Here is a 67865-nt window from a genome sequence, read left to right as displayed (position 1 = left end):
TAATAACTGAAGTTAGATTACAGGAGGGTAAATTGAGTTTAAGAGTTTTTAGTGTCATTAAGATGGCTCTTCTTTTACCTGACTTATATCCCCATGAAAGCTTTCCATGTAGGGGATGTTGACTGAGGTAATGCAGTCGGACAAGGGAGGATCCACACAGATACATGACCTCAACCTCTTTAAAGCTTGGCGAGAGGTTCTAGTGAGCCTGGTTAAGGGAACAGATGAGTTGGGGCCGGAGGTGCCAAGTTCTACCATTCCCGCCTCCCTCCTTTTTGATAACCATCTCACACAGGACCAGAGGACGAATTGCAACAGTGTTTTGCAGATGTGTTCTCCCCCCTGCCTAACTGTATGACTCATCATCGAGCACCATGCAGTCTGGCGTGATGGTGCATTCACAGCCCTATGTGATGCCTGAACATAAAAGGCAATTGTTCAGAGAGAATTTTCCAAAATGCTGAAAATGGGAGTAATAGAAGAATCGCAACCCCATAGTTGTAGTTGTAGCCTCAGTTGGGCGGCGGGGGGTGTGTGGCAGAGGTGTGGTCTGGCCTGCTGCATTGGTTAGTTAGTTAGTTTTGACCTGGACCTCACGGTTCTTTCTGGAGCATAAAGAAATAGGAGTTCAGACAGGTAAGAATGGGCTTGGCATTTAAGGGATTAAAAAAAAAGTCAAATTTTAAATTGGATCCTGTAAGTAAAAGGAAGCAAGAGGGGCCAAAACTGGCCTAATATGCTTTTTCCATTTTGTGCCAGTTAGCAGATGAGCAGCTGCATTTTGGACCAACTGAAGATGATAAAGAGAGCAATGGTTCGAACCAAACTACAGTGAGCTGCAGTAGTCGAGTCTGCAAATAATTGCTGTATGAATAACACGTTCAAAGACATTACAGTTTTTCTGAATTGCTAAAACACTAACTCCCATTGCAAAAACTAAACTGTCAACTAAGAAAACTCTTTCATCAAATCAATCCCACAGTTGCCAAAATCTTAAACACTATTCATCTGGCTAAGACACCATTTGCAAATCTGAATCTCCAATTTACCAAAACTCTAAACACATTCTCAAACACAAAACACATTTAGAAATGTGGTGCACTTGTACCCAGAATGGTGCACACAGGCTACTAACACACTTTCTTCATCATTAACACACTACCACTCAAAATTGAGAAGACATGTTGAAACCTCTTCTTCTGCTTTTGCTAGACTGAATCCACAGGGATGTATTCATGAGGTCTAACCATTGAGTCAAGCTCAAAGATTCTCTGTACACAACAAACTAATTTTAGTTCTGTAAATGAAATAGAATCATGTATAAATGTGCTATGTATACAAGTATACTTATAACTAAATCTAATATAAATAAATGGGGGCAATCGCTGCTCAAGAGTTGGGAGTTTACCTTGTAATCGGAAGGTTGCTGGTTCGAGCCCCGGCTCAGACAGTCTCGGTCGTTGCGATGGAGTTCTCCACAGTCATCTTACTGTTGGGCCACACAACAACGAACCTCTAGCAACATTCCGTTGTGTTTTGTGTGCTTTTGCAGCATTTTTCTTTTTGCAGCATTTTTCTTTTTGCAGGCGTTTTTCTTTTTGCAGGTGTTTTTCTTTTTGCAGGCGTTTTTCTTTTTGCAAGTGTTTTCTGAAGTTGCAGTCCATTTGGCCTCTCAGCGCCACCGTATATGTCTGGAGGCTCACATCCGCCAAGGACTGGGTACAAGACTTGGCTATTTTAAAGCCTCCACGTTGTCAATTCTCCATCATTATAACAAAGGTAAGTCAGCTTGAGTACTGCAAGTAAAATGCCTTTGATTTTGCCCGGAACATTCAGATTAGTGCAAACATAAATTCATTCATGAGGGGGAAATTACAGTGAGAACATTTGGAGGCTCTGTTAGATGGATAAAATAGTGAGTTCAGTGCATTGATGTGACATTGGCCTAAAGGATTTAGTCATTCTTTGTGGTTAAAGAAATTGCACTAATTAATTTATATATATTATGAATAATCCTAATTATACATCTTGCTTCTGTGTTTATGTCCTGTGTAACTTAAAATACATTCTATTTTGGTTTTATACATTGATTAATGACCTGCAGAATCTCTTTATCATGTTAAGTGATTTATAATTCTCACTTAAAGTCGATATTCTCCCTCTCCCTCTTGAAAGTGATTACATCCTTGCATTACATAGTTTAGTTTCATTTTTTGCAGTTGGGTTTCTGAAAAAAACAAACAGGCAGACTTAGAATATAACATGCAGCATTCTATAGATAGATACATTAAAAGTTTTTTTTTTTATTACATGCATGTGCTAACTTTCTAAACACTTTGTTACATTTGTTATAAATGGATTTGAAAGTAGATAACAATTGTGTCAGCCTTGGCTCATTAAATTTCTTGTCTTTAAATTAACTTTGTCTGTGTGTTTCAGGTACTGCACTCTCAAAGACTGAATGAACTACCATAAATAATAATAATAATAATAATGTGTATGTGTTAGTCCATATTGGGAAATTACTCCTCTGCATTTAACCCATTCACCCAGTGAAGCAGTTGGCAGCCACCAATGCAGCGCCCGGGGAGCAGTGTGTAGGGACGGTACCTTGCTCAGGGGTACCTCAGGGAAAATGCAGATAAGAATGGACCATCTCTAGTGGAAAGTTACTGAGTCACTGATGTTTAGACTAGAATGAGAGAGCTTCTGTAATATAACTGTTAGGGACACTCAACCATTTTGAGATCCGTGTCAACGTGTCTTGCAGGACGCATCTCCCTTCTAGAAGTATTGTGAAATTAAGTGTTAAATGGTTTACTGAGTAGTGTTTTGTCTTTTATTGGATGCCTCTGAGGAATCAGAAGAACTTGGTGAAGTGTTGATATTTAATAATAGATAAAAAGATAAATAAAAAAATTACATGTATGTGCTAACGTTCTAAACACTTTATTTGTTACATTTGTGATAAATGAATTTGAAAGTAGATAAAAAACATTTGTGTCAGCCTTGGCTCTATGATTGCCATAATGAATGAATTAAATACACCATTAAATAATTAATTAAATGTGTCAATAATTAATTACATAAATATTTACGACACTTGTAATTAATTATTGACATATTTAATTAATTAATGACACGTTTAATTAATTATTGACACATTTAAATAATTATTGACACATTTAAATAATTATTGACATATTTAATTAATTATTGACATATTTAATTAATTATTGACACATTTAATTAATTATTGACACATTTAAATAATTATTTAATGGTGTATTTAATTCATTCATTTTGGCACAGTTGACTCCTTCAGGTCTCACCATGAAATAAATGTATCTGTCAGCCTCACCCATTAAACTCAGGGGGCGGGGTTAACGCTGATCAAGTCAAAACCATTGCTTTGGCCTGGTGGCCATTGTTTTTAGCACACAACAACCGGCACGTGGAAGCTAACAGAACTGCACTTTGAAAAACCCAGTTTGTGTGTCTCCAAATATCATTGTAATATTTTTTTAGCTGACAATGTAGTGGTTTAATCTTCATGTGTCTGGTTGGTTTGTCAAGATACAGCCTCTTTACAAAAGTGCTTCGATGATTTCGGAGATGTCTGCCCAGTCTCACGGCAAAGCGTGGGATAGACCCGCTCGCCTCGCAAGCATTCGAGCTTTTATTACCACCGACAAAGCGCAGGCACAGCCGACACAGCTGTAGTAGCCCCCGCTGACTTCTTTTACTGAGGTTATATTTATCGGGGTTTTATTTCCTGATGTTCTTATGTGTCCTACGTGTTTCAGTCGCCAATTCTGAATTAGAATCAGAATCAGAATCAGAATGGGGTTTATTGCCAAATGTTGAGCAGGTTTACAACATTAGGAAATTGCTGCGGTGCTTCAGTGCAAACATGGTGTCATAAATAACACTTAAATAGACATGGAAAAAATAAAAGTAGGGATAAGAATTAAAAGTGCTACGTGGAAAGATATGTGCATGAGATATACATGAGATATATACATGAGAGTAAGAATTAAGAGTGCTACGTTGAAAGATATATACATGAGTGCAGGTGGTGATCAGTGCCAAACATGGAATCATGCAGTGAACACAGCGTAGGGTCATGTGTTAGTGGCGGGGACAGTCATATGGTTATTGTTCATGTGTCCAACAGCAGAGGGGAAGAAACTGTTCTTATGGCGAGAGGTTCTGGTGCGGATGGACCGGAGCCTCCTGCCTGAGGGGAGCAGGTCAAACAGACTGTGTCCAGGGTGAGAAGGGTCAGCTGAGATCCGGGCTGCACGCCGCAGTGTCCTGGAGGTGTACAGGTCCTGCAGAGATGGGAGTCTGCAGCCAATCACCTTCTCAGCAGAGCGCACAACACGCTGCAGTCTCTGTTTGTCCCTGATAGTGGCTCCAGCGTACCACACGGTGATGGAGGAGGTGAGGATGGACTCGATGATTGCAGTGTAGAATTGCATCATCGTCCGTGTTGGCAGGTTGAATTTCTTCAGCTGCCTCAGGAAGTACATCCTCTGCTGGGCTTTCTTGATGACGGAGGTGATGGTGGGCTCCCACTTCAGGTCCTGGGTGATGGTGGTACCCAGGAAGCGGAATGAGTCCACAGAGGTGATGGGGGTGTCAGTCAGGATGATGGGGGGGAGTGGAGCTGTGTGCTTCCTGAAGTCCACAATAATCTCCACTGTCTTCTGGGCATTCAGCACCAGGTTGTTGTGGCTGCACCAGGACACCAGACGTTCAACCTCCCTCCTGTAGGCAGACTCGTCCCCGTCCGAGATGAGTCCAATAACGGTGGTGTCATCTGCAAACTTGATTAGCTTGACAGACTGGTGGGTGGAGGTGCAGCAGTTGGTGTACAGGGAGAAGAGCAGAGGAGAAAGAACACAGCCCTGAGGGGAGCCGGTGCTGATGGTCCGGGAGTCCGAGACATTCTTTCCCAGCCTCACATGCTGCTTCCTGTCCGTCAGGAAGTCAGTGATCCACCGGCAGATGGGATCAGGCACATTCATCTGGGAAAGCTTGCCTCGGAGATGGTCTGGAAGGATGGTGTTGAAGGCAGAGCTGAAGTCCACAAACAGGATCCTGGCGTAGGTTCCTGGGGAGTCCAGATGCTGCAGGATGAAGTGTAGGGCCATGTTGATGGCGTCGTCTACAGACCTGTTGGCTCTATATGCAAACTGCAGGGGGTCCAGGAGGGGGGCCGTGAGGGTCCTGAGATGGGAGAGAACTAGGCGCTCAAAGGACTTCATGACCACAGATGTCAGAGCCACGGGTCTGTAGTCATTTAGTCCAGTGATCCTAGGTTTCTTGGGGACAGGGATTATGGTGGAGGACTTGAAGCAGGCAGGCACATGACATGCCTGCAGTGAGGAGTTGAAAATGCCAGAAAACACTGGGGCCAGCTCGTTTGCACAGTGTCTGAGGGTGGCAGGAGACACACCGTCTGGGCCGGGAGCTTTCCGAGCATTCAGGTTCTTAAACTGCTTCCTCACATCTGCTTCATGAATATGAAGAGTTGTGGTGGGAGGAGGTGGTGTGAAATCCTCTTTTGTGTGGGGTGAGGAGGGGGGTGTTGTAGGTGAACGGTTTGAAGGTGGTGATGGCTCTATGGAGGGGGGAGAGGTGGGGGAATGAGTGTCCAAAGTGCCTCTATTGTTGGGGTCGTTGGAGGTGTGAAGGCTGCCTGATGGCTCGTCAAAACGGCAGTAGAAGTCGTTAAGGGTGTTGGCTAAGAGCAAGTCATCAGTGGAGTGGGGGGTTTTAGGCTTGTAGTTTGTAATATTCCTAAAACCTTTCCACACAGAGGCCGAGTCATTCTCTGAGATCTGCTGCTGCATCTTCTCAGAGTGCTGATGTTTAGCAATGTCCACTTCTTTAGTGAACCTGTACTTGGCCTCTCTGTAGCAGTCCCTGTCTCCGCTTCTGAACGCCTTTCTCTTTTCCAGCCACAGCTTTTTGAGTTTAGGAGTAAACCAGGGTTTGTCATTGTTATAACTCACCCTGGTGCGTGATGGCACAATGCTGTCCTCACAGAAGTGGATATAGGAGGTGACAGTGTCCGTAAACTCGTCCAAGCTGTTAGAAGCAGCCTTCAATGTGTCCCAGTCTGTGGTCTCCAAACACGTGCGAAGCTCCTCCACAGCCTCGTTGCTCCAGTTTTTTAGTCCTCACGACAGGTTTGGAGAGCTTCAGCCTCTGTCTGTACGCGGGGATCAGGTGGATCATGACGTGGTCAGAAAGTCCGAGTGAAGCGCGGGGCACCGCGCGATAGGCCCCGCTGATCGTGCTGTAACAGTGGTCCAATGTCCTCTCCTCTCTGGTCGGGCATTTAATATACTGCTTGTATTTTGGAAGCTCATGGCTCAGATTGGCTTTGTTAAAGTCCCCAAGAGCAATGATGAGAGAGTACGGGAATGTCCGCTCCATGTGCAGTATCTGCTCCGCGAGTGCGCACTGAGCTGCCTGCGCATCTGCGTCTGGCGGGATGTAAACAGCGGCCAGGATGAATGAAGCAAACTCCCGCGGAGAATAAAACGGTTTGCAGTGAATAAAAAGGTATTCCAGAGAGGAAGAGCAGTGCTGAGCAATCACTGTCACATCTGTGCACCAGCCACTATTGATGTAGAAGCAGAGACCTCCACCTTTGGACTTACCGGAGAGAGCGGCCTGCAGGTCCGCGCGCAGCAGATGGAAGCCCTCCAGTTTGAGCGCGCAGTCTGGGATGTCCTCACTGAGCCACGACTCCGTAAAACATAAGACACAGGAGGAGGCAAAGTCTCTGTTCATGCTTCTCATCAGGGCCAGTTCGTCAATCTTATTCCCGAGTGAGCGAACATTAGAAAGGAAGATCCCAGGAAGAGCGGTTCGCAGTCCGCGTCTCCTCAAACGCACGAGTCCGCCGGCTCGCTTCCCTCTCTTTCGGCGTCTCGCTTTCCTGGTCAGAGTCAGCAGTAAATCTGCCGCAGATGCGACAAATATTGGAAATAAATCCACAGGCGTTGTAGTCCTGTAGTTAAGGAGCTCTTCTCTGGTGTACGAATATCCAGAGGAGTGCCCAGACACAGAAGAAATGCACAAAAACAAAACAAAAGTAACGCACTGAAGCACCAGGGCGACCATCCGCGGCGCCATCTTGGTTATATATATCTAACTATCTAACGAATTATAACTAACATTAAAAACATGTTTAAGGAGGAGAGAGAGAAAATAAATTCGATTAACATCTGATGTTTGGGTTTTTGTTCAGTAATCAGCGTGACCTGTGTATAAACGCATAAAAGAGATAACGTTGGTGTTTCCGTCATGTAGTAACTGCTGGCTTTAACTGTTCAAAGGTTGTTCGACACTATGAAACACATACAGACTTCATGATGTTCGGCTAATATTTTTATTGTGAATATTAATCATGAGGGTAAACGGACCTGTACACCACAGAGTGAAGTCAGCATATCCACGATATCTTCAGCTCTATGAGTTAACACAGTTTCCCAGCTGACTAATCTAACGGCCATCTACGAATATGTCACGGGTCATATCAATATGATTTTACAGAAAATCATCCTTATTACTGCCAACTATTCCAGAGACGTGAAAATCTACACCATAAAGAACAAAAAAATATAGCAGTCTAACGCAACACTGTAACAAAGATGAACCGTCAGTTTGTCACAGATCAAAGTGTGAATGAAAGTGATTGGTTGAACAGGTGTCCGTGATGTGTGTTTTCTGCATTTTCATCAGCATCAGAGACTCAGCAGCAGATTAGAATAACATTTATACATTTAATAAATCACCAAATGAATACACGATCTAACCTGTTCCGACAATTTGAGTTTGTGTTCTCTCAGCTGCAGACTCGCTGCTGTTTAAATGTTTGAGAGGAAGATTAGATATAATGCAAACATCAAGCTGTGTGCCGGTGATTGAACATGAGCACTTTTGCAAACATGTTCTATGTTGACAACCTGACCAGACATGTGAAGATTACGTTGCGACATTCGCAGCTAAAACACTATTAAAAGTGTAGTTGGTGACAGAAAAACGGGGTATTTTAAAACTACACCACCACCATTGCTGCCTGTGATTTGAAATGCATTCTGGGATACCTGGCTGCCCCAAGTCTACACAAGCAATCGATTATCTAGGATCGACCTGTCTTGACTTACTTTGCACGGCAACCAATCAAATGTTAGAGAAGCTGCATGGCAGCGTTAACCCCGCCCACTTGGTTTGATGGGTGAGGCTGACAGATAAAATTATTTCAAGGAGCGAGATAAAGGGGACTAAAGTGCCAAAATGAATTAAATAAATAAATCATTAAATAATTAATTAATTAAAACTGTCAATAATTATTAATTAATTAACTACATGTGTCGTAAATATTTATGTAATTAATTATTGCCACATTTAAATATTATTTAATGGTGTATTAAATTAATTCATTTTGGCAGTCCTGGCGTTCCATATTGGCTCATTAAAGTTCTTGTCTTTAGATTAACTTTGTCTGCGTGTAATCGTGATACAGCCAGCGACGCTGTGCAACTAAGTCACGTGACCAGAAACCAACAAGTCACGACAGAGCAGGAAGAAGGGGGCGGAGCAAAGTGTGCGTGCAGGAGAGGAGTCGAGCAGAGAGAGCTGCTTTTTCATGAAACGGGAGTAAAGTAGTGAACTTAGAGGAGAGAAGCAAACTAAAGCATCGATCATAAACCACTACCAACGTCCTGATCGATATCTGCATCGATCTGCCCACCCTTGTCTCCTGGATCGTAGCTGAGATCAGCGTGAACCACGTGGGTCTCTGCTCCCTGATCTGTTTCCTGTGTTTGGAAAGAGTTGCAGCTTCATCGCGGAGTTTCTCTCGGTTTGTGGGCTCATCTAAAGGTAAGCACCGAGCTAACTTTACTGTGAGTTCAGTTCATGTTGAGTTTAGCTCCTGAATGAGGTCTTCTGCTGCTCTCCTCGGTGTCTGTTCACAGTTTATTGTGAACACGTTGAGAGAAGAGTGAGAGAGTGTTTGGAGAAGAACACCAACTAATCATTAGCTCAGCATGCTGGGAGAAGTTGGAGCAGAAAAGTCTTTTCATTGTCCCTGCAGCTGTTTTTCTGCCTGCACCAAACCTCTACAGCCTCATTTCTATTTGAAGTGATAACAGGAAGTCAGAGCGATCTGCTGCAGTATCAGGGTCACTATAACTTTATTGTCCAGCTGCTGTGGATGAACACATGAGAGGAAGTGAACTCCTACAAAGTCTCATTTCAATGAGTGTGGCTGCTGTAAAGTGATGCACAGGAAGATGTTAACAAAAACTAATGAAACAGATGAAAGTAAACAGTGTTCATATTTGAAAGCACAGAGAATAAAAATATATTGTGGTGGTTAATGTGCAGCTCTTGGTGATTTGGGAGAAGAAGAATGTTTTTATCGTGTTGTGGATTGAATGTTGGATTTTATTTTTATTTGTTGTTTACAGAAAACAGAAGTTTTGTCCACTTGTGGTTTACGATGGAGACTTTGAGTCTGGTCCAGCTGCCTTTTGGGGGTTCTGTCTCTTAAAGAGTATTTACATCTCTCATGTAGGGAGGGAGGACCCATGGAGGGTGCAGACACTGTGAAGTAGTGATGAGGTCCAGGACATGTTTTATAATCACGGGGGTTGCTGAAGGTGTTGAAAGTCTTGGGTGGGGGGGGGGTAACAGGTCATTGTTGGTAGAATCCACAGCAGGAGCTGTTCAGGCTGTTGGTGTGCATTGTTGGTGCAGTGGGGTCTTTAGGTTTGTGGTTGGTTCACGTTCTGAGTGTTTTTCAGACAGAAGCAGAGTCGTTAGATGAAAACAGGTTTGGGAAAGTCTGAGGAACTTGGAAAGAAAAGCGTCTGGACTTCTTTAAGTTGCTTGAAGACATTTCACCTCTCACCCAAGAAGCTTCTTCAGTTCTAAGGTCAGATGGCGGAGATTCTCAGATTTAAACCCTAAAAGGACCCCCTGATGATCCTCTACCTAATCACATGAGCCAAGGTGTGAAAATGGGTGTGGGTCACAATCAGCCAGGTCATTGTGAAACCTGGCCCCACCCTATCATGTGATTTCCTGAGGTCAGATGGCCCAGGATGTGAGTGGGCGTTAAGGCGTCTTATAAAGAAAGTGACTGGACTTCTTGTGTGGCTCGGTGCTGTCCCTGTTAAAGAGCCAAGAGCCTTTCTTTCCACTTCCTCCATGTAAAGTTTGGCTACAATGGGACACACTGGGGAGCTCACAGCACATCCATGTTTGTGTCCTTAGAAACCTTCGTTGTATTTAAAATATGTGGTGGTAAGGCAGAGGTCTAACAGTGTGCAGACCTGATCAGGGTGAAGCTGGTTCTGGTTTTAAGGAGCTGTCTTGTTGTAGTTGTTTCCTGACAGTCTCCACTGCCTCGGTTGGAGGTGTACAAGTGAAAAGTGAGACCACATCAAAGGACACTCTGGTTTCATCTGGATCAAGTGTAAGTTTGTGGACCCACAAGTGGAGCTAGGATGGTGATGTGTTTTTGCTGCTACCAATGAGCCTGAGTGGGACTCCATCTTTGTGTATCTATGGAAGTCCATATATACAGGGTGCAGCATCCACCGGGTAAAGGTGGTGGTATGCAGGGAGCTCAGTGGCTTTTTTCAAGTTCTTGTAGGCAGCTGATGACTTTCTTTTTGCTTCTGGGGTTTCACCTTGAAGCTTCATAGGTATTGTTGTCACTGAGTGTAGTAATGTTTATTTGCTCTGCTTCTTCTTGTCAGGGATAAAATACATATCTATACTTTTGTGTCCCAGCTGAGTAACAGGAGGAGAAGAGTCTGGTGGAGCAGCAGAGGAACAGTTTCAGCCATTTGGACTCAGCTCAGCCACTACAGAGGAAACAATGACTTCAACACAGGAGGTGAGAAAAATATCTCAGCTACACTGTTATTGAAACTGTGCACAGCTGGTTGTTAACAGCAGCTTTATCTTTTCCATCCTGGGCTCCTCCACACATACAGAATGTACGTCACAAACAGAAACCACAGAATCCCCAAAAGTTGACTCTGTTCATTTTGATGTAGCGTTTCCAGTTGCAGATGATCCGTCACCACCAAGTCATTGGTTCAGGTATGTGGATGACACCTGGGTGAAAATCAAACTCAGCACGTACCACATTTCAGGCATCACATTAACTCGGTGCACCGACACATCAAATTCACCAGGGAGGATATGAAAAGTGGCAGGTTAGCCTTCTTAGCCTGTGAGATTTCTATCAGTAATGGGGGACATCTAAAAGCTGATGTTTACCCTAAACCTACGCATACAGATCAGTATTTAAGGTTTGACTCTCATCATCCACTGGAGCATGAACACAGAGCAAACACCATCCCTACTGACACAACAGCCAGGAAGTAGAAGAATATGCCATCAAGAAGCCCCTGAGTAAATGTGGTTATTCTAGCTGGACATTTGTCAAAACTGGGAAGGCACCTAAAGAAAGTTCCAGCTGATCCAGGTGAGAAGGACAACCGCTGCCTATGTAAAAACTCGATGTGATCCCATTTGTGTCAGGAGTATCGGAACCGCAGAGACTCATTTTTTCAAAACATCTTGGTGGCTTTTAAACCCCAAAACACGCTGCTCCAAAAATTGGTCCACCCCAAGGACACAAACAGAGTAAAACAACCTCTGGCTAAGAGGATGGCACAACACAGAAGAGCTGCTTCGTCAGGTCAGGACTCTGAAGTCTATTTAAACCTACAGGCAGGACAGGGAGGAACTCTGGTTTGAGTCAAGGAGGCCATTTACGTGAAAAGGGAAAGACCATCTCTGAATCGAGGAGGGGACCTAAGTATTACGCTGAAAAAAACCACAGAAGTTACAAGAAAATATAAAGATCATATTTAATCAGCACACATTGAAACAATAGCATCAGTTGAACTCACAATTTTTCATCAAGTAAAAGATTTTTTTCCCGTGATCAATATTTCTTCAATAATGTCATTTTAATTCCAACTCTCATTGTAGCACATCTTTGTAATGTGATAGTATTACCAGAAGGTGGTGGCAACACACCTACGACGTGTTTGTTGACATCTTTGATTCCACTAATGGAGTTTCAGTTTGTTCCACGACTGCATTTCACTCACTGCCTCTGTTTGTATCTCTGTCACTGCAGGACCAACATGGAGCGAGAAGTCAGCGCTCTCAGGAGGCCGACAAACCTCACAGAAGAACTGGACGGAAAAACTACAGCTGTGATGACTGTGGGAAGGGTTTTATCCGGGCCGACAGCTTAAAAAGACACAAACTCATCCACAGTGGAGTAAAAGCACACAGCTGTGACTTGTGTGGAACATCTTTTGCCCTGCCTGAAAATTTAAAAACACACCAACTCATCCACAGTGGAGTTAAAGCACACAGCTGTGACTTGTGTGGAAAATCTTTTAACCTAGCTGGAAACTTAAAAACACATCAACTTACCCACAGTGGAGTTAAAGCACACAGCTGTGAGTTGTGTGGAAAATCTTTTAACCTAGCTGCAAACTTAAAAAGACACCAACTCATCCACAGTGGAGTTAAAGCACACAGCTGTGACTTGTGTGGAAAGTCTTTTAGCCTGGCTGAAAGCTTAAAAACACATCAACTCATCCACAGTGAATTTAAAGCATACTGCTGTGACTTGTGTGGAAAGTCTTTTACCCTGGCTATAAGCTTAAAAAGACACCAACTCACCCACTCTGGAATTAAGGCGTACAGCTGTGACATTTGTGGAAAAAATTTCAGCCAGCCAGGCAGCCGAAATATTCACCTACGGATTCACACTGGAAATGATGTTTACTGCTGTGATCAGTGTGGGAAACACTTTACAACAGCCACACAGTTACAGCGCCACATGTTTACCCACACTGAAGAAAGACCTTATAAATGTGACCTGTGTGATAAGACTTTTAAGTCTCCACGTCACCTGGAAAAACACCAACACGTCCACACCAGAAAATAACTCTACAAGTGCAGTTACTGTGAGGTATGTATTTATATTTTATTCCTGAATTTTAGCCTGAGTGTAACAAGTCTGATTAGGCGACGTTCAGGATCAAAATGTTGAAGGACTGACTTACACTGTCTTTGTGTCTTTGTTTTGAAGCAGAGCGACACAGATGGATCCAGTTCTCAACCCTGTCGTCACTGTGGTGGTGGGAAAGAGTTTCACTGTGACCTTTGTGGAAAAACCCTCAGTGATCAAGAGAGACTAATAAGACATCAACGTAGACACACTGGAGACAAAATGAGCTACTGCAAAGAATGTGGGAGAGGTTTCACCACATCAAGTGCATTAAAAAACATGAACTCTGTCACAGTGGAGTCAAAAAGCACGTGTGTGACCAGTGTGGGTCAACCTTCATTACTGCAGTGCAGATAACATTAAAGTGCATAAACGCGTCCACACAGGAGACACCATACAAGTGCAGACACTGTGACATAAGCTTCTCGTGTTCAGGTAATCGTAACGTTCATGAACGTACACACATTGAACTTCAGCTGTGACCAGTGTGACAAGAACTTCAGACTCCACACACAAATGATCCCAAGCTGTAAATAAATGTGCAAAAACATTCACTTCATTATCTGCTCTGTGCAAACATCATCTGAACTTTACTGTTTTGGAGGGGGCAAACACAGTGTACAGATGACTGTTAACATGTGCTTGTCAGGCACTCTTTTTGGCTGTCGTGGTTTACACTTTACACTCTTTCATCTTCCTTCGTTTCTCACCTGTACCAACCATTGACTCTCATGGTCATTTTCCCCTCTCTCACGCTCACACACAACAGGAGGGGCAGCCCCACACATTCTCCCTGCAACACGGACTGTACGACCCACGAGGCTACATTGTTAAAGGTCTGTGCCTGTAACACTCTGCTCATATTGTCTTCATATTACTTTTTTTTTTAAAATAATAATTTTAAAAAAAAATTCTTCACGTCGATATGCGGGCCCTGAGTTTGAGACCCGTTTTAATCTTTGTTCCCTTAGAACATTAGTAGTTGTACTTTTTACTGTATTATAAAAGTTATAGGAATGTTTTTACCAAACTAATATTGTATCAAAACTGTCGAGATGTGTGTGTGTGTGTGTGTGTGTGTGTATGTATGTATATATATATATATATATATATATATATATATATATATATATATATATATATATATATATATATATATATATATATATATAAATAAATTAATATTAGGGGTGCAACGATATTCGTATCGATATTGAACCGTTCGATACAGTGCTTTCGGTTCGGTACGCATATGTATCGAACAATACAACATTTGTAATTTATTTTATCAACTTTACTTCTGACGATGCTGTCTGTGTTGAGCGCTCAGTGAATCTGTGTTCGACTACTCCGCCTAGGCTGCACTGTCCAGCGCAGATCCACTGAGCGCTCAACACAGACAGCATAGTCAGAAGGAAGAGCGCAGGGCAAGCTAGCGAGACAGAAGTGGACCTCCCCACCCTCATTCAGATCTGGCGTTTGGAATTATTTTGGTTTTCATGTGACGTATGACCCTGAAGGTAAGCGAGTCATGGACTAAAGTAAAACAGTATGTTGGATGTGCCATGCAATGCTCAATTACATGGGTGGGAGCTAGTGTGTTAGCGCAGTTAGCTCGTTAACGTGTTGGCCGTCTAGCCCCTCTGTATAGGGTAGCTCGTTAACGGAGATTTGCCGTGTTGTGGCGTTAAGGTTATTTCAACGAGATTAACCTGAAAGCACTAGTGGGAACACAACGAATATGACTGCACATTTACGCCGACATCATCCTAGTGCAAAGACAAAAACAACAAGCATGCTACTAACTTTAGCCGAGTCATTTAGACAGCTGTTAGCACATGATTCTCCTTATGCTGCTGAGAATATGGCCCAGAAGAAGCGGATAGTATAGCTTTTATTTTGGAAAGAGCCATTTCTCTGTAATAAACTCTCTTTTCCAAAGATGAGTGATTCCTCAATCAGATACAGGGCTCGCAATATCGCTAGCCCAACGTCCCGGGGCTAGCGATTTTTTCAGTCGGGCTACCAAAATCTATCTCTTCCCTGCCCGTCGGGCTATTGTAGGAAGGAAAAATATATGTCAATGCTTTTGCATTCTTTCAGAAATGTAGCTGGGTAATTATGTCATTGGCATCGGTGAGCCACTGTCAATATGTGACATATTGAAATCGCGTTTGAATTTGCGCTTGTTTTTTGCTTTCACTTTGCAATCGTGCGAACTGTGTATAGAGAGCGACAGCACTGATCTGTGAGTGATGATAATTTGCGCACCAATTCCTCTGACATCGTCTTATTAATCGTTAGCTTACTATGCAAACATGACAAGTGAAATCTCCCGCAGCTTAAACATGTGAGAGGTTGATCGCGCAGAGAATCGCTGAGCTTATGTGAGTCCGTGTGTAAAAGCAGCAGGATTTATATTTGACTACGATGACCTGGATGACTGAGAACCTTCACAGACAGATATATATTTTAGTTCTGCTGAGCCAAATAAGACAGGTCAGGGTGAAGAAGTGACAGCCAAAGAAAAGCTTACCACAAAACGGAGAAGTTATGACAAATCAGACTATAAGGCAAAAAGAAAGTGCAGCTTTATGGTTTCATGGACAAAATAATTTCTGTGGCTGCAATATGACGAGCTAAATAACCAGGGCTGCACATAAGTGGTCCGCAGGTGCGCATTCGCTGTCAAAATAAAAAACACGCACAAGGGTTAGGGTTAAATTTAAAAACTGTACTTTTGAGTTAAAATATATATTTATAATTTTAATAAATGACAAATTAAAAATGCATGAACATTTTTTTGTATCGAAAAAATATCGAACCATGACACCAAAGTATCGAACCGAACCGAACCGTGAATTTTGTGTATCGTTGCACCCCTAATATATATATATACACATACACACACATCAGTGTCTTTCATTTGACGTTTCTCAGTTTTTAAACTGTACTTGTTTTTCATGTATTCATTTTATGTGTTACCTCAGTTACACTTTAATCCTTTTTCATATTTAATATTCTACTGTGGTAATCCTTGTTCTTAGATTCCTTCCTCCCAGAACTCCAAATAATTTCACACCAGTTGCCCTTAAAGCTTCCAATATGAATTAAATCCGTCAGCTGTCTTTGAAACAACAACTGCTGTGACTTTATGTCCAGAAAAAAGAATCTCAAGCTAAACTGGTGTTGGGCTGTACTTCCATGTAATACCAGGTTGTACCAGAAGGTGGAGCAGTGCTCCAAGAGCACGTTCTTATTCACAATGGCAGCAAAGAAATGTTAAAAGCAGCACACATCAGGGTCGTTTTAAAGATAGCAGATGACTCCTTTTAGTTCATTCAAATTCTATCAAACCTCTACTTTTGGCTGCTCCTTTCACTTTAGTGTATTTACAATATCCTTGAAGTCTACGTGTTGTTTTTTAATGAATTCATTTTGATCCACATGTTCTGTAGCTGTTTTCTTGTTGATTTGAAGTTTGGATTATGAAATCCTGATACTGTTAAATCATTAGTTATATCTGATGAACTGTGCAAAGTTTGTAGGGTGTGAAAAATAAAGAAATGGTCTCACAACAAGTAGTTTGAGCCATGATTTCAGATTCAAACTAATTTAACTGTTCTCAGTATCACAGATGGAGGTTTATCAGAGGAGGAGACTTAGCTGTTTTCCACTCACACTGACCAGGCAGCTCATTAAAAACTCTGGATCGATCTTCCAGGACAAAAAGGTCATAAAATGTTACATTTTTCTCAAACACTTGCTGTGAGTATGAAGTTCGCTGGGGGTGTGTTTAAGATGCTTAAAGGATGAGTTTTCCTTCCAAAGTGCAAACAAACTGTGTGCTTGTTAAAACCTGAAGTGAGATTACAGGAGAGTAAGTTGAGAAACAAAAGTATCTGGGGTGCGGTGTGGCAAGAAGATACTCTGAAACAGAAAATCAAAGTATTGGAGCAGGTTTTACCGTGACCAATCAAAGAAAGCCCGGCAATTCCAAAAGCATCTTTGCCCCTTTTACCATTAATAGATGTAAAGTTTGAGTGCATGTGCATGAACCTCATCCAGCTATTACACAGAGGGCACATGGATATCGCTTTGTATTAGTTCTGGTCAATTATGCACCACAATATCCCAAAGCAGTGCCACTGTGCAGGATTTCTGCAAAAAGTGTGGCATAGGCTTTCATTTCATGCCCAGAGTTGGTATCCCCAAAGAGATACTTACTGAGAGTGATGGGTTGGTGGAGCAGCTGAATAAGACTTTAAATTCCATGATTCACAAGAGGAATAGACTCTAATACAGACAGCACTCAGAGACACAGGGACTGAGAGCAAAAAATACTTTTATTACAGAGCCGACGGGTAAAGTGATCGGTTTTTTATCGTTTACATCGTGGAAGAGAAATTGTTTAAGCCACGTTTCCGAAGTAACAAAGAGCCGACGGATGGGCTGGATTGCAGACCAAATATAACTTCCCAGAACACTCCAGCTCACAGGTTACTCTGCTCCAAGCATTTCCACAAAGGTCAGTCTGCTGTTGTAGTTATCATAACATAATTGTTGATGTGGTTACAAATAAGTCTTTATTTGAATTGAATTTGTTGGGCTATGCTGCTTTGTTCACGGTGGCTTTGCGGCCTAATGTTTGTTGTGTTTTGTAAGAAAACCAGCCTACAAAATGCAGGAATGTGATCCAGACTGGCGCCCTCTATCAACCTGGTCATGCACAGTTTAAAGCTGCTACTACAGCCAGATTTGATCGGTTAAGAGAGAGAGCAAGATCAAAACAGCCACGAAAAGTCCCGCATATATGTGCCCAAGTGTTGCTCTGACATCACCAGGGTGGCGTCCTTCATAGGCTTGAGTGCCCTGACAACTTCTTTTGCACATGTGATGTCAGACTCACTTAATGTGAAGATTTCTTTTTCACTCTTCCTAACTTCTGCAGAAAGCAGAGCTGCACAGATGGCTGGTTGCTGTTCTAAAAATCGTTCTATCATATCATAGGAGCTGTTCCATCTTGTTATTACATCCGAGATCAATCTGTGAGCAGGTAGCTGAAGGAGGCGCTGTTTCTGCTTCAACTGATTGCTGGCTGTGGTGCTGCGCCAAAAAAAGGCTGTTACACGTCGGATCCTCCCGAGAAGTCGCACCACGGATTGTATTTTCAGTGCTTTCTGTGAGGCGAGATTCAGACTGTGTGCAAAACATTGTATGTGCGTTATGCCTGCAAGTCTAGCCGCAAGAGCCATGTTTGGTGCATTATCGGTAACAACAACAAGGTCCTTTGCGTTCAATCCCCATTCAGCCACAGCATCAGTTAGTAACGCTGCAATGTGCTCACCTGTGTGACTGTCATGCATGGCTCGGGTTTGTAGTACATGAGACTGAAGGTTCCACTGGTCCGTTATGTGATGTGCTGTAACAGTTACGTACGATTCAGTGGCTCTCGAAGTCCAAGCGTCGCATGTCAAAGCAACTGTCTCTGCCGAGCTGAGAGAGTCCAGCACTGTCGCTTTGACTTCTTGGTACAACTTTAATAGAGCGATGTCCGTGATGTGTTGTCGGGAAGGAACGGTGTAATGGGGCTCCAGCGTTTTAATCATATTACGAAATCCTTTATTCTCCACAACACTCAGAGGGCGCATGTCTTTGCAAATAAAAACAAGTACTGACTGCGTTATTTTTGTTGCACGAGTTGAAGTTGCTGGTAGTTTCGAAAAGTTAACTTCTTCAATTGTCCGTTGAGCGGGATCACCTCGTTTCATTTTAAAATTAGCATTTGGCGCTACATCGCTATGGTGTCTACACACGTGTGTTCGTAAATTCGTGGTATTACCCGAATATTTGACTCTGGCGGTGCAGATTTTACAGACTGCATAGCTCTTGTCATAGTCTTTACTGCCTTCTTTTGTCCTAAATCCAAAATAAGTCCACACATCAGCTTTGAAAGTTGCTGGGGCCGGCTGTATCCTCTCCTCTTCGGTCATCAGTTAGCTAGCACAATTGGCCACACATCCACTGTTCTACTTCGTTGGTTTTTGGCAAACTAGACGCTTCTACAGTTATCGCGAGAACTCGTTTTTCCGTAACGTAAAGGCGGTAAAAACTGCCATCTCCAAACTCCCAGACCCACTCGGCGAAGTTGTCATGCTCCCAAACACTCCCCTGTCCACCAGTCTCTCCACCAAACATTGTTTAATTTCCACCTTCTTAGAATGCAACGGAACATCCACATTGAATAAATTAGCCACTACTAACAAATCTGCTTTATTGCACCGCTCCAACTTTTCAATGGAGGGCTGTTGCGCAAAATCATCCATGTCAAACGACATCATGAGCAAAGCAAAAAAGAAAAACACAACTCTGCAGACAACTAACCACATCCAATCACTCTAGGTCCGCAAAACTCGCGCCCAACGCATAGATGGATGACACTCTCCCTTTTTCCTCAACTCCCACATTGACGGTCCCCCCACCGTAAACATCAAAAGGAAACAAATTACACGAACGAAAAAGGGACGAGCCCCTAGGTTAGTATCTTGTAGCATCCAGAGGTTTAAACATCAATCTTCCCATTAAGTAGATTACCTAAAAATGAAGAGTTGTTTTCGCCCAGTAAGCTGAGCGTTATAATGTAAACAGTAAAATGTAATTGGACGTTGGCAGAGATGCTCTTTATTTAAGGAAATGTTCAGGATTAAAATGTTGAAGCAATTCCCCGACTTACACTGTGTTTGTGTCTTTGTTTAGAAACAGAGCGACACAGATGGATCCAGTTCTCAACCCTGTCATCACTGTGGTGGTGGGAAAGACTTTCGCTGTGACCTTTGTGGAAAAACCTTTAATCGGCAGCGGAACCTAAAATGGCACCAACGTAGACACACTGGAGACAAAATGAACTACTGCAAAGAATGTGGGAGAGGCTTCCCCACATGGAGTCAATTAAAAATACATGAACTCATTCACAGTGGAGTCAAAAAGCACGTGTGTGACCAGTGTGGGTCATCCTTCACCACTGCAAGTGAGATTAAAGTGCATAAACGAGTCCACACAGGAGAGAAACCATACAAGTGCAGACACTGTGACGGAAGCTTTTCACGGTCAGGTAGTCGTAACCTTCATGAACGTACACACATTGAAGGGAACTTCAGCTGTGACCAGTGTGACAAGAGCTTCATGAATCTCAGTTCATACTCCGAACATAAACGATCCCACGCTGTAAATAAACAGTTTCACTGTTACCAATGTGCAAAAACATTCACTTCATTATCTGCTCTGTGCAAACATCAGCGTGATCATGCAGGACTGAAATCACTGGATCACAATGAATCTGATGGGACAGAAAGATCCTCTTCTGGTTTCAGGGTCGGACTTAAAAACCTTGAGGCTCCACAGAGTTCAGATGGAGTCTCCTGTAGAGAGTGTCAGCTGATGTCACCCTTGGATCTGATGAGGTAGCTCTGCTTTCTGGACCTGCAATTAATAATCCTGCCTCTTAAATTTATGAAGTTGCAAAGTATTGTCCTCCTTCCTTTTTCTTTTAGTTTTCTGTCATTTCTTAAAGATTGTTTTGCCTGAATGTTGAATCTCTCTCTCGTGGTTTGATCAGTAAATCTCATGTGGCTGGCTGCACTTAGAGGGAACCTGCTATACTGCACATGAATTCAATTTTGCATTAGATATTGTTGAATTCTTCTTTATTTTGTTGTATCCCTTTATGGATGTGTAAAGGAAATAAATGCAGACATAATGGTTTACTACTGATCTAGCTAACCTATTCCACGAGCACAACATGGCATGGGCCAAAGTCAGGAGAACTAAGCTGTGTGATGCATACACAGTTGTCATTAGAAAGGTCAAAGCTGATCATTTTGTTGTGGAGACTTATAGGGGCTATTTCAAACAAATAGCCCCTATAAGATTTGGGTGACGATAAAATTACCTTGTAATGAAACTGTTGTTTGGCTTAATGAACATTTTATGATGTCCCTGAAACTCTAAATCAGGGGAGTCAAACTCATTTTACATCACAGCTTCTGTGACCTTTAGTGGGCCAGCCCAGTGAAACTCCCCTTTCTGTCAGTAATGAAATTACATATTTAACAAATGAGAAAGAAAGAAATCTGTCAGCATAATTGTTTGGACTTGAATTGTGAGAAATAAATTTAGAATTGCAGAAAAAGTTCTGACTGTACAGTTGTTGTTTTTTTTTTAACCCTATAAGATAAGATAAGATGACCTTTATTAGTCTCACAGGTGGGAAATTTGTGTTGTTACAGCAAAAGTGCAAAGTTATGTAGCAGAAATTAGAAAACACTGGAATGCAATAAAATAAAACAGAAATACAAATACTATATACAACTGAGTAGGAAAATACAACTTCGTCAGAAGAAGAATTGCACATATAGCAGTCTTATTGCACATGTGTGTGTTTGATCAGCTGCAAAAGTCTTTGTTGTGGAGTCTGACAGCAGTGGGGAGGAAAGACCTGCGAAATCTCTCCGTCCCACACCGTGGGTGCCGCAGTCTGCCACTGAAGGAGCTGCTCAGTGCTGTCAGTCTCCTGCATGGGGTGGGAGATGTTGTCCAGGGATGACAGCTTAGCCACCGTTCTCCTGTCACTCACCACCTCCACTGGGTCCAGAGGGCAGAACAGAGCTGGCCCTTCGGATCAGCCTGTTCAGTCTCTTCCTGTCCCCAGCAGAGATGTTGCCGCCCCAGCAGACCACACCATAGAAGATGGCTAATGCCACCACAGAGTCATAGGTCTTCAGGAGTGGGCCCTCCACTCCAAACGACCTGAGTCTCCGCAGCAGGGAGATCCTCTATTACTCCCATTGTAGGCAATCCATCTTTTAAACCATCTATTCTACACAGTACATTTAGACTTTGGAAACCGGTAGGACTTTGCACAATCGGTAATCTATACTAGGAGGATGTTTTTGCCTCTTTCAAGCAGTTACAAGAGCTATACAAGCTACAAGGGAGCAACCTTTTTCTCAGATACCTCCAGATAGGAGACTATGTCAGGAAATGCATTTCGAGTCATTGTGAGTTTAGTTTAGTGTAGTTTTCTCTGGTCCCCTCCCCAATCAGACCAGGAGGGACATGTTTACCTGCATATTCTCCTTAACTTGCTGGTTGTCTGTGTGGTTTCCAAAAAATGATGTGGGCTTCATAGATAACTGGGAAGCTTTCTGGAGGACACCTGGTCTTGTTATGAGAGACAGCATCCATCCCACTTTGGATGGAGCAGCTCTCATTTCTGGAAATTGATCAAATTGATCAAACCCCCCAAAATGTGACTATCCAGAGTTGGGACCAGGAAGCAGAGTTGCAGTCTTACACGCCTCTCTGTAGTTTCTCTCCTGTCACCCCCACAAAACCCCATCTCCATAGAGACTGTCAGCTCCCAAACTGTCACGTCTGGCGTGGCAGGCGTGTGGAGTAGGAGAATAGGACTCAAGATGCAACTTTTGATGTAAGTGAGCTTTATTTTATAAGGTGGGTGAAAACAAACAGAAACAGCAAAAGCGAGGATGAAAACTAAGCAAAACCTAAACTGGGAAAAACTAATGAAACAAACCTGAAACCAAAAACAGAGATGCTGCTTCAGAAGCACTGTGTCGAGCATTGATTTGTTTGGCCGGAGTCACGTGATCAGTGACATCTGAAGCTTCATTTAGAACATAAGTGATTCAGTGGTTTATAAGGAAGTGAATCATTCATAAGATTTGTGGAGTGTTTTGATAGTGAGAGATAGCAAACCACTGGTCATTCCACTGAGAGAAACTGAGTCAGGGGAGGTTTTGTCATGTGTGGGAGTGTTTTATCTGAAAACGTGAAAAACTTGAAAATGTCAGAAAACAGCTTTTCATAAGGTAAATATTATTACAGTATATAACTTTAGAAACACTTCCATTTGACTTGAATTTAATATTATAAAAAATGTAAACTTAAAATGTTATTCTAAAATGTGCAGCAATTTAATTGGTTTATTCTTTTTAGGCGATAGTCTGTGGGACCAAGGAAGGCCTTATACCTGCATCTCTACCAACTTGCAATTTCTGGGCACTCCAGCCTCTTCTGTTTCAAGCAAGAGGATTTTCTCTAAGGCAGGAAAAGAAACAGACTCGGTCATCGTACAGTGAAGCAAATTCTCTTATGAAATCAAAATGAAAAAGGGTTACCTTAAATGGATCATGTTTTTACTTTGCAAGTTCATAAGTAGGGCTGGGTTTCGATTATCGATTTTACGATTAAAATCGATTCTAGCTTGGATAAAGTGATTTTTAAATATACATTTATTTTGCCTGAAACGCTAGAATCTCCACACATAGGACTCAGTTCTGCTTCTACGTGTGAGGACGGCAAGATGGCGAACTAAGCAGCTGTCCTTATCTTAGCTCTGGTGCAAGGTACCTTTTAGCCCTCCTTTTTTGATGATTTGTTCCCTCAAAAATCTTACGCCGACTTCACAAAGATGCCAAAAAACCAGAAGAAGGACAAAGGGGAAAGCAAGTCTTCCCAGAACGATAAAATACAAGATTTGGCTTCAGCTGCGGATGATCACAACTACTGCCTCTCAGACATGGAGTTTGAAAGTGGCGACGGGAAAAAAAGAAATCTGGAGGAAATTAATGACTTGCTTCTCTCGACTCTGTCTAAAGGTGACCATCCGAGAAAGATTGCTAATCCCAGTCCCACAGCGAGCGACATACTGGCAGCTATTCAAGCTCTCCACATGCGATTTGATAAACAAGATGACAAAATGGCGGACATTAACAACAAATTATCGGAGAATGCCTCGTTGATTGCCAGTCGTGCTGAGTCCATTGAATTCAATGCAACTGAAGTCCGTGAAGTCCGTCCCTAAACAGGAAAGTAAACTAAGTTTTTATTTTTTTATATATATTCAAGTTTGATATTTTTAATATTTTGAACTCTATTTTTATTTATCTTTAATGCTACGCACGTGTTTATCCTTTGTGTCGTTGAATGTTAGAGGTTTCAGGGAAAAGGTTAAAAGAAAAGCAATGTTGTAAACAATGAAACAAAAGTTAACTAAAATAAATTACAGGTTGCAATAAAATAAACCACTAAACAAACCATCTTTATGGTGTAATTATTTCATGTATAGTTGTTTGTTTGTTTGTTTGTTTGTTTTACTGTGTAATAATATTCAACACTGCTATCAATACATTTTTCAAAAAACATCTGTGCAAAATGGGTTTAAAAACAAAAACAACTGTGGGATACTGTTCTTCCGTGATTTGAACCAGGGAAACAAATTGTGGCAGGATCAGCCTGATATTATTTGTATCCCACTGTAACTTAACTGTATAAAGAGCTAATATCACCAAAATGTCATTATAAGAAGTGTTTGTGAAATAAAAATAAAGAATGTGGGATACTGTTTGTCCCACAATTGGACAGCCAGTGCGTGCTCCCTACACAGGGGAAATAAATTCTGTTAGTGATACATACTATGGCACCACCATGGTATGTATAACTTATAGTCAGACTAAAGCCAGACTTTCAGATCCTCCCTGTCTGGAGGTAACGCTCCCTGATTCCTAAATGTACTCTTTTTCCAGTGGATTAAGGTTTGTTGCAGGTTACACAGGGATAAGGGTATCCAGGTTTTTCTTTCAGCAACTTCAACTGGGTGACCATGGCTCAGGGGGTTTGGGAAGCGTATCTGTAACCGGAAGGTCGCCAGTTTGAACCCGGGCTCTCTGTCCTGGTCGTTGTGTCCTTGGGCAAGATACTTTACCCTACCGCCTACTGGTGTTGGCCAGAGGGGCTGATGGCGCGATATGGCAGCCTCGCTTCTGTCAGTCTGCCCCAGGCTACAACCGATGTTTTTCTGGGTTTGGCGCATGTTGCTGTATGCCTTACAAAATCTCTAAGTCTAAGTCTTGTGTGTGATTGTTCTAACATAAACAGCTCCATCAGTTTCCCTGACTCTGTGGTTGCCTTCGGTGTGCAGCACTGCTACAAATTGCTAACTGTTTTGGCAACTACAGGTTGTCCACTGTTGCCGAGTATTATATGGCCATGGAGGTAGCTACAACTGCTTGGAGGTTGAGGTTGCTCTAGAAATTGTATCGATACAGTGGCATTTATAAATGCACACTAGCTCCTACTATGCTTCCATCAGTCTGAAAGAATATTTGTCATTTAGAACAACTCAAGAGTCAACCTGCTCCCCAGTTGGTTGTATTCTGGTTATAAATCTATAGAACAGGAAGGTTACTGAGTGCAAATGTAATAGTTAATTAGTTAAGGAATTTCTTTTAAGTATGACTTTCTCTCTATGTAGACAGCAACAGATATGTGATTTGAATAATTAGAAACATATTGCATGTAATTACCAACCTGAAGGAATGAGGATGAGGATATAGATGTATTGGCAAGACAGTCATTCAAATCATAATCTCTTGATTTGCAGATACATTGAACAAAGCTGAAGTTAAGTATTATAATTATACAGAGTCCCAAGAATGTGGCAGGATAACTGGAATATCAGCATTCATAAAACATTCAGAAATATGGTCACTGGAAGAGAGTGGGTAGGTACCAGAGAGAAGAAACAGACAAGTACCAAACAGCAATGTGTGCTAACTAGAGGTCAGCGATCTGTCGGCTTCAGCCCCGACGGCGGGTCCGTGTCCATGTGAGAAAGGGGACATTTTACTGATTCTGATGCATCGGCGGGTCCGCGCTTTATGTTTACGTCTTTGTGCAGAATCCGTGTTCCTGCTCTCATTTACTGTTTTAGCTGTTTGGTGGTTGTTGAAATTTTGTGAGGTTTAAACTGAGATTCTGGCTTTTCGGGCAAAATAAATTTATATTTAAAAAATCAATTCAGGATTTTAATGAATCGATATGACATTATCCAAGCAAGAATCGATTTCAATCGATAAATCGATAATCAAAACCTACCCTTAGTGCTTACTGCAAAGAAATTGAATCTGTTAAGCATGCACTGTTAGAATGCCAGGCACATGTCCAGGAGAGGAAGACGTTAATGGCAAATTTTGAGAAGCTAAAGATATTTTACATTAGAAAAACAGCCAGAAAAACTGTCTCAGGTCTGTGGTCAGCTGTTGAAATTTGTGATTAGAATGGATGCGTTTTTTTCCAGTTCCTGATCCACATTCCAGTCCAGTAGGTGGCGGTAATGCACTTTTGCAAAATGCCATTACACTTAAAAGAAGACTAAGAAGAAGAGTAAGGCTATCCCACTAGCATTGTTTTTATCGATAGTTGTGTCAGTCTGCTGACTTCGGCTCCATCACGGAGGTTCTCTCTGTTTGTGGGCTCATCTAAAGGTAAGTGTTTAGTAGGGATGGAAACTGAGATCATTTAGTCTAATTCCTTGGAATTGTTAGTCTGCCCGTCTACCCCCTGTCTTTTCTTACACTCGCGCTGTATTCAGCTGTTTTCAGTTCGTGTGTTGAAAAATGGTGGCGCAGTCTACAGCGTGGACATTGGCATTACTAGTTGTTATTGAACTAAAGAACGAGAGCGCGATGGTAGACGGGAAACGTCCTCCAGGATAGAAACAACACATAACGCTGCTAACACAACTTTAGCTCTTTGCAAGCATTTGCACAGACGGCATGCTAACGCTCAGCTAGCATAGAACTCACAGCGAAAGCTGAGTGAATAGAGATTGACAGACCACGTGACTTTCGTGCATTGCATTGTAGTTACGAGTGGTATTGCATTTCCAGCACCAGTAATCATTAATTCTGCGGTTTTAATGTCTACTTGGATTTTATTTGCCCCAAAATCAGTCATCTACAACACGACGGAGAACACGGCAGGTCCGTACAAAGGCAGACTTGACGAAAAGGCAAAACAAAGAACGAGGAAAAATCAAAGGAGTGAAAGGGTCAGACCCATACAAGCATACAGAGTGGAGTAAGGACGTTAGCCTGCTGCCCAGCTTTCATCACGCACATATTTATTATTATATGGTCCTAAGTGTGAGTGCATACACTCACAAAATGTTTAGTGACTTCAGATCCCTGCAACAAGCCCAGGTCCAGTTTACTTTGGTGATTTGGACTATTCCATTTCACAGCTGTTGTTACATTTTTGTCCTTTATCTCCTGTACAGGCCAACGCAATCTAATTGTTGTTTCAGGTTGTAGTGTTACACAACATTTTCAGATCTAATAGAAATAAAATTTAATCGTAATTCATTCAGTTATTATCTTTGTTTATAACTGGCATTATTGTTTCATTCTATTATAGAATCTTATAAGAAAGAGGCAAAATTGTATTCAATGGTGCTTTATTAGCTGCTTCGGTGAAAAACAAATCAACAATGCAACAAAAAAAACAACTTACTGGAAAACAGTTATTCATCACTTGCTTGCTTCAGTACAACACTTGGGCACATATATGCAGGACTTTTCATGGCTGTTTTGATATCGCTCTCTCTCTTAACCGATCAAATCTGGCTATGGTAGCAGCTTTAAACTCGGTCTGACCCAGGTTGATAGAGGGCGCCAGTCTGGATCGCATTCCTGCATTTTGTAGGCTGGTTTTCCTACAAAACACAACAAACATTAGCCCGCAAAGCCACAGTGAAAGTAGCATAGCCCAACAAATTCAATTCAAATGAAGACTTATTTGTAACCTACATCAACAATTATGTTATGATAAATTACGTAATAACTACAACAGAAGACTTACCTTTGTGGAAATGCTTGGAGTGTTCTGGGACGTTATATTTGGTCTTCGAATGGCTGCAATCCAGGCCATCCGTCGGCTCTTTGTTACTTCGGAAACATGGCTTGAACAATCTCTTCCACGACCGAATCCGATAAAAAACGATCACTTTACCCGTTTCTACCTGTTCATATTTCTACAGTATAATCTACGTAACTTTGAAGTCTCCTTGAGCGGATTTTCATCTTTGCTATCTGCCTATCGCCTTTGTGTTCATACCTAAATACTAGGAGAAATATCAAATGTGTCTTCAGCAGTGTTGGGGAGTAACGGAATACATGTACTGCCGTTATGTATTTAAAATACAAAATATGAGTAACTGTATTCTGTTACAGTTACCGTTTAAAAAGGTGGTATTTAGAATACAGTTACTTTGTTGAAATAAATGGATTACACGGCGGTACTTTCCTGTTTCATATTGTCGCGGGTCAGGCCTGTTTGGGTTTTGTTTGACAGCTACGTTCTGTTGTTCCAGGCGGCAGCGTTACGGTTGCCATGGTTACAGGGCGACGCTCTCTCTCTCTCTCTGCGACTGTGTGTTTCCTGGGTGAGAGAGTGCCTTTTTGTTGTTGTTGTTGTTATGCTAAGCTAATAGGCAGAATGCTACAGGCAGAGGCAAAGAATGTAGCATCATGGGCAGTGTAGTCCGTGCTGCAGGGAGAATGGACTGCCATACACGTTATGGGTCTGTGAGCAAGAGGAGGGAGAAAAAGGAAAGTCATAAAGTACAAGCTGTCATCGAGCAGAAACGGGAGCTGGAAGCATGTAAATATAATAATAACCACTGCAGCCAAAAAGAGAGTCTGATGAGCCCAGTTGTAAGTAAGCTATTAAGACTCGACTGTACGCTGTGTTCGTGTTTTCCTCCGAAAACAATAAGTTCCATTGGAGCAGCCTTTCAACGCCTCTCTCTGTCTCTCGCAAGAAAAGTTGACCCACACAACAAAGTAAAGCTATTTTTCGGCTACGAGCCGACAGGGACCCCGCCGTATTAGTCAGAGGTCCCTTTACTACAGTTCGGAGTCGCGGACCTTCAGTAACAGTAATAAATCACACAGCAATAGTACATTCACATAGTTGTAAAAAGCATGATAATATATTAAGCAATCCAAAGTATTCAGAATATGTTTCTGTCATTGAGTAACGTAATGGAATACATTTTAAGAGTAACCTTCCCAACACTGGTCTTCACACACAGTTAACACACACAGTTTTTTGACAAGTAATGTGTTGCGTGGCATATTCACATATATGTATGACTGCTGAAAATGCTCACCATTGAAAATAGATATAACTTAAATAAATGTAATTATTAATCCCTGAGGAAACACATAATATCCTTAGAATAGGGCACTGGAGGTCGTGACCTAATTTCTCAATGGTGCAACCAAAAAAAATCTTGCGTCACGCTGGTGCGATTAGCCGTTCAAGAAAGGAAAAAAACCCAGTCTGAAAGTCTCTGTGTGGTTAACAACAGACACACATTATGCCCATATCATGGTCTAAACCAATCAGAGATAGTCAAGGGTGGGACCTCTTTTATTGACTGTGTTCCAGATATTCCTGTAGGTGCAGGCGGAGAGAGGGAGGTGAGTGGCCTAGGCCTGATAGAAGTAGATGTAGCTGTGGGTAATGAGAAAATCTTTTAAGAAAGATTAATAAATTTGTCATGAAGTTGAGGCCTGATCCATCCGAAATTCATAGCCAGTGCTCTGACAGTGAGCCATCAACCTCTGAGGTTATGTTTAACACTGTTTCGGAGACAGCATTAGATAATGAGCCACATATGATCGACTCCGAGCCAGAGCCCGCTGACAGTAAAAGTGGGGCAAGTGTATACAATTCAAAGAGAGTGGCTTGACCAGTTTCACTGGCTAAGATACAGTAAAGCCAGTCAGTCTGCCCCAGGGCAGCTGTGGCTACAACTGTAGCTCGCCTTCACCAGTGTATGAATGTGGGAGTAAATGAATAGTGGTATTGTAAAGCGCTTTGAGGGGTCCCGAAATGCGCTATATAAATGCAATCCATTATTATTATTATTATTATTATTATTATTATTAAAGCTGACAACATGATGCGCAGCATTTACTGTGGTGCAATGGTGGTTTTTGATACGGGAGACATGGGCCATACCACAGAGTGGCATCGTGGGCATCAGCAGAAAAAGATGCTTGCACCCATGCTGCCCCGACATCATAACAGCTCAAATGTGCAGTTGATGTGATAGTGACGGGCTGCTGAACCAATCAACTGGAATTCTTTTGGAACACCAAAAATACTTTGGCTCACGTGGTTTCATGGAATTATGTAAAATAGTGTCGTGGAGTGTCATAATGCTATTAAAATCCTCACATATTTGAAACTGTAAAAGACAGACATAGCTTTGATTCAAGAGATACAGCTTGATGAGGTGGAATCATTAAAGTTGAAAAGAGACTGGGTGTCCCAAGTTTACCTTAGTGCATTTTCCAGTAGGAAAAGAGGCGTGGTTATATTGATTAGAAGAAATTTGGATTTTCAAGTACTCAATCATTATACGGATCTGGAGAGTAGATGGGTGGTCTTGGATGCATGTCTACAGGGGCAGAAAGTGACATTGGTCAACATATATGCCCCCAATTCTCCTCAACCACAATTTTTTCATGAAGTGTGTAGCACAGTGCGGAATATTGGAAATATAAATATTGTAATTGGTGGGGATTTTAACCAGGTCAGGGATGTGTTTTTTGATTAATCCTCTCGTCTTAGACCAAATAAGCACCCTGTAGATGCTGCTTTGGACGTTGTGTCAGAGGAGCTGAGCCTGGCGGATATACGAAGACTTCTGTATCCTCAAGAAAGAGACTATACTTTCTTTTCCCATCCTCACTTTACTTTCTGGTGTCTCGCTCTCTGGTGAGTCAAATTGTCGGGTCCTCCATTGGTAATATTTCAGTAACTGATCATGCTCCCATTGAAAGTTTTGTCCTTGGGATAAACTAGTCTGTTTTGTTTCGCTTAATGCATCTTATTCCCGAAAAGTAGGATAGTTGTTTCTGGGGTTTCACCTTAAAGCTTCATAATTATTGTTGTCACTGAGCAGTGTACTGTTTATTTGCTCTGCTTTTATTTGTCAGGGATAAATTACATATCTATACATTTTATGTCCCAGCTAAATAACAAGTCTGGTGGAGAAGCAGAGGAACAATTTCAGCCCTTTGGATTCAGCTCAGCCACTAGAGAGGAAACAATGACTTCAACACAAAAGGTGAGAAAAATGATCACAGTTACACTGTTGCTGAAGTTGTGTGCACAGCTGGTTGTTAACAGCAGCTTTATCTTTTCCATCCTGGGCTCCTCTATACACACAGAATCTACATTCACAAACAAAAACCTTAGAAGTTACAAGAAAATACAAAGACCATATTTTATCAGCACTTGCTTACTTAGCACTTAGGCCGAGCAATAAGGCGGTAGACGATGAATAAGGCCCCCAAAGTGGAAGCGCCTTTCACCAACAACATCAGCTAGAGGGTGGGTGCCTGCTCTTTGTGAGACCTCTTCGTTCATCTTCTGGTCCCAATAGGAAATTCTCATGATTCACCGCAGACCACGTTGTTGAAGCATATTCAGGCTTCGAGTGATCGCATTTGTTGAGTGCCAGTCGGAAGATGATAGAGTTAAATAGTTTGATCTTGAGCCTAGCATTCAGGGAGGTCAATTTCCAAATAGGTTGGAGACATCAGAGAACACCGGCCGCCTTCTCTGCTTTGATGTTGACATCTCGATCAGAGATCCCGTCATTTGAGATGATGCTGACCAGATACATGAAATTCTCCACCTCTTCAGCACGTTGTTGGTTGATCATGACAGGAACTAGTGCATGTGCATAGCCAACTCGGAGTACCTTGGTCTTCTTGGCACTGATTCTTAAACCTACTTTCATGGTCTCCCTCTGCAGAGCTGCAGTTGACTCTTGGAGGTCTTACTGAGCCGAGCCCAGCAGGGTGATGTTGCCTGGAAAAAAGTCCAAGTCGATGAGATTACGCCCTTTTTTCCAGGGGACACCGATACTAGCTTGGTCAGCTGATCGTCGCATGATGAAGTCACTTGATAAAAGGAAGAGGAAAGGTGATAGTACGCATGCCAGTATTAATAATAATAATAATAATAATGGATTGGATTTATATAGCGCTTTTCAAGGCACCCAAAGCACTTTACCATGCCACTATTCATCTCAAAGAAATCTTCTCAGCCATCAGCCGTCTGGATGCAGCAGCGGGAGTTGGCATAGAGACCATGAAGGGCATATACAAACTGCTGGGGGACTCCATAGTGACGTAGGATAGCCTTCTTGAAATCGATGGAATTGATAGAACTCTTCCTTTGGTATTCCAATGTTTGTTCAATGATCGTGCGGAGAGTGAAGATTTGCTCGACACAGGACCGGCCACTCCAGCCTGCTCATCGTCCACTGCGCATCATGAAATTTCCCCTTGTGGGACTACTAAAGGTATATCAATCCCAATTCGAAAGAACGAGGCAAAGCAACTTCCCGGGTACTGACAGTAGCGTGATGCCCCACCAGTTGTTACATTCTCCCAAATCGCCTTTCTTCGGAAGTTTGATGGCGCCTTTGGTTTCATCAGGTACACGCGATGTTGACCAGCTGGCGTTTAGGAGTCATGTAAGAGCGAATTCCAGCTGGGGTCCACCGTGCTTCAACATTTTGGGGAGGGCCTCATCCAAGCCAGGGGCCTTTCCACTCTTGAGGACTCAGATCATTGTCTCGGTAACACAGATTTGTCCGATATCGACTGGAAAAAGCTCCATGGAGGGTGCCAGGTCTTCGTCCACCTGGTCCTGAACCGACTTCGCCAAACTACATTCATCAATGGGGTCCCATGAATGGTGGGAGGTACGAGTCGTATTCATGTTAAAGCTGGGCCAATTTACCAGTTTGTAACGGAGTCTGTACATTCCATATTCCATAACGGGTAGTTTCTTCTGGGTCGAAATTTGATCGACCATCGAGCAGGTAACGACCTGAGGGCTTTCCTCCACTGCTGTCATCAAGGGTTGCCGATCATCTTCGCCCTGGTTCAATCGATGATGAGATTTGTTTGCTCTTTCCGTAGCAATCGAGGTTTTAAAAGGCGGGGTTGCTAACCCCATGCCCAACCCTCCTCCTTTCTCATATGGCCTTGGGACCGGCAATGGCAGAGTTTTTATCAGCACACAATATCATCAGCTAACTCACAATTTTTCATACAGTCATTTTCTCCAGTGATCAGTACTTCTTTTATTATGTCATTTTCCTTACAACTCCCATTGTAGCACTTCTTTGTAATGTGATATTATCTCCAGAATGTGGTGATAACAGACCTACAACGTGTTTGTTGACGTCTTTGATTCCACTAATGGAGTCAGTTTCAGTTTGTTCCACGACTGCATTTTAATCACTGCCTCTGTTTGTATCTCTGTCACTGCAGGACCAACATGGAGCGAGAAGTCAGCGCTCTCAGGAGGCCGACAAACCTCACCGAAAAAAGGGGCAGAAAAAATACACCTGTGATGAGTGTGGGAAGTATTTTACCCGTCTTGGAAACTTTAAAACACACCAACTCGTCCACAGTGGAGTTAAAGCATACAGCTGTGACTTGTGTGGAAAGTCTTTTGCCCAGGCTGGAACCTTGAAAAAACACAAAGTCATCCACAGTGGAGTTAAAGCATACTGCTGTGATGAGTGTGGAAAGTCTTTTACCCAGCCTAGTCACTTAAATGCACACCAACTCATCCACAGTGGAGTTAAAGCACACAGATGTAACTTGTGTGGAAAGTATTTTACCCGGGCTGGAACCTTAAGAATACACCAACTCATCCACAGTGGAGTTAAAGCACACAGATGTAACTTGTGTGGAAAATCTTTTACCGATGCTGGAAGCTTAAAAACACACCAACTCGTCCACAGTGGATTTAAAGCACACTACTGTGACTTGTGTGGAAAATCTTTTTCTCGGGCTGACAACTTAAAAACACACCAACTGATCCACAGTGGAGTTAAACCATACATTTGTGACTTGTGTGGAAAATCTTTTGCCCATCCTAGAAGCTTAAAAATGCATCAACTGATCCACACTGGAGTTAAAGCACACAGCTGTGATCAGTGTGGTAAAACGTTTGCTCGCAGTTGCAACTTACGATGTCATCAAGATACCCACTCTGGAATTAAGGCGAATAGCTGTGACAAGTGTGGTAAAACCTTTAGTAGTATAAGTTACCTAAAAAGACACCTGCGGATTCACACTGGACAGGATGTTTACTGCTGTGATCAGTGTGAGAAAGTCTTTACAACAGCCACACAGTTACATCACCACACATTTACCCACACTGAAGAGAGACCTTATAAATGTGACCTGTGTGAGAAGACTTTTAAAGCACCACATTCTCTGAAAGGGCACCAGCAGATCCACACCAGAAGGAAACTCTATAAGTGCAGTTACTGTGAGGTATGTATTTATATTTTTATCTTGTATTTTAAGCCTGACTGTTTGGAACAACTCTGCTCTTTAAATTTGTTTTAGCATGTTAGTTATTCTACTGCAGTTAAAGTTAGTGTTGTGAGGTTCATCAGATTTTAGTTTCAGTTATTATTTTTTTCTTCCATGATCATAAAAACACTAAATAATTACTTTTCTACCCTTTCTTCCAAATTTATGACTGCTACAATCTGGTCAGTGTTAGATGACTTATTATGTTCTTTACTAACTAAAAACAATTATTTTTGCTTCAAATTGGGAGTGAGACCGATTGGATTGGAACTTTTCATATGTACTTGTGAAGAATATGATGTAACTTGTTGTTTAGATATGATTGTTTGTATATTAAATGAACTACCGTATTTTCACGACCATAAGACACACTGTACTAAAAGGCGCAATCTCAGTTATGTGTGCCATTACTGTATTTAACACACACATAAGGCGCACTGGATCATAGGGCGCATACAGTGGGGCAAAAAAGTATTTAGTCAGCCACTGATTGTGCAAGTTCCCCCACCTAAAATGATGACAGAGGTCAGTAATTTGCACCAGAGGTACACTTCAACTGTGACAGACGGAATGTGAAAAAAAAATCCATGAATCCACATGGTAGGATTTGTAAAGAATTTATTCGTAAATCAGGATGGAAAATAAGTATTTGGTCAATAACAAAAATACAACTCAATACTTTGTAACATAACCTTTGTTGGCAATAACAGAGGTCAAACGTTTACTATAGGTCTTTACCAGGTTTGCACACACAGTAGCTGGTATTTTGGCCCATTCCTCCATGCAGATCTTCTCGAGAGCAGTGATGTTTTGGGGCTGTCGCCGAGCAACACGGACTTTCAACTCCCGCCACAGATTTTCTATGGGGTTGAGGTCTGGAGACTGGCTAGGCCACTCCAGGACTTTCAAATGCTTCTTACGGAGCCACTCCTTTGTTGCCCGGGCGGTGTGTTTTGGATCATTGTCATGTTGGAAGACCCAGCCTCGTTTCATCTTCAAAGTTCTCACTGATGGAAGGAGGTTTTGGCTCAAAATCTCACGATACATGGCCCCATTCATTCTGTCCTTAACACGGATCAGTCGTCCTGTCCCCTTGGCAGAAAAACAGCCCCATAGCATGATGTTTCCACCCCCATGCACCCTTGGGATGCAACTCAGTATTCTTCTTCCTCCAAACACGACGAGTTGAGTTTATACCAAAAAGTTCTACTTTGGTTTCATCTGACCACATGACATTCTCCCAATCCTCTGCTGTATCATCCATGTGCTCTCTGGCAAACTTCAGACGGGCCTGGACATGCACTGGCTTCAGCAGCGGAACACGTCTGGCACTGCGGGATTTGATTCCCTGCCGTTGTAGTGTGTTACTGATGGTGACCTTTGTTACTTTGGTCCCAGCTCTCTGCAGGTCATTCACCAGGTCCCCCCGTGTGGTTCTGGGATCTTTGCTCACCGTTCTCATGATCATTTTGACCCCACGGGATGAGATCTTGTGTGGAGCCCCAGATCGAGGGAGATTATCAGTGGTCTTGTATGTCTTCCAGTTTCTGATGATTGCTCCCACAGTTGATTTTTTTCACACCAAGCTGCTTGCCTATTGTAGATTCACTCTTCCCAGTCTGGTGCAGGTCTACAATACTTTTCCTGGTGTCCTTCGAAAGCTCTTTGGTCTTGGCCATGGCGGAGTTTGGAGTCTGACTGTTTGAGGCTGTGGACAGGTGTCTTTTATACAGATGATGAGTTCAAACAGGTGCCATTCATACAGGTAACGAGTGGGGGACAGAAAAGCTTCTTACAGAAGACGTTACAGGTCTGTGAGAGCCAGAGATTTTCCTTGTTTGAGGTGACCAAATACTTATTTTCCACCCTAATCTACAAATAAATTCTTTACAAATCCTACCATGTGAATTCATGGATTTTTTTTTTTCACATTCTGTCTCTCACAGTTGAAGTGTACCTCTGGTGCAAATTAAATTACTGACCTCTGTCATCATTTTAGGTGGGGGACTTGCACAATCGGTGGCTGACTAAATACTTTTTTGCCCCACTGTACAAGTACCGTATGCGTATTTAAAAATAAAGCAGGAGCAAACCTGAGTTCGGTACCTTACTCACATTTCTATTACCGGTAATCGTCATCATCAACAACACACAAGCATACAAGTGTGCGTATTTAAAATAAAGCAGGAGCAAAACTGAGTTTGGTACTCACATTTTTATCATCAATCAAACCCATCGAAGTCCTCATCCTCTGTGTCTGAATTGAACAGCTGCGCTAAATCTCCATCAAACATGCCAGGTTCACTTTCTTCACCGTCAGAGTCACTTTCCGTGCCGTGCGGCTCCTCGGAAATGATGCCGGCTTTTGCGAAAGCTCGAACAACAGTGCCAGCAGGCATGTTAGCCCAAGCATCTACAATCCATTGGCAAATTGTGGCGTAACTCGCCTGGCGCTGCCTTCCACTCTTAGTGAAACTGTGGTCTCCATCGGTCATCCATCGCTCCCAGGCCGCTCGCAGCCTTACTTTGAACGGGCGGTTCACACCGATGTCCAGCGGTTGGAGTTCCTTTGTCAGGCCTCCCGGAATGACAGCAAGCTCACAGTTCATTTGTTTCACTAGTTTTTTCACATCGGCTGTGAGATGGGCACGCATAGAGTCACAGATTAAGAGCGATGGTGATGCGTGGAAAAAACCACCTGGTCTCCTTACATACACCTCCCTCAGCCAGTCTTTCATCATTTCCTCATCCATCCAGCCCTTTTCATTTGCCTTAATGATGATTCCTGCTGGAAACTTCTCTTTAGGCAAAGTCTTTCGCGTAAAAATCACCATAGGCGGCAGTTTCTGTCCATTAGCATGGCAGCCAAGCACAACAGTAAAAGACGACTTTTCATACCCCGTTGTGCGTATCGCTACCGTGCTGGTCCCCTTCTTCTCCACAGTGTGACTCACCGGGATGTCAAAAGTGAGCGGGACCTCGTCCATGTTTGTGATGTGGCTGGGCTGGATGTTTTTGTCGCCGATGTGTTTGCTGCAGTAGGAGCGGAAGATGGCCAGCTTTTCCTTATAATCCGCTGGAAGTTGCTGCGCTACCGTAGTCCTGGTCCGGATGGAAAAATGGCACCGTTTCATAAAACGAAAGCACCAAGACGGACCTCCTTGGAAATGTTCAATGTTCATCTCTTCAGCTAGTGAAACTGCTTTTAGCCGAATGGTGACCGTCGAAACGCTTCTCCCGCTCGCTCTTTGCTCAATGATCCAACTCGGCCACACTTCACCCTTTAGCGTTCTCATGGTGTTCTCTACTACGTCCTCATTACAACACACAGGGCGCACTGCGCTATAGGGCGCGCCGTACTTTTTGAAGAAAATCTAAGACTTTTAAGTGCGCCTTATGGTTGTGAAAATACGGTAGATGGAAAAATGGAGAGTCATTTTCGCCTATTAAGTTGAGTGTTATAATGTAAACAGTAAAATGTAACTGGATGTTGGCAGAGATGCTCTTTATTTCAGGCAATGTTCAGGATAAAAATGTTAAAGGAGTTCCCCGACTTACACTGTGTTTGTGTCTTTGTTTAGAAGCAGAGCGGCACAGATGGATCCAGTTCTCAACCCTGTCGTCACTGTGGTGGTGGGAAAGCGTTTCGCTGTGACCTTTGTGGAAATACTTTCAGTAATCGACAGAATCTAAATCGACATCGACGTAGACACACTGGAGACAAAATGAACTACTGCAAAGAATGCGGGAGAGGCTTCACCACATTAAGTGATTTAAAATGCCATGAACTCTTCCATAGTGGGGTTAAAAAGCATGTCTGTGACCAGTGTGGGTCATCCTTCACCACTGCAGGTGACCTTAAAAAGCATAAACGAATCCACACAGGAGAGACACCATACAAGTGCAGACACTGTGACAGAAGCTTTTCATATTCAGCTAGTCGTAACCAACATGAACGTACACACATGAAAGAGATATTTAGCTGTGACCAGTGTGACAAGAGCTTCAAGAATTTCACTTCATACTCCAAACACAAACGATCCCACGCTGCAAATAAACTGTTTCACTGTTACCAATGTGCAAAATCATTCACTTCATTATCTGCTCTGCGCAAACATCAGCGTGATCATGCAGGACTGAAATCACTGGATCACAATGAATCTGACGAGACAGAAAGATCCTCTTCTGGTTTCAGGGTCAGACTTAAACACCTTGAGATCAGGCTCCACAGAGTTCAGGTGGAGTCTCCTGTAAAGAGTGCAGCTGATGTCACACTTGGATCTGATGAGGTAGCTCTGCTTTCTGGACCTGCAATTAATAATCCTGCCTCTTAAATTTATGAAGTTGCAAAGTATTGTCCTCCTTCCTTTTTCTTTTAGTTTTCTGTCATTTCTTAAAGATTGTTTTGCCTGAATGTTGAATCTCTCTCTCGTGGTTTGATCAGTAAATCTCATGTGGCTGGCTGCACTTAGAGGGAACCTGCTATACTGCACATGAATTCAATTTTGCATTAGATATTGTTGAATTCTTCTTTATTTTGTTGTATCCCTTTATGGATGTGTAAAGGAAATAAATGCAGACATAATGCATGGTTTACTACTGATCTAGCTAACCTATTCCACGAGCACAACATGGCATGGGCCAAAGTCAGGAGAACTAAGCTACACACTGATTGGTTGCTTTTCAAGCAGCTGTGTGATGCATACACAGTTGTCATTAGAAAGGTCAAAGCTGATCATTTTGTTGTGGAGACTTATAGGGGCTATTTCAAACAAATAGCCCCTATAAGATTTGGGTGACGATAAAATTACCTTGTACATTGTGAATGGGTTAAATGCAGAGGAACTATTTCCCTATGGGGACTAACACGCACACTTGTAATGAAACTGTTGTTTGGCTTAATGAACATTTTATGATGTCCCTGAAACTCTAAATCAGGGGAGTCAAACTCATTTTACATCACAGCTTCTGTGACCTTTAGTGGGCCAGCCCAGTGAAACTCCCCTTTCTGTCAGTAATGAAATTACATATTTAACAAATGAGAAAGAAAGAAATCTGTAAGCATGATTGTTTGGACTTGAATTGTGAGAAATAAATTTAGAATTCCAGAAAAAGTTCTGACTGTACAGTTGTTGTTTTTTTTAACCCTATAAGATAAGATAAGATGACCTTTATTAGTCTCACAGGTGGGAAATTTGTGTTGTTACAGCAAAAGTGCAAAGTTATGTAGCAGAAATTAGAAAACACTGGAATGCAATAAAATAAAACAGAAATACAAATACTATATACAACTGAGTAGGAAAATACAACTTCGTCAGAAGAAGAATTGCACAAGAATTGCACATATAGCAGTCTTATTGCACATGTGTGTGTTTGATCAGCTGCAAAAGTCTTTGTTGTGGAGTCTGACAGCAGTGGGGAGGAAAGACCTGCGAAATCTCTCCGTCCCACACCGTGGGTGCCGCAGTCTCCCACTGAAGGAGCTGCTCAGTGCTGTCAGAGTCTCCTGCATGGGGTGGGAGATGTTGTCCAGGGATGACAGCTTAGCCACCGTTCTCCTGTCACTCACCACCTCCACTGGGTCCAGAGGGCAGAACAGAGCTGGCCCTTCGGATCAGCCTGTTCAGTCTCTTCCTGTCCCCAGCAGAGATGTTGCCGCCCCAGCAGACCACACCATAGAAGATGGCTGAGGCCACCACAGAGTCATAGGTCGTTTGGAGTGGGCCCTCCACTCCAAACGACCTGAGTCTCCGCAGCAGGGAGATCCTCTATTACTCCCATTGTAGGCAATCCATCTTTTAAACCATCTATTCTACACAGTACATTTAGACTTTGGAAACCGGTAGGACTTTGCACAATCGGTAATCTATACTAGGAGGATGTTTTTGCCTCTTTCAAGCAGTTACAAGAGCTATACAAGCTACAAGGGAGCAACTTTTTTCTCAGATACCTCCAGATAGGAGACTATGTCAGGAAATGCATTTCGAGTCATTGTGAGTTTAGTTTAGTGTAGTTTTCTCTGGTCCCCTCCCCAATCAGACCAGGAGGGACATGTTTACCTGCATATTCTCCTTAACTTGCTGGTTGTCTGTGTGGTTTCCAAAAAATGATGTGGGCTTCATAGATAACTGGGAAGCTTTCTGGAGGAAACCTGGTCTTGTTATGAGAGACAGCATCCATCCCACTTTGGATGGAGCAGCTCTCATTTCTGGAAATTGATCAAATTGATCAAACCCCCCAAAATGTGACTATCCAGAGTTGGGACCAGGAAGCAGAGTTGCAGTCTTACACGCCTCTCTGTAGTTTCTCTCCTGTCACCCCCACAAAACCCCATCTCCATAGAGACTGTCAGCTCCCAAACTGTCACGTCTGGCGTGGCAGGCGTGTGGAGTAGGAGAATAGGACTCAAGATGCAACTTTTGATGTAAGTGAGCTTTATTTTATAAGGTGGGTGAAAACAAACAGAAACAGCAAAAGCGAGGATGAAAACTAAGCAAAACCTAAACTGGGAAAAACTAACGAAACAAACCTGAAACCAAAAACAGAGATGCTGCTTCAGAACATGCCCAGAAATTGCAAGTTGGTAGAGATGCAGGTATAAGGCCTTCCTTGGTCCCACAGACTATCGCCTAAAAAGAATAAACCAATTAAATTGCTGCACATTTTAGAATAACATTTTAAGTTTAAATTTTTTATAATATTAAATTCAAGTCAAATGGAAGTGTTTCTAAAGTTATATACTGTAATAATATTTACATTATGAAAAGCTGTTTTCTGACATTTTCAAGTTTTTCACGTTTTCAGATAAAACACTCCCACACATGACAAAAAACCAGAAGAAGGACAAAGGGGAAAGCAAGTCTTCCCAGAACGATAAAATACAAGATTTGGCTTCAGCTGCGGATGATCACAACTACTGCCTCTCAGACATGGAGTTTGAAAGTGGCGACGGGAAAAAAAGAAATCTGGAGGAAATTAATGACTTGCTTCTCTCGACTCTGTCTAAAGGTGACCATCCGAGAAAGATTGCTAATCCCAGTCCCACAGCGAGCGACATACTGGCAGCTATTCAAGCTCTCCACATGCGATTTGATAAACAAGATGACAAAATGGCGGACATTAACAACAAATTATCGGAGAATGCCTCGTTGATTGCCAGTCGTGCTGAGTCCATTGAATTCAATGCAACTGAAGTCCGTGAAGTCCGTCCCTAAACAGGAAAGTAAACTAAGTTTTTATTTTTTTATATATATTCAAGTTTGATATTTTTAATATTTTGAACTCTATTTTTATTTATCTTTAATGCTACGCACGTGTTTATCCTTTGTGTCGTTGAATGTTAGAGGTTTCAGGGAAAAGGTTAAAAGAAAAGCAATGTTTATGTTTATCAAAGGGCTAAAAGCGAATTGCGCCTTACTACAAGAAACTCATTCAAGTGACGCTGATGCCACCTTCTGGTCAAAACAGTGGGGTGAAAAAATCCTCTTCAGCCACGGATCCAACCACTCTGCTGGAGTAGCCTCATGTTGTCCAGGTGTGAGAGGACAGAGTGCAGTGCGATGGAGACTGCATCCTCTGTGCTCCTGTTCTGGCGGTATGCGAATTGGTGGGGGTCCAGGGTGGGGGGGAGACAGGATTTGTGAAGTGGTGTTGGAATTTCCAAGTAAGAAATGCATTCCTGCCCATGCACTGCTGGCTCTGTTCTGCTGGCTCCGGGTCCATTACGCTTGCATTAGAGCCTCTTATTGTGTGTTTTGTTTGGGTTTCCAGCAATGCGTGGAATTACCAAAACTGGAGAGGGGATAGCCTAACACAGTGGTTCCCAAACTTTTTTTGCTAGACCCCCCCTTTGTTTTACAAGAAAATCTTTGTGCTCCTCCCCTGACGTACACATCACTCATTTTTCAAACTCCATTGCAGTTTATTTTACACCTCAGACCTTTTGTAAACAATGAAACAAAAGTTAACTAAAATAAATTACAGGTTGCAATAAAATAAACCACTAAACAAACCATCTTTATGGTGTAATTATTTCATGTATAGTTGTTTGTTTGTTTGTTTGTTTGTTTTACTGTGTAATAATATTCAACACTGCTATCAATACATTTTTCAAAAAACATCTGTGCAAAATGGGTTTAAAAACAAAAACAACTGTGGGATACTGTTCTTCCGTGATTTGAACCAGGGAAACAAATTGTGGCAGGATCAGCCTGATATTATTTGTATCCCACTGTAACTTAACTGTATAAAGAGCTAATATCACCAAAATGTCATTATAAGAAGTGTTTGTGAAATAAAAATAAAGAATGTGGGATACTGTTTGTCCCACAATTGGACAGCCAGTGCGTGCTCCCTACACAGGGGAAATAAATTCTGTTAGTGATACATACTATGGCACCACCATGGTATGTATAACTTATAGTCAGACTAAAGCCAGACTTTCAGATCCTCCCTGTCTGGAGGTAACGCTCCCTGATTCCTAAATGTACTCTTTTTCCAGTGGATTAAGGTTTGTTGCAGGTTACACAGGGATAAGGGTATCCAGGTTTTCCTTTCAGCAACTTCAACTGGGTGACCATGGCTCAGGGGGTTTGGGAAGCGTATCTGTAACCGGAAGGTCGCCAGTTTGAACCCGGGCTCTCTGTCCTGGTCGTTGTGTCCTTGGGCAAGATACTTTACCCTACCGCCTACTGGTGTTGGCCAGAGGGGCTGATGGCGCGATATGGCAGCCTCGCTTCTGTCAGTCTGCCCCAGGCTACAACCGATGTTTTTCTGGGTTTGGCGTATGTTGCTGTATGCCTCACAAAATCTCTAAGTCTAAGTCTTGTGTGTGATTGTTCTAACATAAACAGCTCCATCAGTTTCCCTGACTCTGTGGTTGCCTTCGGTGTGCAGCACTGCTACAAATTGCTAACTGTTTTGGCAACTACAGGTTGTCCACTGTTGCCGAGTATTATATGGCCATGGAGGTAGCTACAACTGCTTGGAGGTTGAGGTTGCTCTAGAAATTGTATCGATACAGTGGCATTTATAAATGCACACTAGCTCCTACTATGCTTCCATCAGTCTGAAAGAATATTTGTCATTTAGAACAACTCAAGAGTCAACCTGCTCCCCAGTTGGTTGTATTCTGGTTATAAATCTATAGAACAGGAAGGTTACTGAGTGCAAATGTAATAGTTAATTAGTTAAGGAATTTCTTTTAAGTATGACTTTCTCTCTATGTAGACAGCAACAGATATGTGATTTGAATAATTAGAAACATATTGCATGTAATTACCAACCTGAAGGAATGAGGATGAGGATATAGATGTATTGGCAAGACAGTCATTCAAATCATAATCTCTTGATTTGCAGATACATTAAACAAAGCTGAAGTTAAGTATTATAATTATACAGAGTCCCAAGAATGTGGCAGGATAACTGGAATATCAGCATTCATAAAACATTCAGAAATATGGTCACTGGAAGAGAGTGGGTAGGTACCAGAGAGAAGAAACAGACAAGTACCAAACGGCAATGTGTGCTAACTAGAGGTCAGCGATCTGTCGGCTTCAGCCCCGACGGCGGGTCCGTGTCCATGTGAGAAAGGGGACATTTTACTGATTCTGATGCATCGGCGGGTCCGCGCTTTATGTTTACGTCTTTGTGCAGAATCCGTGTTCCTGCTCTCATTTACTGTTTTAGCTGTTTGGTGGTTGTTGAAATTTTGTGAGGTTTAAACTGAGATTCTGGCTTTTCGGGCAAAATAAATTTATATTTAAAAAATCAATTCAGGATTTTAATGAATCGATATGACATTATCCAAGCAAGAATCGATTTCAATCGATAAATCGATAATCAAAACCTACCCTTAGTGCTTACTGCAAAGAAATTGAATCTGTTAAGCATGCACTGTTAGAATGCCAGGCACATGTCCAGGAGAGGAAGACGTTAATGGCAAATTTTGAGAAGCTAAAGATATTTTACATTAGAAAAACAGCCAGAAAAACTGTCTCAGGTCTGTGGTCAGCTGTTGAAATTTGTGATTAGAATGGATGCGTTTTTTTCCAGTTCCTGATCCACATTCCAGTCCAGTAGGTGGCGGTAATGCACTTTTGCAAAATGCCATTACACTTAAAAGAAGACTAAGAAGAAGAGTAAGGCTATCCCACTAGCATTGTTTTTATCGATAGTTGTGTCAGTCTGCTGACTTCGGCTCCATCACGGAGGTTCTCTCTGTTTGTGGGCTCATCTAAAGGTAAGTGTTTAGTAGGGATGGAAACTGAGATCATTTAGTCTAATTCCTTGGAATTGTTAGTCTGCCCGTCTACCCCCTGTCTTTTCTTACACTCGCGCTGTATTCAGCTGTTTTCAGTTCGTGTGTTGAAAAATGGTGGCGCAGTCTACAGCGTGGACATTGGCATTACTAGTTGTTATTGAACTAAAGAACGAGAGCGCGATGGTAGACGGGAAACGTCCTCCAGGATAGAAACAACACATAACGCTGCTAACACAACTTTAGCTCTTTGCAAGCATTTGCACAGACGGCATGCTAACGCTCAGCTAGCATAGAACTCACAGCGAAAGCTGAGTGAATAGAGATTAACAGACCACGTGACTTTCGTGCATTGCATTGTAGTTACGAGTGGTATTGCATTTCCAGCACCAGTAATCATTAATTCTGCGGTTTTAATGTCTACTTGGATTTTATTTGCCCCAAAATCAGTCATCTACAACACGACGGAGAACACGGCAGGTCCGTACAAAGGCAGACTTGACGAAAAGGCAAAACAAAGAACGAGGAAAAATCAAAGGAGTGAAAGGGTCAGACTAGAGCTGGGCGATATGAGATTTTTTCATATCACGATATGTTTTTTTCATTTCAGGCGATAACGATATCTATCACGATATCAGCCAAATAACTATATTTGTAAGATTTAAATGTGCCGTTGCTCACAAGTAAAATGTGAAATAATCAGCAGCTTGTTTTTATTTAAATATTTATTTCCCATAATAAGTTCAACAGGGTAGATGTACTTAAGGAACATGAGACTTTTTCAGATAAATAAAGGCAAATATTGCAAACTACACAAAAGGCAGCCGCTAAAGCGTTTAAGTTTCAAAATAGGACAAACGAAACAGACTAAATTGTCAATTCCACTTAGAAACAAAATATTAATTCTAAAAATAAATCTTAGTTTGTTTTACAGAAGAACAGACAAAACTGACTAACTTTTGTCAATATCAAATAAACTGAGAACTAAAAGGAAATTCTCAATCTCTCCTTGTTGTATAGCTGAGCTTTTCAAACAGTTTTAACAGTTACTTTAGTCTGACAAAAGCCGAATGACGAATTAGCGCTTCCAGTCAGAGACTGAGGCTACGTCCACACGTACACGGGTATTTTTGAAAATGGAGATTTTCCGTTTTCGTTTTAAAAAATAATCCCGTCCACACATAAAGGCAGAAATGAAGGAAAACGCTGCTATGAACATGCCAAAGCAGCAGGTGGCGCTAGATTCCTAACCGTGCAGAAATGTTGGCCAATCAGAAGTCTAGAAGCCTCGGTGGGAAAAAGTAAACAAAGCTGGGGCATAGAAGCAGAACCGAGTCGTATGTGTGGAGGGACAGTAACTGTGTGTATATGTAAGCATTTAAACACTGCAGAGAGTAGAATTAACAGTATTGTAGAAATTCATTTCACCGAAACAATAACGTGGCGCACAGTGTGACGCATGCACCAGTTTATTGTATTTCCAGACTTGCTTTCAGCACAATTTACAGTGCACGCTACTCTGTTTTTGTCAGACTTGAAATAGCCGAAATACCTTCACACTACGGAACTTCTATGGCTCTTCCGTTTGACAATCTCTCCGGCATTGGAACCATCATCTGTTTTCTCTTCGGTCACGCTCGGTTGATTTTTCTAGTCGGCACACTCATTTCCTCCATTACCCGCTGGCTGCTTCCCAAACAAACACACGTGCGGCTTGGCACTTGTGCTGTACGTAACAAGTCACGCGACGTGACGCTGCGGCTGTGATTGGTTCGGCTCTGCGCTACTTAATTTGGATTGGCTGACCTTTTTTTTTTTTTTTTTTTTTTTTTTTTTTTGAGGACAAGAGCTGCGAGGTCTATCGCGATAGCTTAATTTCTCTATCGAGTAAAAGTTATATCGCGATACATATCGTTATCGTTCTATCGCCCAGCTCTAGGTCAGACCCATATAAGCATACAGAGTGGAGTAAGGACGTTAGCGTGCTGCCCAGCTTTCATCACGCACATATTTATTATTATATGGTCCTAAGTGTGAGTGCATACACTCACAAAATGTTTAGTGACTTCAGATCCCTGCAACAAGCCCAGGTCCAGTTTACTTTGGTGATTTGGACTATTCCATTTCACAGCTGTTGTTACATTTTTGTCCTTTATCTCCTGTACAGGCCAACGCAATCTAATTGTTGTTTCAGGTTGTAGTGTTACACAACATTTTCAGATCTAATAGAAATAAAATTTAATCGTAATTCATTCAGTTATTATCTTTGTTTACAACTGGCATTATTGTTTCATTCTATTATAGAATCTTATAAGAAAGAGGCAAAATTGTATTCAATGGTGCTTTATTAGCTGCTTCGGTGAAAAACAAATCAACAATGCAACAAAAAAAACAACTTACTGGAAAACAGTTATTCATCACTTGCTTGCTTCAGTACAACACTTGGGCACATATATGCAGGACTTTTCATGGCTGTTTTGATATCGCTCTCTCTCTTAACCGATCAAATCTGGCTATGGTAGCAGCTTTAAACTCGGTCTGACCCAGGTTGATAGAGGGCGCCAGTCTGGATCGCATTCCTGCATTTTGTAGGCTGGTTTTCCTACAAAACACAACAAACATTAGCCCGCAAAGCCACAGTGAAAGCAGCATAGCCCAACAAATTCAATTCAAATGAAGACTTATTTGTAACCTACATCAACAATTATGTTATGATAAATTACGTAATAACTACAACAGAAGACTTACCTTTGTGGAAATGCTTGGAGTGTTCTGGAACGTTATATTTGGTCTTGGAATGGCTGCAATCCAGGCCATCCGTCGGCTCTTTGTTACTTCGGAAACATGGCTTGAACAATCTCTTCCACGACCGAATCCGATAAAAAACGATCACTTTACCCGTTTCTACCTGTTCATATTTCTACAGTATAATCTACGTAACTTTGAAGTCTCCTTGAGCGGATTTTCATCTTTGCTATCTGCCTATCGCCTTTGTGTTCATACCTAAATACTAGGAGAAATATCAAATGTGTCTTCAGCAGTGTTGGGGAGTAACGGAATACATGTACCGCCGTTATGTATTTAAAATACAAAATATGAGTAACTGTATTCTGTTACAGTTACCGTTTAAAAAGGTGGTATTTAGAATACAGTTACTTTGTTGAAATAAATGGATTACACGGCGGTACTTTCCTGTTTCATATTGTCGCGGGTCAGGCCTGTTTGGGTTTTGTTTGACAGCTACGTGCTGTTGTTCCAGGCGGCAGCGTTACGGTTGCCATGGTTACAGGGCGACGCTCTCTCTCTCTCTGCGACTGTGTGTTTCCTGGGTGAGAGAGTGCCTTTTTGTTGTTGTTGTTGTTATGCTAAGCTAATAGGCAGAATGCTACAGGCAGAGGCAAAGAATGTAGCATCATGGGCAGTGTAGTCCGTGCTGCAGGGAGAATGGACTGCCATACACGTTATGGGTCTGTGAGCAAGAGGAGGGAGAAAAAGGAAAGTCATAAAGTACAAGCTGTCATCGAGCAGAAACGGGAGCTGGAAGCATGTAAATATAATAATAACCACTGCAGCCAAAAAGAGAGTCTGATGAGCCCAGTTGTAAGTAAGCTATTAAGACTCGACTGTACGCTGTGTTCGTGTTTTCCTCCGAAAACAATAAGTTCCATTGGAGCAGCCTTTCAACGCCTCTCTCTGTCTCTCGCAAGAAAAGTTGACCCACACAACAAAGTAAAGCTATTTTTCGGCTACGAGCCGACAGGGACCCCGCCGTATTAGTCAGAGGTCCCTTTACTACAGTTCGGAGCCGCGGACCTTCAGTAACAGTAATAAATCACACAGCAATAGTACATTCACATAGTTGTAAAAAGCATGATAATATATTAAGCAATCCAAAGTATTCAGAATATGTTTCTGTCATTGAGTAACGTAATGGAATACATTTTAAGAGTAACCTTCCCAACACTGGTCTTCACACACAGTTAACACACACAGTTTTTTGACAAGTAATGTGTTGCGTGGCATATTCACATATATGTATGACTGCTGAAAATGCTCACCATTGAAAATAGATATAACTTAAATAAATGTAATTATTAATCCCTGAGGAAACACATAATATCCTTAGAATAGGGCACTGGAGGTCGTGACCTAATTTCTCAATGGTGCAACCAAAAAAAATCTTGCGTCACGCTGGTGCGATTAGCCGTTCAAGAAAGAAAAAAAACCCAGTCTGAAAGTCTCTGTGTGGTTAACAACAGACACACATTATGCCCATATCATGGTCTAAACCAATCAGAGATAGTCAAGGGTGGGACCTCTTTTATTGACTGTGTTCCAGATATTCCTGTAGGTGCAGGCGGAGAGAGGGAGGTGAGTGGCCTAGGCCTGATAGAAGTAGATGTAGCTGTGGGTAATGAGAAAATCTTTTAAGAAAGATTAATAAATTTGTCATGAAGTTGAGGCCTGATCCATCCGAAATTCATAGCCAGTGCTCTGACAGTGAGCCATCAACCTCTGAGGTTGATGAGCCACATATGATCGACTCCGAGCCAGAGCCCGCTGACAGTAAAAGTGGGGCAAGTGTATACAATTCAAAGAGAGTGGCTTGACCAGTTTCACTGGCTAAGATACAGTAAAGCCAGTCAGTCTGCCCCAGGGCAGCTGTGGCTACAACTGTAGCTCGCCTTCACCAGTGTATGAATGTGGGAGTAAATGAATAGTGGTATTGTAAAGCGCTTTGAGGGGTCCCGAAATGCGCTATATAAATGCAATCCATTATTATTATTATTATTATTATTAGTATTATTATTATTATTATTATTAAAGCTGACAACATGATGCGCAGCATTTACTGTGGTGCAATGGTGGTTTTTGATACGGGAGACATGGGCCATACCACAGAGTGGCATCGTGGGCATCAGCAGAAAAAGATGCTTGCACCCATGCTGCCCCGACATCATAACAGCTCAAATGTGCAGTTGATGTGATAGTGACGGGCTGCTGAACCAATCAACTGGAATTCTTTTGGAACACCAAAAATACTTTGGCTCACGTGGTTTCATGGAATTATGTAAAATAGTGTCGTGGAGTGTCATAATGCTATTAAAATCCTCACATATTTGAAACTGTAAAAGACAGACATAGCTTTGATTCAAGAGATACAGCTTGATGAGGTGGAATCATTAAAGTTGAAAAGAGACTGGGTGTCCCAAGTTTACCTTAGTGCATTTTCCAGTAGGAAAAGAGGCGTGGTTATATTGATTAGAAGAAATTTGGATTTTCAAGTACTCAATCATTATACGGATCTGGAGAGTAGATGGGTGGTCTTGGATGCATGTCTACAGGGGCAGAAAGTGACATTGGTCAACATATATGCCCCCAATTCTCCTCAACCACAATTTTTTCATGAAGTGTGTAGCACAGTGCGGAATATTGGAAATATAAATATTGTAATTGGTGGGGATTTTAACCAGGTCAGGGATGTGTTTTTTGATTAATCCTCTCGTCTTAGACCAAATAAGCACCCTGTAGATGCTGCTTTGGACGTTGTGTCAGAGGAGCTGAGCCTGGCGGATATACGAAGACTTCTGTATCCTCAAGAAAGAGACTATACTTTCTTTTCCCATCCTCACTTTACTTTCTGGTGTCTCGCTCTCTGGTGAGTCAAATTGTCGGGTCCTCCATTGGTAATATTTCAGTAACTGATCATGCTCCCATTGAAAGTTTTGTCCTTGGGATAAACTAGTCTGTTTTGTTTCGCTTAATGCATCTTATTCCCGAAAAGTAGGATAGTTGTTTCTGGGGTTTCACCTTAAAGCTTCATAATTATTGTTGTCACTGAGCAGTGTACTGTTTATTTGCTCTGCTTCTATTTGTCAGGGATAAATTACATATCTATACATTTTATGTCCCAGCTAAATAACAAGTCTGGTGGAGAAGCAGAGGAACAATTTCAGCCCTTTGGATTCAGCTCAGCCACTAGAGAGGAAACAATGACTTCAACACAAAAGGTGAGAAAAATGATCACAGTTACACTGTTGCTGAAGTTGTGTGCACAGCTGGTTGTTAACAGCAGCTTTATCTTTTCCATCCTGGGCTCCTCTATACACACAGAATCTACATTCACAAACAAAAACCTTAGAAGTTACAAGAAAATACAAAGACCATATTTTATCAGCACTTGCTTACTTAGCACTTAGGCCGAGCAATAAGGCGGTAGATGATGAATAAGGCCCCCAAAGTGGAAGCGCCTTTCACCAACAACATCAGCTAGAGGGTGGGTGCCTGCTCTTTGTGAGACCTCTTCGTTCATCTTCTGGTCCCAATAGGAAATTCTCATGATTCACCGCAGACCACGTTGTTGAAGCATATTCAGGCTTCGAGTGATCGCATTTGTTGAGTGCCAGTCGGAAGATGATAGAGTTAAATAGTTTGATCTTGAGCCTAGCATTCAGGGAGGTCAATTTCCAAATAGGTTGGAGACATCAGAGAACACCGGCCGCCTTCTCTGCTTTGATGTTGACATCTCGATCAGAGATCCCGTCATTTGAGATGATGCTGACCAGATACATGAAATTCTCCACCTCTTCAGCACGTTGTTGGTTGATCATGACAGGAACTAGTGCATGTGCATAGCCAACTCGGAGTACCTTGGTCTTCTTGGCACTGATTCTTAAACCTACTTTCATGGTCTCCCTCTGCAGAGCTGCAGTTGACTCTTGGAGGTCTTACTGAGCCGAGCCCAACAGGGTGATGTTGCCTGGAAAAAAGTCCAAGTCGATGAGATTACGCCCTTTTTTCCAGGGGACACCGATACTAGCTTGGTCAGCTGATCGTCGCATGATGAAGTCACTTGATAAAAGGAAGAGGAAAGGTGATAGTACGCATGCCAGTATTAATAATAATAATAATAATAATAATGGATTGGATTTATATAGCGCTTTTCAAGGCACCCAAAGCACTTTACCATGCCACTATTCATCTCAAAGAAATCTTCTCAGCCATCAGCCGTCTGGATGCAGCAGCGGGAGTTGGCATAGAGACCATGAAGGGCATATACAAACTGCTGGGGGACTCCATAGTGACGTAGGATAGCCTTCTTGAAATCGATGGAATTGATAGAACTCTTCCTTTGGTATTCCAATGTTTGTTCAATGATCGTGCGGAGAGTGAAGATTTGCTCGACACAGGACCGGCCACTCCAGCCTGCTCATCGTCCACTGCGCATCATGAAATTTCCCCTTGTGGGACTACTAAAGGTATATCAATCCCAATTCGAAAGAACGAGGCAAAGTAACTTCGCGGGTACTGACAGTAGCGTGATGCCCCACCAGTTGTTACATTCTCCCAAATCGCCTTTCTTCGGAAGTTTGATGACGCCTTTGGTCTCATCAGGTACACGCGATGTTGACCAGCTGGCGTTTAGGAGTCATGTAAGAGCGAATTCCAGCTGGGGTCCACCGTGCTTCAACATTTTGGGGAGGGCCTCATCCAAGCCAGGGGCCTTTCCACTCTTGAGGACTCAGATCATTGTCTTGACTTCGGTAACACAGATTTGTCCGATATCGACTGGAAAAAGCTCCATGGAGGGTGCCAGGTCTTCGTCCACCTGGTCCTGAACCGACTTCGCCAAACTACATTCATCAATGGGGTCCCATGAATGGTGGGAGGTACGAGTCGTATTCATGTTAAAGCTGGGCCAATTTACCAGTTTGTAACGGAGTCTGTACATTCCATATTCCATAACGGGTAGTTTCTTCTGGGTCGAAATTTGATCGACCATCAAGCAGGTAACGACCTGAGGGCTTTCCTCCACTGCTGTCATCAAGGGTTGCCGATCATCTTCGCCCTGGTTCAATCGATGATGAGATTTGTTTGCTCTTTCCGTAGCAATCGAGGTTTTAAAAGGCGGGGTTGCTAACCCCATGCCCAACCCTCCTCCTTTCTCATATGGCCTTGGGACCAGCAATGGCAGAGTTTTTATCAGCACACAATATCATCAGCTAACTCACAATTTTTCATACAGTCATTTTCTCCAGTGATCAGTACTTCTTTTATTATGTCATTTTCCTTACAACTCCCATTGTAGCACTTCTTTGTAATGTGATATTATCTCCAGTATGTGGTGATAACAGACCTACAACGTGTTTGTTGACGTCTTTGATTCCACTAATGGAGTCAGTTTCAGTTTGTTCCACGACTGCATTTTAATCACTGCCTCTGTTTGTATCTCTGTCACTGCAGGACCAACATGGAGCGAGAAGTCAGCGCTCTCAGGAGGCCGACAAACCTCACCGAAAAAAGGGGCAGAAAAAATACACCTGTGATGAGTGTGGGAAGTATTTTACCCATCTTGGAAACTTTAAAACACACCAACTCGTCCACAGTGGAGTTAAAGCATACAGCTGTGACTTGTGTGGAAAGTCTTTTGCCCAGGCTGGAACCTTGAAAACACACAAAATCATCCACAGTGGAGTTAAAGCATACTGCTGTGATGAGTGTGGAAAGTCTTTTACCCAGCCTAGTCACTTAAATGCACACCAACTCATCCACAGTGGAGTTAAAGCACACAGATGTAACTTGTGTGGAAAGTATTTTACCCAGGCTGGAACCTTAAGAATACACCAACTCATCCACAGTGGAGTTAAAGCACACAGATGTAACTTGTGTGGAAAGTATTTTACCCGGGCTGGAACCTTAAGAAAACACCAACTCGTCCACAGTGGATTTAAAGCACACTACTGTGACTTGTGTGGAAAATCTTTTTCTCAGGCTGACAACTTAAAAACACACCAACTGATCCACAGTGGAGTTAAACCATACATTTGTGACTTGTGTGGAAAATCTTTTGCCCATCCTAGAAGCTTAAAAATGCATCAACTGATCCACACTGGAGTTAAAGCACACAGCTGTGATCAGTGTGGTAAAACGTTTGCTCGCAGTTGCAACTTACGACGTCATCAAGATACCCACTCTGGAATTAAGGCGAATAGCTGTGACAAGTGTGGTAAAACCTTTAGTAGTATAAGTTACCTAAAAAGACACCTGCGGATTCACACTGGACAGGATGTTTACTGCTGTGATCAGTGTGAGAAAGTCTTTACAACAGCCACACAGTTACATCACCACACATTTACCCACACTGAAGAGAGACCTTATAAATGTGACCTGTGTGAGAAGACTTTTAAAGCACCACATTCTCTGAAAGGGCACCAGCAGATCCACACCAGAAGGAAACTCTATAAGTGCAGTTACTGTGAGGTATGTATTTATATTTTTATCTTGTATTTTAAGCCTGACTGTTTGGAACAACTCTGCTCTTTAAATTTGTTTTAGCATGTTACTTATTCTACTGCAGTTAAAGTTAGTGTTGTGAGGTTCATCAGATTTTAGTTTCAGTTATTATTTTTTTCTTCCATGATCATAAAAACACTAAATAATTACTTTTCTACCCTTTCTTGCAAATTTATGACTGCTACAATCTGGTCAGTGTTAGATGACTTATTATGTTCTTTACTAACTAAAAACAATTATTTTTGCTTCAAATTGGGAGTGAGACCGATTGGATTGGAACTTTTCATATGTACTTGTGAAGAATATGATGTAACTTGTTGTTTAGATATGATTGTTTGTATATTAAATGAACTACCGTATTTTCACGACCATAAGACGCACTGTACTAAAAGGCGCAATCTCAGTTATGTGTGCCATTACTGTATTTAACACACACATAAGGCGCACTGGATCATAGGGCGCATACAGTGGGGCAAAAAAGTATTTAGTCAGCCACTGATTGTGCAAGTTCCCCCACCTAAAATGATGACAGAGGTCAGTAATTTGCACCAGAGGTACACTTCAACTGTGAGAGACAGAATGTGAAAAAAAAATCCATGAATCCACATGGTAGGATTTGTAAAGAATTTATTCGTAAATCAGGGTGGAAAATAAGTATTTGGTCAATAACAAAAATACAACTCAATACTTTGTAACATAACCTTTGTTGGCAATAACAGAGGTCAAACGTTTACTATAGGTCTTTACCAGGTTTGCACACACAGTAGCTGGTATTTTGGCCCATTCCTCCATGCAGATCTTCTCGAGAGCAGTGATGTTTTGGGGCTGTCGCCGAGCAACACGGACTTTCAACTCCCGCCACAGATTTTCTATGGGGTTGAGGTCTGGAGACTGGCTAGGCCACTCCAGGACTTTCAAATGCTTCTTACGGAGCCACTCCTTTGTTGCCCGGGCGGTGTGTTTTGGATCATTGTCATGTTGGAAGACCCAGCCTCGTTTCATCTTCAAAGTTCTCACTGATGGAAGGAGGTTTTGGCTCAAAATCTCACGATACATGGCCCCATTCATTCTGTCCTTAACACGGATCAGTCGTCCTGTCCCCTTGGCAGAAAAACAGCCCCATAGCATGATGTTTCCACCCCCATGCTTCACAGTAGGTATGGTGTTCTTGGGATGCAACTCAGTATTCTTCGTCCTCCAAACACGACGAGTTGAGTTTATACCAAAAAGTTCTACTTTGGTTTCATCTGACCACATGACATTCTCCCAATCCTCTGCTGTATCATCCATGTGCTCTCTGGCAAACTTCAGACGGGCCTGGACATGCACTGGCTTCAGCAGCGGAACACGTCTGGCACTGCGGGATTTGATTCCCTGCCGTTGTAGTGTGTTACTGATGGTGACCTTTGTTACTTTGGTCCCAGCTCTCTGCAGGTCATTCACCAGGTCCCCCCGTGTGGTTCTGGGATCTTTGCTCACCGTTCTCATGATCATTTTGACCCCACGGGATGAGATCTTGCGTGGAGCCCCAGATCGAGGGAGATTATCAGTGGTCTTGTATGTCTTCCATTTTCTGATGATTGCTCCCACAGTTGATTTTTTCACACCAAGCTGCTTGCCTATTGTAGATTCACTCTTCCCAGTCTGGTGCAGGTCTACAATACTTTTCCTGGTGTCCTTCGAAAGCTCTTTGGTCTTGGCCATGGCGGAGTTTGGAGTCTGACTGTTTGAGGCTGTGGACAGGTGTCTTTTATACAGATGATGAGTTCAAACAGGTGCCATTCATACAGGTAACGAGTGGGGGACAGAAAAGCTTCTTACAGAAGACGTTACAGGTCTGTGAGAGCCAGAGATTTTCCTTGTTTGAGGTGACCAAATACTTATTTTCCACCCTAATTTACAAATAAATTCTTTACAAATCCTACCATGTGAATTCATGGATTTTTTTTTTTCACATTCTGTCTCTCACAGTTGAAGTGTACCTCTGGTGCAAATTAAATTACTGACCTCTGTCATCATTTTAGGTGGGGGACTTGCACAATCGGTGGCTGACTAAATACTTTTTTGCCCCACTGTACAAGTACCGTATGCGTATTTAAAAATAAAGCAGGAGCAAACCTGAGTTCGGTACCTTACTCACATTTCTATTACCGGTAATCGTCGTCATCAACAACACACAAGCATACAAGTGTGCGTATTTAAAATAAAGCAGGAGCAAAACTGAGTTTGGTACTCACATTTTTATCATCAATCAAACCCATCGAAGTCCTCATCTGTGTCTGAATTTAACAGCTGCGCTAAATCTACATCAAACATGCCAGGTTCACTTTCTTCACTGTCAGAGTCACTTTCCGTGCCGTGCGGCTCCTCGGAAATGATGCCGGCTTTTGTGAAAGCTCGAACAACAGTGCCAGCAGACATGTTAGCCCAAGCATCTACAATCCATTGGCAAATTGTGGCGTAACTCGCCTGGCGCTGCCTTCCACTCTTGGTGAAACTGTGGTCTCCATCGGTCATCCATCGCTCCCAGGCCGCTCGCAGCCTTACTTTGAACGGGCGATTCACACCGATGCCCAGCGGTTGGAGTTCCTTTGTCAGGCCTCCCGGAATGACAGCAAGCTCACAGTTCATTTGTTTCACTAGTTTTTTCACATCGGCTGTGAGATGGGCACGCATGGAGTCACAGATTAAGAGCGATGGTGATGCGTGGAAAAAAACCACCTGGTCTCCTTACATACACCTCCCTCAGCCAGTCTTTCATCATTTCCTCATCCATCCAGCCCTTTTCATTTGCCTTAATGATGATTCCTGCTGGAAACTTCTCTTTAGGCAAAGTCTTTCGCGTAAAAATCACCATAGGCGGCAGTTTCTGTCCATTAGCATGGCAGCCAAGCACAACAGTAAAAGAAGACTTTTCATACCCCGTTGTGCGTATCGCTACCGTGCTGGTCCCCTTCTTCTCCACAGTGTGACTCACCGGGATGTCAAAAGTGAGCGGGACCTCGTCCATGTTAGTGATGTGGCTGGGCTGGATGTTTTTGTCGCCGATGTGTTTGCTGCAGTAGGAGCGGAAGATGGCCAGCTTTTCCTTATAATCCGCTGGAAGTTGCTGCGCTACCGTAGGCCTGGTCCGGATGGAAAAATGGCACCGTTTCATAAAACGAAAGCACCAAGACGGACCTCCTTGGAAATGTTCAATGTTCATCTCTTCAGCTAGTGAAACTGCTTTTAGCCGAATGGTGACCGTCGAAACGCTTCTCCAGCTCGTTCTTTGCTCAATGATCCAACTCGGCCACACTTCACCCTTTAGCGTTCTCATGGTGTTCTCTACTACGTCCTCATTACAACACACAGGGCGCACTGCGCTATAGGGCGCGCCGTACTTTTTGAAGAAAATCTAAGACTTTTAAGTGCGCCTTATGGTTGTGAAAATACGGTAGATGGAAAAATGGAGAGTCATTTTCGCCTATTAAGTTGAGTGTTATAATGTAAACAGTAAAATGTAACTGGATGTTGGCAGAGATGCTCTTTATTTCAGGCAATGTTCAGGATAAAAATGTTAAAGGAGTTCCCCGACTTACACTGTGTTTGTGTCTTTGTTTAGAAGCAGAGCGGCACAGATGGATCCAGTTCTCAACCCTGTCGTCACTGTGGTGGTGGGAAAGCGTTTCGCTGTGACCTTTGTGGAAATACTTTCAGTAATCGACAGAATCTAAATCGACATCGACGTAGACACACTGGAGACAAAATGAACTACTGCAAAGAATGCGGGAGAGGCTTCACCACATTAAGTGATTTAAAATGCCATGAACTCTTCCATAGTGGGGTTAAAAAGCATGTCTGTGACCAGTGTGGGTCATCCTTCACCACTGCAAGTGACCTTAAAAAGCATAAACGAATCCACACAGGAGAGACACCATACAAGTGCAGACACTGTGACAGAAGCTTTTCATATTCAGCTAGTCGTAACCAACATGAACGTACACACATGAAAGAGATATTTAGCTGTGACCAGTGTGACAAGAGCTTCAAGAATTTCACTTCATACTCCAAACACAAACGATCCCACGCTGCAAATAAACTGTTTCACTGTTACCAATGTGCAAAATCATTCACTTCATTATCTGCTCTGCGCAAACATCAGCGTGATCATGCAGGACTGAAATCACTGGATCACAATGAATCTGACGAGACAGAAAGATCCTCTTCTGGTTTCAGGGTCAGACTTAAACACCTTGAGATCAGGCTCCACAGAGTTCAGCTGGAATCTCCTGTAAAGAGTGCAGCTGATGTCACACTTGGATCTGATGAGGTAGCTCTGATTTCTGGACCTGCAGTGAATGTTAAATTAATGAAGCTGTAAGTATAGATATGTACATGAAGTTTATTTTCACTTGAGGGAATTTTAATGTTCTAAGTTTTCATCCCTGATACATTTTAATATTTCTTCCCTTAGGAAACCGTAGTGTTTAGTAGTTGTACCTTTTGCTACATTATAGAAGTTATAGGAATGTGTTTTACCAAAATTGTATCAAAACTACCCATTTGGATATATACATCAGTTCTTTTTCATTTTGATTTTCTTCCTCTTTTCCAAATACTACTTGCTTTTTCTATGTATTCATTTTATGTATTACTTCAGTTACATTTTAATCGTTTTTCATATTTATTCTTCTGCTTTGGTAATCCCTGCTCTTAAATCCTTTTCTTTCAAAGCCTCAAATAATTTCACACCAGTTGCTCTGAAAGCTTCCAAAATGAACTAAATCTATCAACCGGCTTTCAAACAATAACTACTATGACTTTGTGCTTGAAGTCCACATGTTGTTATTGGGTTTTTTTAAGTTAATGCATTTTAATCCACATGTTCTGCCGCTGTTTTTCCTGTAGATTTGAAGTTTGTATTATAAAATCCTGATACTGTTAAAGCATTAGTTATATTTGATGAATTATGTGTAAAGTTCTTATTAAACAGTTTGGTGTCAAAATAAAGAACTTGTCTCACAACAAGTACTTTGAGCCATGATTTCAGATTCAAACAATTTTTCTTTCTATTTGTATTAGGATTTTTCTCATAGTAATAGAGACAAAAGAAAAAGAATATGGGAACTAAAACCTTGCTCAGGCAATACAAAATTCAGAGGCACATACAAAGGAACAGGGAAATTGAAAATATCTGAAAGCACCTTAGCAACATCAAACCCAATCTTTTGAATTTTCACACAGGACCAAAGACGATGCATAAAGTCCCTCCTCCACATTACACTTCCAGCACAATGGGGAAGAGTTTACATCGATTTTACTTTTTAAAGCGGGTGTTATGTGCAATTTTTTACTGAATCGATTGAGTCCAGTTACAGGCAGATATCTTGGAGGCACAGACCCAAATCTTCTGCCAGTCTTAAACAGTTATAGATGTCCTAGGTGTCTTTCCTGAGCCTGTTTTACAGCCAGGAAGTAAGGGGCTGAACCGGAGTTAAGGACTTTATTAAATGAGCTATTGGACTTCCCAGACTGCAGGGAGGACAAAGCATCCACCACTGCAGACCTAGTAGGGTCCATCATTAGAGTGGTGTCATTAATTATAAAGTGCCTCAGTTGCAGATATCTAGAAAATTCCACATTCTGAAGGCCGAAACATCGTTGCAGCTGCTGAAAGGAGAGCAGAGTCCGGCTTCTAAACAAATCACCCAGGTTAACCAGCCCTCCAGGCAAGAAGTAAGGATCGTTCATAACAGGAGCCAAGGAGGACGTCAAATGGGCCCAGTCTGCCAAAGCACAGATCTCCAGGCCTTGACAGAGCACAGGTCAGGGGTCAGCAACCTTTATGATGATCAGTGCAAACAAGAACTTGATAACAACAAATCAACTGTACAACAGAAAATGCAAATGCTATTTATGGTCTCCTCACAGCAATGATAGGAAACATAAACTGGGCCAATATGGCATTTTTGTTAATACAGGGATACACATGTTAATGTGATCTCTGGTCTCCCACTCAGAGACACAAGTCTCCAAGTGTCCAGCATTCAGACGGCTACCTGAGGACACTTCGTCTGAGAGAAAATCTGCTCACACAGACATGTAGAGCCAAATGCTGTCAATGAGGCCTCTGCAATGTTCTGAAGACAGTTAAACTTGTCAGGTAGTGACGTCCAGCAGGTGAAAAGGCAGCTCCATGAACACGCACAGCTGTGGATTCCAGCTGCGTTCGTTGTTCTGCAAACTTTGACCCCCACAGAGTCGAGCTTTTCAGTTCAATCAGCTGCATTTCGATGTCCAGCCAGTTAAAGCGAGACAAATCCAGCTGCTCATTAAAGCTTTCTGCTTTGATCAGAGAAGAAAACATTGGTCCATACACTTGAAAGTCACGAAAACACATTGCCAATTCTGTCTGGAGTCTACGGATGTATTTGTGTATTTCCGTGGTGCTGATGTTGAGCGGAAAGCTCCTGAAGCATTTGAAGTGTCGGAATGTGGAAATTTCAACATTGAAAAAACTGCCAGCTAACAACGTCCCTCTACGGTGGTTTTTTTTTTTAGCTAATACTACTACTACTACTAATAATAATAATGATACATTTTATTTAAAAGGCGCCTTTCAAGACACCCAAGGACAGTTTACAATAGGGAAATGATAAATGGCCTGAATTCGTATAGCGCTTTACTAGTCCCTAAGGACCCCAAAGCACTTTACACATTCAGTCATCCACCCATTCACACACATTCACACACTGGTGATGGCAGCTACATTGTAGCCACAGCCACCCTGGTGCGCACTGACAGAGGCGAGGCTGCCAGACACTGGCGCCACCGGGCCTTCTGACCACCACCAGTAGGCAACAGGTGAAGTGTCTTGCCCAAGGACACAACGACCGAGACTGTCGGAGCCGGGGTTCAAACCGGCAACCTCCTGATTACAAGAGAAACTGCCAACTCTTGAGCCACGATGGCCCCTAATAGGATAAAACACATAATGGAAAAATGACAAAATGAAGAAAAATAAACTACTTCGCATATTTCACCTATTGCAGGTTATTTTTAGAACGTAACTCCTGTGATAAACGAGGGACCGCTGTATTATTAATAGTAGTCTGGGACATCTAATTGATTAACATCAACATTGATTATTGTGCACTATTATTTTTTTCCAAGGTGAGCAAAAATATAAAACTCTCTCTCAGCTTGTCCGTTGCCAAAAATGGCCCTCCTTTTGTGTATGTTCACAAAATGCTGTAAAATGTATATTTATTAAAACATTTATCTACTTTTACTGACTTGACACTTTAAATTATCACCAGTCCATTTCATCAAAACCAAAGTTTTTTCTACATTCTTTTTACTCTTTAAATGCCAGTTAGGCTATATATTACCAGGAACTTTTCAGATAAAAAGGTGATGAAGTCCTAATGGTTTCATAAATCTTCCTATTTCTTTTTTTCATATAAGCATCAGGGACAAGTCTGTCTTGCAGTTGGTGAGGTCACTAATGTGCGCCCTATTTCTTCCAGGATCACTCTTCATTTGTAGGTTTTAGTGGACTCCTACTACTGTGAAGTGGTTTTCATGGGACAAAGGCTTGTATTCCAAGATCTGGGAGACTGTAGAGATGAGCAGTGATGCCCTTCCTACCATCTTTCCAGAAAAATAAGTGATCTGGAAGCTGTTAGGCTTACTTACAGCAGCAGCACTTTCTGCACCTGGATAAACTCCAGGACACATTTGCTAACAGTGTTTGTTGCTGTATGTTTCATTCATTCATTCATTTATTTATTCATTTTCAGGCACAACAAATACCTATATTGAACATAAAATACACAAAACAAAAAACAAAACTTGCCTGAAAAAGGAGTGGGACGAAGAAAACTTATTAAATCCCACCCCTATACTCACTCATCAACAAAAAAAAACAATAAACTTCCCGCAGCTACGCCCATCATTGCATACAGACCCATCAACAGCCCCGGGCAGATACAAGCATCTAAGCGGCAGCTCGCAACCAACAATTAGAGCCTTCATAACTGAATACAGAATATATAAATTATAAATTGCATTACCACAGGTAACAGGCAGTAATAACTACAAGTAACAGACACACATACATATACATACATATATATCTACACACACAAGTACATATATGTACATACATACGCACACTTTATTTTTTATTTTTTTTTTTTGGAATCCATACCAGCAATGGTAAGAGGACAGACATTACAGAGCACACTAAAACCCATCATTGAGTATACTGTGACCAGACCAACTGTTTGTAGAGAAATTTAAATCTATGAATATTTTTGCATTGTTTCAATTGTAAACTCAGACTGTTCCAGATTTTCACACCACATACAGACACACAAAAACCTTTACGGGTTGTTCGAGTTCTGGGTAATTTGAATTCTCCAAAGCCTCTCACATTATAAACCTTTTCTCGAATTTCAAATCTAGTTTGTAAATTTGCCGGTAAAAGTTTAGTAAAAGCTTTATACAAAATTATGGATGTATTGTAATTAACCAGATCCTGGAATTTAAGTAACTTTGCCTGAAGAAAGAATTTGTGAGTATGATCTAGATAACCAGCCTTGTGAATAATACGCAGTGCTCGTTTCTGTACTGTGACTAATGGATTAGTTGTATTTTTATATGTGTTTCCCCACACTTCCACACAATATGTAAGATATGGAAGAACCAGGGTACAGTACAGAGTACGAAGTGCATCTTTATCAAGGAATTGTTTCACTTTGTTCAAAACTGCGAGGCTTCTGGAAATTTTGGTTTTTATGTGTCTGACGTGGGGTTTCCATGAAATTTTGTTATCAATTATAACTCCCAAAAATTTGTTTTCACTCACATTATCAATCAATTGGTACACCTTCAATGATAATTGGTAATTCTATATTATATTTTAAATTACCAAAAAACATTGCTTTAGTTTTATTTATATTTAATGATAATTTATTTATGTCCATCCATTTTTTTATTAATTTTAGCTCCCTGTTTACGGTCATTACAAGATCAGTATAATCATCGCTACTGAAAAATATGTTGGTGTCATCTGCGAACAGTATGAGTTTAAGTACTTGAGAAACATCAAAAATATCATTTATGTATACATTGAAAAGTTTTGGTCCCAACACTGACCCTTGGGGAACACCACATGTAATACCAAGTTTCTCTGAATGGTAATGCCCTATGCTAACATATTGTTCCCGACCTGTTAGGTAACTTTTTAACCAGTTACCAGCTTTCCCTCGAATACCATATCTTTCCAATTTATCCAGTAAAATTGAGTGATTGATTGTGTCGAAGGCCTTTTTGAGGTCAACAAAAATACCAACTGCATATTTATTTTTATCCAGTGTATCAGTAATTTCTTCTACTGCCTCAATTATCGCCATTGAAGTGGTTCTTTGTGTTCTGAAACCATACTGACCAACATTTATTATTTGATGTTTTTCAAGGAATTTTTCTAATCTTGAATTAAAAAGTTTTTCTAGAATTTTTGAGAATTGAGGCAGTAGAGAAATAGGCCTATAATTGGTAAAACTGTGTTTGTCATTACTTTTATATAGTGGTATTACTTTCGCAATTTTCATTTTTTTTGGAAAACAACCGGACTGAAATGATAAATTACAGATATATGTTAAGGGACTAGCAATATTCAGAATAACCTGTTTAACTACAGACATATTTATGTCATGATAATCCATTGAAGACTTACTTTTACATTCTAATGTGATATTTATTACTTCTTGCTCATTTGTAGCTGAGAGGAACAGTGAAAAGGGATTTGATTTTATATTACTGATATTTTCATTTTTATGACACGGGATGTCCGCTGCTAGTTCAGGGCCAACATTTATGAAGAATTTATTGAACCCATCGACAATATTACTCATGTTGTGATTTTCACCATTTGCATCAGTAAAATATTCAGGATATGATGTTCCAGAAGATCCTTGTTTAATTAAGTTGTTTAACACATCCCAAGTTCCTTTTATATTGTTTTTATTTTCATATAATCTTCTTCTATAATAAAGTTGTTTGCTCGTTCTTATAATATCAGTCAATTTATTTCTATATGCTTTATATCTTTGTTCCACTTCTTTTGTTTTTACTTTGATAAACTGTTTATACAGATTGTTTTTCTTTTTGCAAGCATTAATAATTCCTTTTGTGAGCCAAGGACTTTTTATCTTTTTTTTCTTTGTCATGTGTTCGTTTACAGGACAATGTTTATTGTACCACATAGTAAAAATATCTAGAAAATTATCACAAGCCTTGTCCACATCTGACTCTTCATACACCGAACTCCAATCTTGTTGTGCTAAATCGAAATTGAAGGCATGAATTGCTTCTTCATTTATTGTTCGCTTTGCTATCATGATCTTGGTATCTATTTTTTTTAAATCACAGTCACACAAAGTAAAAACTGGTAAGTGGTCAGTTATATCACAGACAAGCAGACCACTATTAATTTGGAAATCCATGACATTAGTAAAAATGTTGTCAATAATAGTGGCGCTATGTGAAGTTATTCTGCTTGGCTTTGTTATTGTTGGATATAGTGATAAGCTGTACATTGTGTCAGTAAAGTCATCAATGGCTTTTAACCTTGTTGGATTTAGCAAATCAATGTTAAAATCACCACAGATAAATAGTAATTTTTGGTTCACCGAAGCAAACGTTTTTTCTATCCATTCATTAAAAGTGTCAATACTTGAACTGGGTGTCCGATATATACAACTTATTATAACATTTCTCTTTTTTTCATTCATAATCTCAATAGTCAAACATTCCAAAATTCCATCAATAGCCATAGACATAGTTGTTACAACATTATATTTTATAGAGTTATGAACATATATAGCAACCCCGCCGCCCGCCTTATTTAATCTATTCATGTATTTTAAATCATATCCATTCAAACAAAAATCTATTCCTTTATCGACATTGAACCAAGTTTCAGTGATGGCTATAACACTAAAGGGGCGAGAAAATTGTTGCAAATAGTCCTTAATGAAATCAAAATTAGAGTACATACTTCTGCTGTTAAAGTGAATTAATGAGAGCTTCCCGTCTAGGTTAATTTCTTTTTCATATTGTTCCTGAGTGAAATAATTACAATTTTTAACAAAAGAAGAGAGAAAGTTACTTTCAGAATCTATTTCTGGATCTATTATATTATGCTCCTTATATTCACAATCTAGATCAATTACTTTCTGTTGAAGAATTGATTTCAACGTGTCCATGTCATTTCCTGGTGTAATTGATACATTGGTGTCAGTTATACTTGTCCAGATCCTCCATGTTCCTCACTATCAGTACTTTTGCCTCTTCTGGTGTCCCGTTTAGCTTAATGAAAATCTTACAGTTTGTTACCCATGTATGTTGTACTTTACCGTTCTTCTTCAGTTGCCTTGCCTTCCTCGCAATGTCTGCGTTTTTTCGTGTCAGATGCTCATTAATGAAAACGTCCGTGCCTTTCAGTTTGCGTCCTTGTTTCAGCAGTGCGACCTTGTTCTTCCGATTGACAAATCTCATAATGATGGCCGGCAGTCTGTCACTCCTCCTGGGCAGTGAGTGACATGCTTCTATGTGCTCCAGGTCCATCTCTATCCCCTTGCTTTGGAGGAAGGACGCCACCTGTTGCTCTACCGAGCGGGTCTCCTCGTCGCTGGGCTCCCCGACGTTCCCGGCCACCGCGCACGCGTACGAGCGCGGCTTGATTTTAATACCGCTGATGACCACGTCGTTCGTACGGGTGTACTGCTCCAGCTCATCCACCCGCCGCTCGAGATCCATGATCCGTCTGTCCTTCTCGGCATTTTGGAGGCGTAGCTGTTTTACCTCCTCCAGAAGCCCCAGAAGCAGCTCCTGCTGTGCCCTGACTGCGGCCACGTCTCCGCACAGCGCTCCGAGGGAGGTTTTAATGTCCTCAACCTCCTCTGGTGTTGGGCCTTTCTTGGGTGGCATACTGAAGCGAGAGCACGAGGCGGCCACCACGAGGGACCCGGAAGCGGAATTTCTGATGATGGCGCCTGGCTAGGCCTGCTGGCTGATGGTGGAGCCTGGCTGTGGCCTGCTGGCTGATGGTGGAGCCTGGCTGTGGCCTGCTGGATGTGGCCTGCTGGCTGATGGTGGAGCCTGGCTGTGGCCTGCTGGCTGATGGTGGAGCCTGGCTGTGGCCTACTGGCTGATGGTGGAGCCTGGCTGTGGCCTGCTGGCTGATGGTGGAGCCTGGCTGTGGCCTGCTGAGCCTGACTGTGGCCTGCCGGCTGATGGTGGAGCCTGGCTGTGGCCTGCTGGCTGATGGTGGAGCCTGGCTGGGTCTGCTGGCTGTGGCCTGCTGGCTGATGGTGGAGCCTGGCTGGGTCTGCTGGTGTTAAAGGGGAGTTTTTCCTTTCCACTGCTCATAGAAGTCAACTGGTAGTTGTGGTTTTCTCTGTTCTCTCTGTAGGGTCTTTACCTTACAGCAGGGGTGGGAGAACTCCAGCGAGCAGGGGTGGGAGAACTCCAGCGAGCAGGGGTGGGAGAACTCCAGCTTTGAATTTTTTTTTAGAGTTGATATTTTGGCTATGGTGTCTTGTTATGAAATCTACAAGAGTCAAAGTGTTTTTAGCAGGTGCTTCACAGCTAAGTTTGACTGGGAAACTCAAAGCTCAATAGTCTGTATCAACAGAAATTCACTGCAGCCTGTGTAATATTTCATGCATCATAATTTATTCCAGTCCATCTTGCAAATACATATTTGCGTTGTAATGTCATGCACAGACACACACAACTATTAGATCCTTAAGATCAAACCTGTGTCATTCTTTTGGTCCACTGCAGTGTAGTAGTCAAAAAAAAGAAGTGAAGTGGCCACAAATGGCCAGGATAGAGCCCAGAGGGTTAATGCGTAAAATGTATAAAATATTATTGATTACAGGGTAATACATTAATGTTAATAGCAAGTTACAAGTATAAACAATGCTGTTACATTTACACTTAAAATTTTTACTATGAGTATGGACATAAAAAAGTGAACAACATTTTATAATAAGCTTAATTGGAATTCTGTACACTGAAAAACAAACAACACATAAAAACACAAACAAACAGCCAGTGCCTTCATCTGTCCATGAAATGTCAAACATCACATTGACCCGTAGTCCCTGCTCGTCAGCACATTTAAAAAGAGCTCCATGTCCTCTGCAAACTGAAAAACAAAGAGGAAGAAGTCCCTCTACACAAAAACACTGCAGATGACAGGCCAGGAAAACACCTATTGATCTGTTTGAATGCCTCCTCATCATGTGAGCCTTGAAGTTTTTTTTAAAAAGACTAAGATCACAGTGAGGGAATTTCATTTTCATGGACTTTCCACAAGCCACAGTTTCATTCAGCACAGAGGGAGCACATGAATGTTCTACTGAAGATTCAGAAAATGGTTTAGATGCTGGAGACAAGACATCGAGAGGGAGATGGGGCTCCACGGAGAGTTCAGTGGGGAGCAGTCCTGAATGCTGACATGACAATAATTGCCTTGCCATATCCCCACGCTGTATGACTGTCATGTTACAGACAGGGCAGTGAAAGTGCACCGGCATATCATTTTGTCTGTAAGAGAGAGAAAAACAACATGTAATTTAAATGTAGTTGTATAGAATGCAATCAGTTTATCTAACAATCAGATTGTACATATTAACAAAAACATCCAAGCCATCCTCAATAATGAAAGCAAAATGGTGTGGATCACAAGAGCTGTCAGGAAATGTGGTGAACAGGAAAAAAAAAATTAATGAAAACACGCTTTTTTCTCTCACTGATGAATGACCTGAACTGTACAATGTGAAAAGCAACTTTAAAGTCAACAAAGAGACTGCAGAAGTGCTGAAAAGAAGTGCATATTTATAACTTTAACTATGAGGTATATTTAATACCAACATACCTTTGAAAGGCA

The 67865-nt window shown here is 41.9% G+C and overlaps 2 protein-coding genes and 1 pseudogene across 3 annotated transcripts; 2 read left to right on the top strand and 1 right to left on the bottom strand.

The window, feature by feature from the left end:
* The first annotated feature begins 10797 nt into the window (after window positions 1–10797).
* On the top strand, window positions 10798–21238 carry LOC147321613 (uncharacterized; annotated as a pseudogene). The gene is made up of 3 exons (XR_015130993.1): window positions 10798–10933; window positions 12194–13042; window positions 19838–21238. The product of XR_015130993.1 is annotated as an uncharacterized LOC147321613 (transcript).
* Window positions 21239–30977: 9739 nt separating this feature from the next.
* On the top strand, window positions 30978–58280 carry LOC147321612 (uncharacterized). Its single transcript, XM_086305431.1, has 7 exons — window positions 30978–31082; window positions 33307–34323; window positions 37947–38690; window positions 50145–50282; window positions 50539–50634; window positions 52868–53884; window positions 57522–58280. The coding sequence occupies exons 1-7, from the start codon at window positions 30978–30980 to the stop codon at window positions 58278–58280; spliced, it is 3876 nt and encodes a 1291-aa protein (XP_086161557.1).
* A 6923-nt stretch (window positions 58281–65203) lies between these two features.
* LOC147321611 (uncharacterized) lies at window positions 65204–66054 on the bottom strand. Its single transcript, XM_086305430.1, has 2 exons — window positions 66034–66054; window positions 65204–65971 (listed from the first exon to the last, which is right to left on the bottom strand). Exon 2 carries the CDS (start codon window positions 65894–65896, stop codon window positions 65204–65206), a length of 693 nt encoding a protein of 230 aa, XP_086161556.1. The 5' UTR covers window positions 65897–65971; window positions 66034–66054.
* Between the last annotated feature and the right edge of the window lie 1811 nt (window positions 66055–67865).

Source organism: Aulonocara sp. 'chitande type north' Nkhata Bay, linkage group LG9 (genome assembly GCF_057382095.1).
Source record: "Aulonocara sp. 'chitande type north' Nkhata Bay isolate Kocher_YH1m ecotype deep benthic linkage group LG9, A_spYH_male_GT1.1, whole genome shotgun sequence".
Lineage (NCBI taxonomy): Eukaryota > Metazoa > Chordata > Actinopteri > Cichliformes > Cichlidae > Aulonocara > Aulonocara sp. 'chitande type north' Nkhata Bay.
Note: the sequence above shows the minus strand (reverse complement) of the source record. Positions and strands in the feature narration are given on the sequence as shown.

Excerpts from the sequence above, each read along its gene's own strand:
- LOC147321612 (XM_086305431.1), top strand. The coding sequence starts at position 30,978 with ATGTCCCAGCTAAATAACAAGTCTGGTGGAGAAGCAGAGGAACAATTT. Across the intron at positions 31,083-33,306 it reads CAATGACTTCAACACAAAAG|GACCAACATGGAGCGAGAAG; the intron begins GTGAGAAAAATG and ends CTGTCACTGCAG. Across the intron at positions 53,885-57,521 it reads ATAAGTGCAGTTACTGTGAG|AAGCAGAGCGGCACAGATGG; the intron begins GTATGTATTTAT and ends GTCTTTGTTTAG.
- LOC147321611 (XM_086305430.1), bottom strand. The coding sequence starts at position 65,896 with ATGCCACCCAAGAAAGGCCCAACACCAGAGGAGGTTGAGGACATTAAA.